Source organism: Arachis ipaensis, chromosome B08 (genome assembly GCF_000816755.2).
Source record: "Arachis ipaensis cultivar K30076 chromosome B08, Araip1.1, whole genome shotgun sequence".
Classification (NCBI taxonomy): domain Eukaryota; kingdom Viridiplantae; phylum Streptophyta; class Magnoliopsida; order Fabales; family Fabaceae; genus Arachis; species Arachis ipaensis.
In genome coordinates, this window is record NC_029792.2 from 80880177 (window position 1) to 80948262 (window position 68086).

At 37.8% G+C, this 68086-nt stretch overlaps 1 long non-coding RNA gene across 3 annotated transcripts; it reads right to left on the reverse strand.

The window, feature by feature from the left end:
• LOC107614480 lies at positions 31088 to 51961 on the reverse strand. Of its 3 annotated transcripts, none has more exons than XR_001614464.2 (4): positions 51951 to 51961; positions 36415 to 36620; positions 35797 to 35886; positions 31088 to 35523 (listed from the first exon to the last, which is right to left on the reverse strand). It is a non-coding gene; the product is annotated as an uncharacterized LOC107614480 (long non-coding RNA). The 3 variants fall into 3 exon arrangements; XR_002352647.1 differs by lacking the exon at positions 51951 to 51961 and adding an exon at positions 39486 to 39541 and having other exon boundaries at positions 36415 to 36611; XR_001614463.2 differs by lacking the exon at positions 51951 to 51961 and adding an exon at positions 37713 to 37785 and having other exon boundaries at positions 36415 to 36611.

Genomic DNA, 68086 nt, shown 5'->3' on the forward strand with positions numbered 1-68086 from the left:
ACTCGTGAATCACGCAGACGATTGACCTGACAAAAACCCAATCCACGCTAACGCGTGGACGACGCTTCCGCGTTACTTTGCAGCGACCTGTATGTACCAAAAATCACTGGGGGCAATTTTTAACCCAGTTTTAGCCCAAAAAACACAAATTAGAGGCTATAAAGTGGGGGAATGCATCCATTCATTCATACAACAGAATACAACTTTCATATACATAATTTTAGGTTTAGATGTAGCTTTTAGAGAGAGAGGCTCTCTCCTCTCTCTTAGGATTTAGGATTAGGATTAGGATTTAGGATTTCTATTATGATTAGGCTACTTCTCTTCATTCCAGGTTCAATGTTCCTTTAATTAATGTTTCTCTTCTACTTTTATTTATTCTAATGTTTTTACTTGTATTTGACTTATGTTGCCAAATTGGCTTATGAACCTTCTCATGTTAGATTTGAATATTCTATTTAATGCATATTGAGGTATTTCAGATTTAAGATTACTTTCTTCAAATTTATGTTATTAATACTTTTAATTTAATTTAGATTTTTCTCCTTTTGGTTTTGGTTAAGTAACTGGTAACACTTGAGTTATCAAACTCAGCAGTTGATTGAAAATTGGGATTGCTGATTGATTTGGATCGCTCTAAAGCTAGTCTTTCCACAGGAGTTGGCTAGGACTTGAGGATCAAATTGATTGGTCCACTTGAATTTTCTTTATTTAGTAAGGGTTAACTAAGTGGGAGCAATAACAATTCTTATCACACCTGATAAGGATAACTAGGATGGGATTTCCAGTTCTTATACCTTGCCAAGAGTTTTCTTTATAATTATTAATTTATTTTTCTTGCCATTTAATTTACTTGTTCCCTATTTCAAAAACCCAAAATTCTACCTTTTCCATAACCAATAATAAATCATACTTCCCTGCAATTCCTTGAGAAGACGACCCAAGGTTTAAATACTTCGGTTATCAATTTTATTGGGTTTGCTTAAGTGACAAACAAATTTTTGTACAAAAGTATTCTTAGCTGGTTTAGAAACTATACTTACAACGTGATTATTTTTATAAAATTCTTTACTAGCAAAAATCCGTTCGTCAGCTTTCAAGGATTTTGCTTTTCATCTAACAATCAACAAATAAGTGATGCATGAATGCAATTATCATGAGGACTTCATATGGTTGTAATGGGGCTAGGGTAAAGGTGGGATAGATATGGCTAAGTGGACTAAAATGGTTGAATCCTTGATTAGTTTAAGTCATCCACATCAACCTTTATCAACCAAATCAAAACAAAATGCAATCCTAACCTTCCGTCAATTCTTTTCACTAGCACTCATGTATGCTTTTCTCATAAACATCCCATATGCAATTCTTTATTCATTTGTTTACTATTTTGGGTGACTTTGCGCCATTTTTATGATGAAGGGATTTTTTTTTAATTAAAGACAATGCATATGGTTCAATAGCTCATACATGAATGCATCCATTTTCTAAAGTTTTCAATGAATACCCAAAATCAGACAATTTCATTTGCTACCAATGTTTTCCAAAATTCCCCCACACTTAAATGAAACACACTTCTCAACCTAAGCTAATCAAGGATACAATCCAAGGTAAATCATGGTTTTCCGCTTAAGGTTGTGATGTGCTAATATCAAGAACAATGGGGTAAATAAAGCTCAAAAGGTGTTAACAATGGTAGATGCAAGGGTAAGACTATATGGGTAAAGTAAGCTTTTATCAAAGATGGCCTCAATCATGCTCAATGCAATTCAACACATCAATCATTGGAAATAAAGAATTAAGCAAAACCAAGATTACAATCAGAGAAGAGATATATCACACAATGAACAAAATTAGTGGTTAAAATATGTAACCACTCAATATAGCCCAAAACTCACAAGGTAATTGTTCTTTACTCTTCTATGTTCCAAAAAGAAATCATTCAAGCAAGTTTGTAAACAGTTTTCTCAATCAATTCAATAGTATGCCCTTGACAAAATTCTTGAAAATCCTTGTTGTTTTTCACCAAAATTTTATTTTCTATATGTATGTATGATGTGATGGATGCAAAATTTTTCAAAATTTCCTAGTTCTTTTCCTAATTTTCAACAAGTAAAAAGTAACATGAACAATTAGAATCAAGAAAAACTAGGCATAAGCTATTCACATCATCCAATCACAATCCATAGAAGTGTTTAGGAGAGAATGTTTACACCCACAAATAGAAGATCCTCCCCCACACTTAAGTCAGGCACTGTCTTCCATGCCAAAGGAATCAATCGGGGGGAATCATCCATGAGACGCTCCACCGCCTGGCGGTGGTGGGTGGTGATGACGCTGGTAGACAATGATGGTGCTGGATGGCTGTGTGGTGGTCTCAACTCGATGCTCCTCAAGTGTGTGGCCAGCTGGCTCTGATGCTGTCACAGTTCTCTGCTCGGCTACAGCTGCCGGCTCCTCAACTTGTAGTTCCTTGGCTCTATGCTCCTCAGCTCTCGGCTCCTCAGGTCTCCACTCAGGGTGGTCGACTGCCTAGCCAGCTTCAGCTGCTGGCTCCTCAGATGCGAGCTCCTCGGCCTCAGGCTCTGGTGTAACTGGAGGAGGTGGCCCATGGTCTCTACCCTCAAACTTTGCCACTATCCACTGGAAATGGTGAGTATTGCGGTGCTTGGATCGGTGGATGGCCTGAAGGAGCTCCCGGCATAACTCATATGGTATCTGGGGTCTAGGTGTGGGTGCGGGTGCTGAAGATTCTGCTGCTGCTGATGTGGGCTCAGTAGTCTTCCTCTTCTTCTGAGGCAGCCCGTCATAATCATTGTATGGCAGAAATGGCTGCTTACTGATATAGACAGAAATGGCTGCTTATTGCTTACAGAAATGGCGTCTTTCTACACCAGATAGAGCTGCTAATCTGGTGATCAATGATGAAAAGGGAATATTGAATTTCTACTGTTGGTTCACCTTCATCATCGACTCTTTGATAAGGGGAAGAACAGAGATCCTCTTCCCCTCCAGAATAGCCCATAGCAAAACTGCCACACAGATTCAGATAGTCGGCAATGATCTGCTGCCAGATCTTTGCCTCCGGGTTGAGGTTAGTGCATGCAATGCTCAATAGGACTGGCTGCTCTCCCTTGTTGTATTCCCATCTGGCCTCAGCCTGGCCAATCTTTTCCAGGACCGTATCCAAAGAAATCTTGCCCATTATCACGTCTTTCATTATTTGAGTGTAAGCGTCCCGAGCCGGAGGAATATGTGGAATATCCAAGAGGGCCTCTAAAGCAGTATTAGAGGTGTCTAAGGTGACACCTCTTAGAAAAATGGTTTGGTCATCTCTCTTTAGGAAAATTGCATAAAATTCTTTGACCTGGTGTTCATTTACCTCCACCGGGTCGAATTTTACGAATTCCCAATGATAAGAATTTATTCGGTAAAGAATCTGGTCCGTATATTTCTCAGGCAGGTTAAGCTTCCTCTCATAATGAAAGGCACGCTTTTATAGCTTCTTATACTGTTCCTGGGCTTCAGCATTGAGAAAAGTATTTGGATGGTCACTGGGAGGCACGGGAAGAGGACGAGCCAAAGGATTGGCTTTCTCCTTCCCTTTTCGGGACATCCTGAAAAAGATAAAAACAGAATACACTTCAGGAGAAGCAGATAGAAAATGATAGAAGGAAGAAGGAAACAGTTAAACAATTTAATTAAGAGCCAGTCAGATAAACAAACACTCAATCATTGGAAAACATGTATAAAACAGTTAAATGTTCAAAAGGAATGTGTTTTCCCATGATCAGGCAACCTAAGTGACAAATCAATGAGTAAACCACGAAAGGCAATAATCAAAGAAAAGGTAAAAGCATGCACTTATTCATGTTAAAAAGATTACAAATAATCACATGTACATAACTTCTCATCCAGAGCAATACTCCATTGAGAAATAGATTGCATTGCTCAAAAACGTAAAGGAACAAGTGGCTATGTACATGGCTTTGATGTTAAAAACACATGAATAAGCAATTGATCAATTCACGGAGAAAGCAATGTATGTACTGCTGCCAATGACACCAAACAAATTTCAAAATTGGAAGTTTAATGCTAGTTTGGTGTCTGAGCAGAAAGGGATGGGCAGTCAGCACATAATGCAGTAACTCAGCATGCTATGCACTTACAAAGGTATCAAACAGAATGAATATGAGCTCTGAATACCAAGCAGGTGGAGAATTTCAAAATGTAGTTTGATGTTTCAGAAGAAATGGACCAGTAAGTGCACAGGTATCAATGCATCAAGTGGAGTGTAATATGCACAGGGACAATGAACACCAACAGAAGGGACAAAACTAAAAATTCTAGGTTCAAATGGGTGTTCAAGCAGAAATACAGATTACATAAACAATTCCATCTCAGTCAGCATTTAGGATCAGCAGAGAATTGCACAAGTATGGAGTAATAATGTAAAATGGAAGAAAATGCAAAATCTATGTTGATCAGACACAGAAGTTGAATAAAAAATTCCATTCAGGCATTTAATCAGGCATGTCATGTGCAGAAATTAGCAAGCAGCATTCACAGCTCAAGCAAGAACAGCAACATCATCCAGTCCATAAAACAATCCAAAATACTCAGCCAGCATCACATATATTCAATCCGAAACCAGAAGTTATCTAACCTATAACCACCTAGCAACTAGAACAGAATTAAAAAGCATAATTAAAAAGAAGCAGTAAAAATGAAGTGGAAAGGAAATGAAACAGGGCAGGGAAACAGGGGTTAAAACCTATAATGCAGAAGGAAGAAAGGAAGCAGCTAAAGAGGGGAAGGTGGTGCATGTCGCGGCGACACAGAAGTTCGCTGTTGTTTATGGCTGGTCGCCGGACTGAAGGTGTGCGGCCTAGGGCTCTGGCGCGGTGGCAGGGACAGGGAAGAGAGAGAAAGAAATGTAGAAGAGGGAGAAGAAAGGAAGAGGAAGAGAGAGAGAGGGGCGACGGTGACGTGGTAGTCGCCCGGCGGTGGCATCACGGTGGAGGAATGGGAGGGGTTGGGTGAATGTGTGTGTTCAGAGAGAAGAAAAGAAGAAGAAAGGTTGTGGTTTGGGAAGTGAAGCACACTCCCCCTTTTCGAATTAACGTTCGAAAAGGGTCCTGTGCGGACGCACACAAGGAAAAGAAAGAGGGTATGCGCGCACACCAGAAGGTGTAACGCAGCTTGTGCAGGCGCACAAGTGGGTTTTCGCTCGCACAGAAGGAGGAAAAAGGGTTGGGTTCACACGAACAGCCTATGCGTGCACTGCGGCCAGTGGGATCGCTGCAAGCTGTGAGGGCGCACAGAACTATGCGCTCGCATAAGAGGTTTTTTTTTAAAAGGGACGCGTGCGGTCGCACAGGAGGGAAAAAGAGGGGGGTGTGCACACGCACAAGCCATGCGTGTGCTACGAACAGAGGGAGTGTTAAGGGGTGTGCGTGCGCACGCTGGTGTGCGGATGCACAGGAGCTGAAAAATAGGGGAACTGTGCGGACGCACAAGGCTGTGCGCACGCACAGATCTCTGTTCCTGCAACAAAAATTTTGCCTCTAAGGCATCAATCCTGACATCCAAAACAGGTTTTCAAGTCCCAAATCATCAGAAAACTCCCAAAAACACATTATTTCACTAAAATCAACTAACAACCATCAAAATAAATCCAACCAACCAAGTAAAATATCCAATTATTCATGAAACAAAAGGTAAAAGAGAGAAAGCTAGAAGGATATTACCATGGTGGGGTGTCTCCCACCTAGCACTTTGGTTTATAGTCCTAAGTTGGACTTGGTGAGGAGATCCTTGTTAGGGCAGCTTATGCTTCCACTCATCCTTGAATCTCCAACCAAGTTTGCTATTGATTTGACCTCCAGGGTCCCAATTAGGTTGCATCAAACTCATGAGAGAATTCAAGCTAGCAACTAGGATCCTTAAGTATTGATTCATGAAATTAATGCCCGGATCCCATACTTGAGTTCCTCTATCACCATTGGTATGCTTGTGCTCTCCCCGAAATCCACTATATTGACTCTTGCAGCTTAATTGAGCTCCAAATGTTAAGTTGGTTCCTTTGACGAACATTCCGCCTCCTTGCCAATTAATATTCTTCTCTTCACCATCCACTACTCCAGGAAAGGTTCGAAGTTGACCATCCGTTTCTAAAACGGCATATTGATGTGTGCCTAGAAATCTTGTTGGAGAAGTCGCCACCCACTCAATTTGTTCTTGCACAACTATCTTCACCTCTTGGTGAATAGAATCTTCCTCAACCTCTTTTCAATCTTCTTCATCATCACTCAAGTCAAATATTGGAGGTTGTGTGAAAGTTCACATCAACATCTCCTTCCAATTCTACTAATGGAGGTCCATGAAGGTCATAAGAGGAATTACCCAAGTTCGACAAAAAATCTTGAATGATGGAATCCTCTTGATCAATTCCTACCCACTCTTCGTTTATCTCCTTTTGCACTTCATGTTGTAACTTGGCATCTTCTACTTGATTTTGCAATTCTTCGTTCACTCCACACTTTTCACTTGGTCCCACACATTCATCCACTAGAACTTCTTGCTTATGGCATGAACGCAATGAAGCTAAATGACCCAAAACTTTTGCTAAGGTAGACATAACTTGCTCTTGCTTCTTTTGGAACTCTTGTTGTACTTGAATGAGCATGAAAAGTACTTCTTGTGTGGCTTGATCCATATATGAAGATGAAAATTGAGGTGATGAAGGTTGACAATCAAGTTCATGAGGGTAAGGGATTTGATTTTGTATGTAGTGAGGGGATGGTGTGTAAGACTGGTGACTATAAAGGTAAATGTTTGGGTTCCATTGGGGTGCATTGTGGTGATGATGTGAAAAAGTCATCAAGAAAATATAAACAAAATCCTACTAAGAAAAAGCAACCAAACAACTAAAAAGAGCTATTTACACTATTGACATATTCACAACAACCAAAAGATATAACACCGTTTGCAATCTCCGGCAACGGTGCCAAATTTGACGGTGCCTAAATGCACAAGTTTGGATTTTCACTCTAAAAGTAGAAATTGTCCGTTGTAAGTATAGTCCAAACCCAACAATTGAACATCAATCAAATAATAAATTTAATACCAAGTATAAACCGAGATCAGGAGTAATTCAACCTCGGGTCGTTCTCCCTAGGAATGCAAATGAAATGTTATGCTTTCGGTTGTTAAGGGTGACAAAAGGGGGTTTTCAAGCAAGAATTAAAAGATTAAAAAAAACTAAGCAATGACCAAAATTGGAATTAATGCAAATAACGAGAAGACAAGATCAAAACTTAGTGAAAATCCTATAAAGGAAATAAAGAACCTTGACTTGGGAATGAGTATCCAAGGAGTCCTATCATCGCCATAACCATGACTATGGTAATTATGATGAGTCAATCTCACCTATTGAACCCCAACCATCGAAGAGTAAGTCAAGCAAGCATAATTGACCTTAATCCATAACTCCTAACCAACTTACCAAACTAGTTGATAAAAGGCTAGCGTCAATGGAAACAAGAGTCAACTAACTATCCAAGAATTACCACTAAATGTCGGACATTATGACTCTAGTATCCTAGGAACTCAAACCACAAGCCATGGTGGAAAAATCTACTCAAAATCTAGAGTTTGCATTTTCACAAACACCTTGTATGCATAAAAGTAAAACCTGGAAAATTGCAAAGTAAAATGGAAAACTATAACCAACAATCAACAAAACCAAACATAAACAAGCAATCAAATATAAAGGAAGCATGAAACATAAAATTCATCAATCAAAACTTCAAGAAATACAAAATTGCAATATGAACAAAGTAACTTGAACCAAAAGGAAATGAAAGTAAAAGTGCTTTAATTAAGGAGGAAATTGAGAGTACTTACAATTAAAGAAGCAGAATCCAAAATCAAAGCTTGCTAACAAATGATACAATGGAAATGGAAATTAAACCCTAAGAGAGGAATGCTACACTACTCCTACTCCTACTCCTAATTACTCCCTAAAACTATCTAAGTGAGGCCCCCTAACCTAATGCCTTCATATGGTTTCAATCCCCCTTGATATAGCACTTCCCTTTCAGCATTGGAGCTTCCAAAAGTGGGCCAAAGGCCCCCAAAATCGTGCATCACGCGTTTCTTTAATGAAATCATGTGCAGGGACCTGTGCGGACGCACAGACGTGTGCGTCCGCACACTCGGCTGAAAATTGACCTGTGCGTACGCACACTTGGAAATTCTCGCTTGTGTGCACGCACGCAAGGCTGTGCGCACGCACACTTCGCTGTGTGTGCTTTTCCTTGTTTTCTTCATGTTTTCTCCCTTGTACATGCTTTCTTCCACCTTTGCCCATCCATTCTTGCCTCCAAGGCCTGAAATCACTCACAAACCATATCACGGCATCGAATGACATAAAAGTGGAATTAAAATCACTAATCTAAGCATTAAAATGCATGTTTTCACATTTAGAATCAAATTAGGGATCAATCACAAAAGTATGCTATTTTGGAGCTTAAGTGTGAGTTCATGTGCTAGAATCCATCCAAAATTAAGTCAAAATATATCATCAAATATGGACTCATCTGTGGCATGCCACGCCTAGCCTCTAATTTGGCTTGGCGCGCCACGCCCAGCTCTTCAAGTGGCACGCCCCATGTGTTGGCATCCCTGGCGTGCCACACCTTCGAACCCAAGTGGCACGCCCAGGGTCTTCTTAAGGTTTGGTTGGCCTGGTGTGCCTTGCCTTTGAGCCCAAGTGGCACACCCAGGGTCTTCTTAAGCTTTGGTTGGCCTAGCGTGCCATGCCTTTGAGCCCAAGTGGCACGCCCAGGTTCTTCCTTCTTGTTCTTTTTCCCTGGACATTTGAACTATTGTGGCACGCCAAACACATGGCGTGCCACACCCAGCAGGTGGCATACCACGCCCATGGAGAACCTTCTTCACTTCTCTGGAAAATAGAACTGGTGTGCCACGCCCAGAGTGTGGTGTGCCACGCCCATAGTGCATGCTTCTTTACTTCTCTGGAAAATAGAAATGGCGTGCCATGCCCAGCATTCTTCCTTGCTCTAGTAGCTGGCGTGCCACGCCTTCAACCTCAAGTGGCACACCCAGCTTTACTTGGCCTTCTCTGGTGTTGGCGTGCCACGCCTGGGTCTTCAAGTGGCACACCCAAGTGAAGATGAGAGCTGGTTTGTCACGCCTTCGACGCCAAGTGGCACACCCAAGTGCTTGTACCTTCAACCTCTTCTCTGGAAACTTGTACTAGCGTGCCACACCTTGATGTTCAAGTGGCACGCCCATCTTAAGTTAACTCTATCAAGCTTGGCGTGCCATGCCTAGGTCTTCAAGTGGCACGCCCAAGTGATGGGCCAGAGCCGGCGTGCCACGCCTTCGATACCAAGTGGCATGCCCAAGTGGTTGTTCTCTTCTGGATTGATGAACTGGCGTGCCACTCCCCAAGGTTCAAGTGGCACGCCCAAGGTGTGTGATGGGCTTGGCGTGCCACGCCCCTTTTGTGGCCTTCACCATTGTTCTCTAGAAACTAATACTGGCGTGCCACGCCCAGCAGGTGGCGTGCCACGCCCTTGTTAAAAACTCAAGAATGCTTCTCTGGAAATCATTACTGGCGTGCCACGCCTTGGTTCTGACGTGCCACGCCCATGTAAAAGCTTTCAGGATCCTTTCTAGAAAACACAACTGGCGTGCCACGCCCAGCTCCTGGCGTGCAACGACCACATACTTTCATGGCGTTTGTTCAAAGTGGCACGCCAGTTTCACACACCCAGCTTTATTTTGTTATTTTCTTCCCTTTTTGTTGCTCTTTTCACCTGAAATTCAGCACAAACCCATTTCAAAGTAATGTACCAAAATATATATCAATTGATGCATGGAATTGCATTGATTATATGAGATTATGTCTCTTCTGTGGTCCTTTTTGATAGGAAAAAGGGGAAGATGTTGCAAGTCATCACTTCTCTCTCTTCTTTTTCAAAACCACCTAACTAACTCTCTCTTCTTAATTTTTGAAAAAAATGTCTCCATCTTCTCTCTCATCTTTTTCAAAACCACCTAACTAACTCTCCTCTACCTTAATTTTCAAAAATACTTCTCCTTCTTCTCTCTCTTCTTTTTCATAACTACCTTACTAACTCTTACCTCTCTTAATTTTCAAAAATTCCTCTCTCTTTTCTCTCTATTTTTTTTTCAAAATTTACATTCAAAATTTTAAAATCTTTTTAAATTATTAACCATATTTTCGAAAATTAATTAAATAAATAAAATAAAAATAAAAAAATATTATAATTTTCTTTTTCTATTTATACTTTTTCTCCTCTCATCTCTATTGATTCAACTCTACTTCCTGCCCTAGCTCTAGCTCAACTTTTTTATCTGCATTCCTTTCTTCTTTACATCTCACTTGGAGCTTCTTGCCAATTGGCACAAAAAGCTCTCATATGATTTCTCTTCTATTCTCTTTTTCTATCTTCTCCTCTTTACTCTTATCTATTATATCCAAGGTATTTAGCCTATACTTATTTCATTTACTTTTTTTTTATTTTTTTATTTTGTATCTTCTTTTTCTTTCTCTACTTCTGACTTTAAGGAGGAGCTTCTTGTCAATTGGCACAAAGAACTTTCTTCCTTTCCATATTTTTCTTGGCTTCTTGTTTATGACCAGGAACAGGGATAAAGAACCACTTTGACTCCTGATCCTGAACCTGAAAAGACTCTGAGGAGGCATTTACAACAAGCTAAATCACAACACTCCGGAAGAGACCTTTCAGAAAGTTTTGAACAAGAACTAGAGGACATGGCCGAACCACAAGAGGAGCCCAGATAGGTCCTTGGTGACTTCACCATGCCTACCTCTAACTTTTATGGCAGAAGCATTGCTGTACCTGCCATTGGAGTTAACAATTTTGAGCTTAAACCTCAGTTAGTCTCTCTTCTGCAGTAGAACTATAAATTCCATGGACTTCCAATGGAAGAACAACATCAGTTTTTAGCAGAATTTTTACAAATCTATGATACTGTAAAGACTAATAGAGTTAATCCTGAAGTCTACAAGCTTATGCTTTTTTGCTTTGCTCTAAGAGACAGAGCTAAGTTTTGGTTGGATGCCTAACCAAGAGAGAGTCTTGACTCTTGGAAAAAGCTTGTAAATGCTTTTCTGGCTAAGTTCTTTTCTCCTCAAAGGATGAGCAAGATTAGAGTGGAAGTTCAAACCTTCAGACAAAGAGAAGGTGAATCCCTCTATGAAGTTTGGAAAAGATACAAGCAGCTGATCAGGAGATATCCTCCTGACATGCTCTCAGAATGGTCCCTTATAGGCGTGTTCTATGATGGCTTGTCTGAGATATCCAAGATTTTCTTGGATAGCTTTACAGGTGGATCTCTCTACTTGAAGAAAATGCCTGCAGAAGCTAGAGAACTCATTGAGATGGTTGCAAAAAACCAATTCATGTACACCTCTGAGAGGAATCCTGTAAACCATGGAATCTCTCAAAAGAAAGGAGTTCATGAAGTTGAGACTCTGAATGCCATCCTGGCTCAAAATAAGATCTTGACCTAACAGGTCAACATGATCTCTCAACATCTCACTGGGATGCAAATTGCAGCTGGCAGTGCTCAGGAAACTTCTCTTGAAGAAGAAGCCTATGATCCTGATCAACCCACCATGGAGGAGATGAATCACGTGGGAGAAGCCTATGGAAACACTTACAACCCTTCATGGAGGTTGATGATTGCGCATCATGTTAGGTTTTTCTAGGCTTTTTCATACAAGAAATTGATGATTAATGCTTAATTATTGAGTATTTGAGTGCTTTAAGTAGTATATTGCTTTGATATTTTGATTTAATGAATTTTGTAGAAAATAATAGAAAAAGAAGCAAAAAAAGCACAAATTAAATTCAAAAGAAAAAAAGAAGAATTTTTGGCTACACTTTGAAGTTTGAGCACACTTTTGCAACCTTAGGCCACGCTTTTAAAAGTGTGGCCCATGACCCATGAAGCCTTGGCATTAGTAACATGATACATTAATGCCTTATGCATGCATTATCATGAATTAATAATTAAAGCATGCATGCATGACACTTTTATTATTAATGCCAATTGGCAATGAATGAATCATACGTTAATTAAGTAATGCATTGGCATTACTAATTAATGTAATAAAGCAAATGAAAGCATGCATGCATGATACTTTTATTATTAATAAAAAATGCTGAATGAATGAATCATACGTTAATTAAGTAATGTCATAATTAATGTAATAAAGCCAATGAAAGCATGCATGCAATATTATTAACGCCATCAACTCAGGAAGCATGCGTTAATATAATGCAAGGCGTTAATAATATTTATGCATGCAATGAGCCATTTAATTTGCTAGCATGGGGTCATTAATTAAAAGGAAGCTTAGCATAAAAATATAAAGCAAGGAGCGCTGTGTTTCTTCAAGAACGCTCCAACAAGAGCGCTACGTTCATAAAAAGAATGCTATGTTCTCCCGTTCAAGAACGCCTGCGACAAGTGGAGTTGGAAAATTCAGTTGGCGACTGATGAGCAGATAATTTATACCCTTTTTGGCATTGTTTTTACATAATTTTTAGTATGTTTTAGTTTATTTTTATTATATTTTTATTAATTTTTATTCAAAAATCACATTTCTGGACTTTACTATAAGTTTGTGTATTTTTCTGTGATTTCAGGTATTTTCTGGCTGAAATTGAGGGACCTGAGCAACAATCTGATTCAGAGGCTGAAAAAGGATTGCAGATGTTGTTGGATTCTGACCTCTTTGTACTCGAAGTGGATTTTCTAGAGCTACAAAAGCTCAATTGACGCACTTTCAATTGCGTTGGAAAGTAGACATCCTGGGCTTTCCAGCAATATATAATAGTTTATACTTTGCCTGAGAATTGATGGCCCAAACTGGCATTCAAAATCTGCCTAAAACATCTTGGCGTAAAACGCCCAAATTGGCACCAGAATTGGAGTTAAACGCCCAAACTGGCACCAAAGCTGGCGTTTAACTCCAGGAACAGCCTATGCACGAAAAAGCTTCAATGCTCAGTCCAAGCACACACCATGTGGGCCCCGAAAGTAGATTTCTGCACTATCTGCACTTAGTTACTTATTTTCTGTAAACCTGTTACTAGTTTAGTATAAATAGCACTTTTTACTATTGTATTTGAATCGCTGGACGTTTAGTCCTTAGACCTTGGACATGGAGGCTGGCCTCATGGCCATGCCTAGACTTTTCACTTATGTATTTTCTATGGTGGAGTTTCTACACCTCATAGATTAAGGTGTGGAGCTCTGCTGTTCTTCATGAATTAATGCAATTACTATTGTTTTTCCCTCAATTTACGCCTACTTCTTCTCTAAGATATTCACTTGCACTTCAACCTGATGAATGTGATGACCCGTGACACTCATCATCATTCTCACTTATGAATGCATGCCTGACAACCACTTCCGTTCTATCTGCAATAGCTTGAGTGTGTATCTCTTGGCCTCCTGGTTCATGACGCATGATTGCCTCTCCTGACAACAGAGCATTCCATTCTATGAGATCAGAGTCTTCGTGGTATAGGCTAGAACCAATGATAGAATTCTTGAGATCCGGAAAGTCTAAACCTTGTCTGTGGTATTCCGAGTAGGATCTGGGAAGGGATGACTGTGACGAGCTTCAAACTTGCGAATGTTGGGCGCAGTGACAGTGCGCAAAAAGACAATGGTCTTATTCCGACGCTAGCAGGAACCGACAGATGATTAGCCGTGCGGTGACAGCGCATATGGATTTGTTTTCATCCGAGAGGATCATACAGCTTGCCATGGAAGGAGGTAACGCATGGTTGGAAGAAGGCAGTAGGAAAGCAGAAGTTCAGAAGCAACAAAGCATCTCCAGACGCTTATCTGAAATTCCCACCAATGAATTACATAAGTATCTCTATTTTATATTCTTTTTTATTTATATTTTAATTATCAAAACCTCATAACCAATTGAATCCGCCTAACTGAGATTTACAAGGATGACCATAGCTTGTTTCAAGCCGAGAATCTCCGTGGGATCGACCCTTATTCACGTAAGGTTTATTACTTAGACGACCCAGTGTACTTGCTGGTCAGTTACATGGAATTGTGAAGAAGTCTTGAGATCACGTTCTCCCACACCAAGTTTTTGGCGCTATAGCCAGGAAATGAATAATCACGATTTCGCGTACCAGCGACGCGTATGCGTGGGTTACGCGTACGCGTCGATGTGCCAAATTGCTGAAGCACGCGCACACGTGGGTAACGCGTACGTGATGACAAGTCATCTTATGCTAGTTTTACAAGCATTTGTCATTAGTTTCATTAGGTTTTATGCACTTTATTGCACAATAAGTAACTGATTGAAGTGGATTTTCTTGATCATTTTGAATCAATCAAACATCATTTATTTTACACAAAATCATAAAGTTTATGATAGAATTAATTGATTTTATGAATGATGCAAAGATCTTGTGATTTTGGTGAGACTTTGATTGGTTGTTTGGTTGCTTGTAGGTGAAGAAATGAGAAAGAAAGGGAAGAACTAGGAAAGCATTGCAATAGTGAATGTAGCATTCACTTTGTCACCTTTTTTGTGACTTTTGAGGTTTGGAAGCAAGGCCTTGTACCATCCGTACCACTAGCTAGCACCCAAAGACTAAACGTAGCGTTCATTAGCATGTGAACGCCACGTTCACTAAAGTGAACGTTTTCGGGCTAGGAGAAAGGAAGCGCGCACCAAATTGGCACGCTTAGAAGGAATGAACGTAGCGTTCATTGTGGTCATGAAGCGCTCCACTGAAGCTTCCCAAATGCGCCCCAAATGCATGCCTTGGTAAAGTGAATGTGGCATTCACTCTCCAAACTGAACACTCCACTGGGAGTGTTACCAAGTGCATCCTGACCCATGTCATCAAGTGCCATCTTGGATCTAATTCTTCACCAACCCAAAAGCCCACTTCCAATGCTTAATGCTGAAAATAGAAAATGTATAAACAGGAGCAAATTTGATTTGAAGAGGACCTTTTGCTGATTTTTAGTTTTTCTCACTTTTGACTTTTCATTTGTTTTGAATTTGGGAATTGGGATTAGATCTAGTTTTCTTTCTGTTTGTTCTTTCTTATGCACTTCTACTTTCTGTTTTGGGTTTTTGAATTCAAATTGAAGAATTCCATTGAAATTCTTCATCTGAGAATCATCTTCTACTTTTCTTTTGATAGTTCGAAGAATTGAAAGTTGGATCTAAACTTCCTTTTCTATTTTCATTTTCATTTCTTCTACAATTTCTTTTCTGTTTTGTCAAGGGAGTAATTGAGATCTAGATCTACTTTCTGTTCTCATTACTCTTCTTCAATTGTCAATTTTTCTTTTAAGATTTCATAATTGAGCTGAACTTTTTTGCTATTTTAATTCTTCTGCAATTTTTCATTTCTGTTTTAGTTCGTCTGCAATTCTCTTAATCTCATAGTTCTTTAGTTTACTACACTTAAATTTTCTAGTTCAATTTGAATCCCAATACCCAAATCCCTTTTATTCTTCAAGAAATTTACATCTCCCAGTAATTTAGATTCAGTAATTTAAGTTTCTTGCACTTTAAGTTTCTGTCATTTACCTTTCTTGTAATTTAAGTTTCAGCTCTTTTACTTTCTTGCTCTTTAAGTTTCTGCAATTTACTTCTTCTGCACTTTAAGATTTAGCCAAGTTTCATTCTGCACTTTTATTTTCCTGCAATTTTACTTCTGTTAATCAAGTTCCAATCAAATCATCAAATATTCGCTTAACTAAATTCATCACCTAACTAAAATTGCTCAATCCATCAATCCCTGTGGAATCGACTTCACTCTTGTGAGTTATTACTACTTGATGCAACCCAGTACACTTGCCGGTGAGTTTGTGTGGAATCATTTTTCTCTCATCAAGTTTTTGGCACCGTTGCCAGGGATTGATTTAGATTGACAATGATTAAGTAGGGTGATAATCTAGATTAAGCGTTTTCTTTTTATTTTTACTAAGCACACTAACTGTTTGAGTTTTTGTTTAAGCTAACCTTAACATCACTCTAGCAGTAGAGTAAATTGTCTCTGGTTTCTGATTTTGTGTGTATGACAGAAGCAAAGAGAGAGGTCTCCACCTCTTGTGACCATGACGAGAGAACTCTCTGAAGACTGAGAAGAGAAGCAAGAGGAAAGGGGATCATTGGTGAAGAAGAATCAGAGGAGGAGAACCAAGAGATGGAAGGGAATGGCCCTAATCCACCAGAGGGAGTGGCTAACAATGGCAAACCTCAAAGGAGAGTTCTAGCCTCCTACACCTTCCCTAATCCAAAGCACCGTGGGAGTAGCATACTTACTCCAAATGTCAATGCAAACAACTTTGAATTGAAGCCTCAACTCATCACTTTGGTGCAGAACAACTGTTCTTATGGAAGAGGCCCCTTGGAAGATCTAAACCAACACCTATCCATCTTTCTAAGGATATGTGACACAGTGAAGACCAATGGTGTGCATCCAGACATTTACAAGCTGCTGCTATTTCCATTTTCCTTGAGAGACAAAGCTGCCCAATGGTTGGAGGCATTTCCAAGAGAAAGCATCAACAGTTGGGAGGATCTAGTGAACAAGTTCCTAGCCAAGTTCTATCCTCCCCAAAGGATCATCAGACTGAAGACAAAGGTCCAAACATTCACTCAGATGGATGGAGAGTCACTGTATGATGCCTGGGAGAAATAGAAAGCCTTAATCAGGAAGTGTCCACCAGAAATGTTCAATGAATGGGATAAACTTCAAAATTTCTATGAAGGATTGACACAGAGAGCTCAAGAAACCCTTGATTATTCCGCAGGAGTTTCATTACAACTCATGAAGACAGCTGAGGAAGCTCAAAATTTGATAGATACTGTGACAAACAACCAATACTTCTATGGTCATCAAAGGCAACACCAACCAGCTCAAAGGAAAGGGTGTATTGGAGCTGCAAGGTGTGGATACCATTTTAGCTCAAAACAAAGTGATGCATCAACAGATTCAACAACAAATGGAGATGATGGCCAAGAGGATTGATGGTCTTTAAGTTGCAACAGTGAACTCAATTAATCAACCACCAGCTGGATGGGGGCAGAATGAGGAAAGCTATGAAGAGCAACAACCTGAGCAAGTCCAATATATGAGGAGTTAGACAAAATGAGTTCCATGGAGATACCTACAACTCATCTAGGAGGAACCACCCCAATTTGAGGTGGGGAGACAATCACAATTAAAACCAGCAGCCTTGGTAGAGAAATTCAAACCAAAATAATTCCAGAAACACAAACCATCAAAACACTAACCAAAACCAATACAGAAAATCACAAAATAATCTACCTCAATCCAACTACTATCCACCCAACAACCCATCCACTAACCAAAATAACTATCATCCACCCTCAACATCCCAAAATCAACTACAACCACCCCAAGAATCTCAAAGGATCTCTAACTTAGAGATAATGATGGAAAAGATGATGAAACATCAAGAGCTAACTAGTAAAAACCATGAAGCTTTACTAAGGAACTTACAAAGGAAAATTGGCCAATTGTCCAAGAAAACAGTGGCTGAAAGAGCACCCAATGCATTACCAAGTGACACCATTCCCAATCCTAAAGAAGAATGCAAAGCAATCCAATTAAGGAGTGGAAGAACCTTGGTAAATGACAGAGACACTAACAAGAGGCCAGCTGAGAGTGACATTGGCAGCAAGAAACAAGTAGAGGAAAAAGACAAGCAAGACCAAGAGAAGGCCAAGGAAGAGGAACAGCCACTAGTTTCAAAGAAGGGAAAGCAGGCTATTGAGATACATTCATAAGCACAAAAGAAAGAGGAGAAGCCATACACCCCTCCCATTCTATATCCTCAAAGGTTTAACAAGGAGCTAAAGGATCAACAGTTCCCAAAGTTTTTAGAAGTTTTTAAGAAGCTGGAGATCAACATTTCACTTGCTGAAGCTCTAGAACAAATGCCTCTATATGCAAAGTTCTTAAAGGAGCTTATCAACAAGAAGAGGAGCTGGAATGAAAAAGAAACAGTAATCTTGACCCAAGAATGCAGTGCTGTCATCTAAAGAGGTCTTCCACCAAAGCTCAAAGACCTAGGAAGCTTCATCATATCTTGCACTATAAGCAACAGAGCATTGGACAAAGCCCTCTGTGATCTAGGAGCCAGCATCAACTTGATGCCTCTCTCATTAATGAAGCAGCTTGCAATAGAGAAACTAAGGCCAACTAGAATGTCACTTTAAATGGCTGACAGATCACTCAAAATACCAAATAGAGTTGTGAAAAATTTTCTAGTGAAAGTAGGAGAATTCATATTTCCTGCTAACTTTGTCATTTTAGACATGGAGGAAGAAGGACACAACTCAATCATCTTGGGGAGGCCCTTTCTAGCTACAGAAAGGGCTATAATTGATGTAGAAAAAGGTGAAATGACACTCAGAGTGCATGATGAAAAGATGATCATCAATGTCTTCAAAGCCATTTAATACCCCCCTGAGAAAGAAAAATATATGAGAGTGGAAATGGTGGAAGAAGTAGAGAGGGGGTTACTTGAGGCCAACAACCAGGAGGAACAAGAAGTGGAAACAGAAGTGGAACAAGATCTCATAGAAGAGGAAGTGGTAGAAATCTCCTCTGAAGGCAAGACAGAGGAGAAGCCAAAATAAAAGTTAAAGCCTCTTCTCCCTCATCTCAAGTATGTGTTCCTTGGAGAAGCAGAGACCCTGTCAGTGATCATAAATTCCTTCTTAGACATAGAAGAAGAAACAAAGCTGATTGAAGTGTTGAAAGCTCACATGACAGCCTTGGTTTAGACGATTGATGATATCAAGGGCATAAGCCCTGCCATCTATGCACAAAATTCTATTGGAGAAAGATTCAAGGCCTGTAGTTCAACCCCAAAGAAGACTTAACCCAACCATGAAGGAGGTGATTCAAAAAGAAGTGATGAAGCTATGGAATGCTAGAATCATATACCCAATCTCCGACAGCTCTTGGGTGAGCCCAGTATAAGTAGTGCCAAAGAAAGGTGGCATGACTATCATCTTCAATGAGAAGAATGAACTCATTCCCACAAGGACAGTGACGGGGTGGAGAATGTGCATCGATTATAGAAGACTGAATGATGCTACAAGGAAAGATCACTTTCCTCTCCCATTCATTGACCAGATGCTGGAAAGATTGGCTGGACATGCATACTATTGCTTCCTAGACGGGTACTCTGGATACAATCAAATAGTGATGGATCCTAAAGATCAAGAAAAAGACTTCCTTCACCTGTCCATTTGGAGTCTTTGCTTACAGAAGGATGCCCTTTGGGCTATGCAATGCCCCTGTAACTTTTTAAAGGTGTATGCTATCTATATTTTCTGATATGGTGGAAAAATTTTTAGAAGTCTTCATGTATGATTTTTCTGTCTTTGGCAATTCATTTAACACCTGCTTGCATAATTTAACTTTTGTTTTGAAAAGATGCCAAGAAACTAATCTGGTATTGAATTGAGAGAAATGCCATTTCATGGTTCCTGAAGGGATAGTTCTTGGGTATAAGATTTCAATTAAAGGTATAGAAGTTGACAAAGCAAAAATAGAAATCATTGAAAATCTTCCTATACCTGTTAATGTGAAAGCAATAAGAAGTTTTCTTGGACATGATGGTTTTTACAAGAGATTCATCAAAGATTTTTCAAAAATAGCAAAACCACTAAGCAACTTGCTAGTGATTGATAATCCGTTCATTTTTTGTGACAATTGCAAGCATGCCTTTGAAACTTTGAAAAGAAAACTCACTACAGCACCAAGCATCACACCCCCAGATTGGGAATTGCCTTTGAACTTATATGTGATGCAAGTGACTTTGCAATTAGTGCTGTATTGGGGCAAAAGAAAGACAAGCTGCATCATGTTATATACTATGCTAGCAAGGTATTGAATGAAGCACAGAAAAATTATACCATTACAGAGAAAGAGCTCTTGGCAATTGTATATACATTTGATAAATTTAGACAATACTTGAATGGTTCAAAGGTTATAGTATATACTGATCATGCTGCTCTCAAGTATCTAATGTCTAAACAGGATTCAAAGCCAAGACTTATTAGGTGGGTGTTGCTGTTACAAGAATTTGACATTGAAGTGAAAGATAGGAAAGGGAATGAGAACCAAGTGGCAGACCATTTGTCAAGACTATCACAAGAAGCTAACCAAGCTCCACATTCAGTAAACGAAAGCTTTCCAGACAAACACCTTTTGCAAATCCAACAAGCTCCCTGGTTTGCAGACATTGCAAACTACAAGGTTGGAAGGAAGATCCCCAAAGAATTCACCAAACAACAAGTGAAGAAGTTGCTCAATGAAGCCAAGAAATTCTTATGGGATGGGCCATTCTTATTCAAGAGGTGTCCAGATGGAATGATTAGGAAATGTGTTCCTAAAAGTGAGATGAGAGACATATTATGGCATTGTCATGGTTCAGCTTATGGTGGACATTTTGGGCCAGAAAGAACAGCAGCCAAAGTACTTCAAAGTGGATTTTATTGGCCAATCATATTCAAGGATGCTAGAGAGCTTGTTTATCAATGCAATGAGTGCCAAAGAGCTGGAGGACTAACAAGAAGGAATGAGATGCCTCAGAACTACATCTTGGAGGTAGAACTCTTTGATCTTTGGGGAATAGATTTTATGGGCCCCTTTCTACCTTCATATTCTTTCAAATACATACTTGTGGCAGTAGAGTATGTCTCAAAGTGGGTGGAAGCCATGGCAACAACCACATGTGATGTACAAATCATCCTTCAATTCCTTAAGAAGCACATTTTTACTAGATATGGAGTGCCTAAGGGTCTTGTCAGTGATGATGGTAGTCATTTTTGCAACAAACAGATGGAGAAACTACTTCACAAATATGGGGTGATGCATAAAGTAGCTACACCATATCACCCACAGACCAATGGCCAAGCAGAGCTTGCAAAAAGGGAGTTGAAGATAGTTTTGGAGAAAACAGTGGGGAGCACAAGAAAGGATTGGGCCAGAAAATTAGAAGATGCTCTCTGGGCATATAGAATAGCATTCAAAACTCCTATTGGAAAGTCTCCTTTTCAGTTATTGTATGGCAAGTCTTGTCATCTCCCTGTAGAGCTTGAGCATAAAGCCTTCTGGGTTACTAAACTCCTCAACCTTGATTCTCAAGCAGCAGGAGAGAAGAGGCTATTGCAATTAAATGAGTTGGATGAGTTTAGATTGGAAGCCTATGAAAATGCTAAGATATACAAGGAAAAAGCTAAGAGATGGCATGACAAAAGAATCTTAAAGAAGGAGTTCAAACCAGGACAGCAAGTACTCTTGTATAACTCCAGGCTCAAAGTTTTTCCTGGCAAACTCAAGTCCAAATGGACTGGCCCTTACTTGATGACAAAGGTTCTCCCATATGGAAGCCTTGAACTCCTAGATGAAGTAACAAAGAGCAATTTAACAGCAAACGGTCACAGGGCAAAGCATGTAGAACCTATGCACAATTACTCAAGAGGGGGGGGGTGAATTGAGTATTGCAACAACAATGAATCTTTTTGCGAAAGTTAAAGACAATATACAAAAGTGTTATTGTACTAGTATTTTTCCAAGAGCTTAACTCAATTGCTAAGCATTTATAAGGAGCTTTTACTTTTCATTTATAAATGATTTTGAAAGCAACAATAATGCACTTTGTTTTATAGAAAGCTTTGGAGAAGACTTCACAAAAAAAATTTTGCAGGAGTTCCCCCTAAATATGTGCATTTGTTCCCTTAAAGGGCGTTTATCAAAGAAGACGATTTAGATATCAAAAGTTTTTGCTTAGCGGAAGTCTTTTTGAAGTCATTGTTTCGCAAACTTATTTCTTCTTTTCAAATCCTCAAACTTCTTCTTTTTCAAAAGTTCAAAACTTCAAATATCCTCAAACTTCTCTTCCCCCTTTTGACATTATCAAAAAGAAAGGAGTTTGAAATGAGTCATAGAAGCATGCATAAAACAATGAATTTTTTTAAGTTCAATATCTCTACAACGAAAGTTCCTTCTTTTCCTTGTTTGATTTGAAGACCAAGGAAGAAGTTGAGTTCGCCCATCATGGACATTTCAAATTCACTTTGCATGAGGTTTGAGAAAAACCTGCAAAGTGATTCGTTAGTTGAACCAAATATTATGTCATCGACGTAAACTTGTACCAAAAGGATATTTTTGTTTTCAATCATGATAAATAAAGTTATATCAACCTTCCCTCTTCTAAAACCCTTTTCTATTAAAAACTTGCTCAAACGTTCATACCAAGCTCTTGGAGCTTGTTTAAGACCATAAAGAGCTTTCTTGAGTTTAAAAACATGATTAGGATTTTCATAATCCTCAAAACCGGGAGGTTGTTCAACATATACTTCTTCTTGAATGAAACCATTAAGAAAGGCACTCTTAACATCCATTTGATAAAGTTTGAAGTTATAAGAGGATGCAAAAGCAAGTAACATCCTAATAGCTTCTAATCTAGCTACGGGAGCATAAGTTTTGTCATAATCAATGCCTTCCTCTTGATTATAACCTTTAGCTACTAATCTAGCTTTGTTTTTAACAATTGTACCATTTTTATCGAGTTTATTTCTAAAAACCCATTTTGTTCCGACAATTGTTTGATTACTTGGTTTAGGCACCAATTCCCAAACGTCATTTCGTTTGAATTGGTTAAGCTCCTCTTGCATTGCCATAACCCAATGTTCATCATCAATTGCGGACTCAATGGTAGATGGTTCAATTTAAGAAACAAAAGCACTATATGCAAATAAATTTCTAAAAGAAGATCGAGTTGTTACCCCTTTCGAAACATTACCAATGACGTTGTCTAGAGGATGATCCTTTGAAGTACGCCAGTCCTTTGGAAGTGCATTTATTTGTGCGTTTGGAGCATCCACTATCAACATACCAATTTGTATCCTTAGCTCCAACACGTACCTACAAAACAATTAAAATTGGGATTTAAGTACCCAAGTGAATTTGGGTCCTTGATGGTTAGTATGAGCATAATGCCCATAAGGTGCCAATCTCGTATCTAGACTACGAAAGTTTATATGTTTAATTCTAGTAAAGCATACGGGTGCTATATGACCTACTTTATTGTAATAATGACATATGACATTTGGATTATGCATCCTATGCATGTTTCTAAATGGTTGCCTAGGTTGTTTCCTAAATGCAACATCTTTTGATCTATATGCATTGTGATTATAATTTCTAAATGAAGCATGTTGAGGAGGATGTTTAAAGGCTTCATTCCTTTTAGGCATGCTTGCATTATTTAGGAGGCTATTGGGACAAAGAGAAGGAGATTCAGAAGTTAAATTGAGCAAGAATGAAGGATGTCAAGCTAGTGACATTAAAAGAGCGCTTGTTGGGAGGCAACCCAACCATGAGGTAGTTTTCTTTTCCTAAGCTATTTCAATAAAAAGGTTAAGTAGACTTATCTGTATTGCAAGGAGCTAAGTTTGGTGTTGCACACAAAAATAATTTAAGGGTAAATGAAGGATACTAAGTTTGGTGTTCCACCAAAAATCTCATTTAAAAATACATTTCAACCCTCTACATAAATGGTTACTAGCTCCAAGCATTCAGGGAAATCACTAAACCATTGTCTGTCTTCTACTTTTTAGTTTTATGACTTTTAACAAAAGCACAGTATTTCATGTAACTGATGCATCATAGACAGTAGCAAGGGACTAAGTTTGGTGTTCCCTCACCAAAGTAAGTCCAAGAAACTACAATAATTCATGCATGCTAACCATTTGCCTAAGTTCTTGAAAAACAAGCAACTTCCAATAATTATGCAGAAAAGATACTAAGCTTCTTAAAAGAATCATCACCAAGAGAAATGCAAAAGTGAAAGATGATGATGACAAAAGAAAAGCTACAAGACACTCCTAAGAGGTTGTATTGTCACAAAATTTATTCTGCTTTGAAATGTTCTGAATGAGAATTTGCTGTTTACCTTGATGTTAGTTCAAATGATGCAAATTTTGATGTCTGCACTAGTGTAAATGCTTGTCTTCATCTTCATCTGCATTAAATTTTGTCTTGTTTCCCTTTTGCATCAATAAGAGAAAATGTTTGAAATAGAAAGTGATTGTCCAATGTTGTAGGAATTAGAATAAAGACTTGTGGTGGTAATTGCTTGATTGGATAATAAGCTCAAGAATAAAAGCTGCATAATAGAATGTCTTTTGTAGTATGAACCTAGTTGCTATTATGAAACCTTTTATTAATGAACCTCCCTGGAAAATAAAAAAAGTAAGAAAGAAAAAGAAAAGAAAAGCCAAGGATTGGCAACAAGAATGAAAGAAACAAACAATAAGGCTAGACACCAATAGCTTGGACCTTAGAACATATGCCTGTTGTGCTTCTTGTACTAGGATATGCTTGGATAATTAGGTTCTGAGGAGTCTTTTAAAACTTGGTAACTTGGATTAACTAATCCGGGATTACCAACCGAAAGTCCATTATCAAGAGCAACCTAGTTAAAAAAGCATTTAGTAACCCAAAGAGGTGCTGGGCATCAATGTTCCTAAGAAGAATTGTGAGCCAACTGTCTGTAGTGAAGAAGTGTTGACGAAAAATTGAGCCAAAAGGCTGCTGCAACACTTGACACTGAGCTATCATTGAGAAATAAGCTTTCTAAGCAAAAGAAAAAAAGAAAAAGCTAAAAGGGATCAACAAAAGAATAAGGCATTATAACAATAACTCTAGTGAATCATCAAAAAGGCATTTCTTATCTATCAGCAAAGAATAAGTGAGCTGCATTTGTCTCCATAAAATTCCATAGTCTTAATTCAATCACCTACTAAATAAGGATATATGCCTCTCTGTTTCATTTCATTTCTTCTCATGTTTAGTGCTTGCTTGGGGACAAGCAAGGTTTAAGTTTGGTGTTGTGATGACAAGTCATCTTATGCTAGTTTTACAAGCATTTTTCATTAGTTTCATTAGGTTTTATGCACTTTCATGCACAATAAGTATGTGATTGAAGTGAATTTTCATGATCATTTTGAATCAATCAAACATCATTTATTTTACACAAAATCATAAGGTTTATGATAGAATTAATTGATTTTATGAATGATGCAAAGATCTTGTGATTTTGGCGAGACTTTGATTGGTTGTTTGGTTGCTTGTAGGTGAAAAAATGAGAAAGAAAGGGAAGAACCAGGAAAGAGTTGCAATAGTGAACGTAGCGTTCACTTTGTCACCTTTTTCGTGACTTTTGGGGTTTGGAAGCAAGGCCTTGTGCCATCCGTACCACTAGCCAGTGCCCAAAGACCAAACGTAGTGTTCATTAAGGCAACGCTAGGCAAGGAAACAAGCGCACCAAGGCGCACATCAAGGAGCAGCGTTCATTAGCATGTGAACGCTATGTTCACTAAAGTTAACATTTTTGGGCTAGGGGAAAGGAAGCGCGCACCAAATTGGCACGCCTAGAAGGAATGAACATAGCGTTTATTGTGGTCATGGAGCGCTCCACTGGAGCTTCCCAAATGCGCACCTAAGGCATGCCTTGGTAAAGTGAACGGGGCATTCACTCTCCAAACTGAACGCTCCACTGGGAGTGTTACCAAGTGCATCCTAACCCATGCCATCAAGTGCCATCTTGGATCCAATTATTCACCAACCTAAAAGCCCACTTCCAATGCTTAATGCTGAAAATAGAAAGTATATAAATAGGAGCAAATTTGATTTGAAGAGGACCTTTTGCTGATTTTTAGTTTTCTCACTTTTGAATTTTCATTTGTTTTGAATTTGGGAATTGGGATTAGATCTAGTTTTCTTTCTGTTTGTTCTTTCTTCTGCACTTCTACTTTCTGTTTTGGGTTTTTGAATTTAGATTGAAGATTTCCATTGAAATTCTTCATCTGAGAATCATCTTCTACTTTTCTTTTGATAGTTCGAAGAATTGAAAGTTGGATCTGAACTTCCTTTTCTGTTTTCATTTTCAATTCTTCTGCAATTTCTTTTCTGTTTTGTCAAGGGAGTAATTGAGATCTAGATCTACTTTCTGTTCTCATTACTCTTCTTCAATTATCAATTTCTCTTTTAAGATTTTATAATTGAGTTGAGCTTTCTTACTGTTTTAATTCTTCTACAATTTTTCATTTCTGTTTTGGTTCGTCTGCAATTCTCTTCATCTCATAGTTCTTTAGTTTACTACACTTAATTTTTTGAGTTCAATTTGAATCCCAATACCCAAATCCCTTTTATTCTTCAAGCAATTTACATCTCCCAGCAATTTAGATTCAGCAATTTAAGTTTCTTGCACTTTAAGTTTCTGTCATTTACCTTTCTTGCAATTTAAGTTTCAGCTCTTTTACTTTCTTGCTCTTTAAGTTTCTGCAATTTACTTCTTCTGCACTTTCAGATTCAGCCAATTTTCATTCTGTACTTTTATTTTCCTGCATTTTTACTTCTGTTAATCAAGTTCCAATCAAATCATCAAATATTCGCTTAACTAAATTCATCACCTAACTAAAATTGCTCATTCCATCAATCCCTGTGGGATCGACCTCACTCTTGTGAGTTATTACTACTTGATGCGACCCGGTACACTTGCCGGTGAGTTTGTGTGGAATCGTTTTTCCCTCATCAGTACGCGTAGGTACACGAATGCTCCATTCTCTAAATGAACGCTACGCTCTCCTGGAAGTGCAACTTTGGTTCAATTAATGTGATTCAAAGCCCATTGAAAATTCAAAGCAAGCAGAGCACATTGACATCACTCAAAGGCACAAGACATAGTTAGACTAGGAATTTCATTTATTTGTAATTTGTTTGCAATTTCATTTTGACTTTGTGAAGCCTATATAAAGGCATCTGTTTCATTTCAAAAAAGGAGGGGCTTCATAAACAGTAGGCTACATTAGTAGTAGGCAACAGTAGGAGTAGAATAGAAGGCTCTATTGAAACACTTTTATTTTTCTGCACTTTTACATTTCTGTATTGAATTCAATTTAGCTTATGTAATTTCAGTTTCTGATAATTCTCTTCTGCAAATTTTTCTTTCTGCAATTTTACAATTCAGTTTACATTGAGCTTGATTTACCTTCCTGTAATTCTGATCCTCTGCAATTTTACATTTGAGTTTGCTGTGAGCTTGAATTACATTTCTATGCAATTTAAATTTCCCTGCACCCAATTCCCTTTATAATTGATGCAATTTACTTTTCTTGTCATTTAAGCTTCTGCAAATCTACATTATGCACTTTACATTCTCTGTAATTTACATTCTGTTGATTAAATTTCACTAAATTCACCACTGTTAGTTTAACTAGACTAATCACCTCACTAAAGTTGCTTGATCTATCAATCCCTGTGGGATCGACCTCACTCTTGTGAGTTATTACTACTTGATGCAACCCGGTACACTTGCCGGTGAGTTTGTGTGTAATCAATTTTTCCTCATCAGAGGAATCATCCTAACCTGTCATGGAAGGATCAACAGAAACCTCATCAAGGTTTCAATGAAGGTGGTAGGAACCAGAATAGGTTCAATAACAGACCACCATTCTCATCTTCTCAAGGGAATATGGAGACCTCTAAGCAGAGCCTTTCTGACTTAGCCACTCTAGTCTCTAGTCACACTAAGACCACTTATAGTTTCATTAATGAAATATGGTCCTCTATTAGAAACTTGGAGGTACAAGTTGGTCAACTGAGAAAGAGGATCCCTGAGATCCCTCCTGACACTGTTCCTAGTAATACTGAGGTTAATCCTAGAGAAGAATGCAAGGCCATAACCATGGAGGTTGAGGCCGAATTGGAGGAGAATGGGAAGGCATTGAATGCCAGTAAAGAAGCCTTCACTAGGCGTTCAACGCCCACTATCCTAGGGAAGCTGGCGTTGAACGCCAGCAAGGACATCCCTGCTGGGCGCTCAACGCCCAAAATGCTAGAGGGACTGGCGTTTAACGCCAGTCAGGGTGGACAGCAAGGGCGTTTAACACCCAATAAGCTAACAGAGCTACAGTTGAACGCCAGCACAAGCACACCATTTGAGTGCCTGAATCCCACACAAGAACCCTCTAGCCCAAAACCAAAGGAAACCATAAAGACAATTGAAGTTCCTTTGAATGCACTTCTACAGTGCATAAGTTATGATGACTACTCATCCTCAAGTGAGGATGAAGACACTAGGGAAGAGCAAGTTGCTCGTTTCCTAGGAGCTCTAATGAAACAGAACGCCAAACTATTCGGTACGAAGCCTTTGGAGGAAGAATCTCCACTGCTTACTAAAGAACTCCATGCTTCAGTTCAGCAAGAGCTACCTCAGAAGCTTCCAGACCCTGGACGCTTTCTGATTCCTTGCACCATAGGCACTATGACCTTTGAAAAGGCTCTGTGTGACCTAGGGTCAAGTATCAACCTCATGCCACTCTCTGTAATGGAGAAGCTGGGCATTCTTGAGGTACAAGATGCACACGTCTCTTTAGAGATGGTAGACAAGACCATGAAGAGGCCATATGGCTTAGTGGATGATGTCTTGGTTAAAGTTGAAAACCACCACATCCCGGCAAACTTCATAGTCTTGGATATAGGAGAGGATAAGGATGACTGTGTCATCCTTGGAAGGCCTTTCCTAGCCACAGCTAATGCTATCATTGATGTGGCTAAGGGACAACTAACCCTAAAGTTAGGGGAAGATCACATCTTATTTAAGATGCCTCACCCCAATTCTCCCTCTAAAAGAGAGATAACTGTGCAACACCTAGTGTGCCAACCCTCTCTTTCTGTGCAGAGCTCTGTAAAGCCCCTAGACATCAATTCTAAGTTTGGTGTTGGGCAGCCCTCAACAAGCTCTAAGCACAAAGGTACTAAAAAGAAAGTACCTAAAGGCTGGAAGGACAAGAAAGTCCCAACTGAAGGCCTCTCACCTGGCATGAGAGTTGTCTTCACTAAGAAGCCAGCCTTACCACATACAGTGAGTCGTGTCCTATCTCTAGAGCATGTAGAGCTCATCCATGAAAGGACAGGCAGAAAATTCACTCTCAAAGGCAAAAATTTGAGCCTTTACTCACCTCCTTAAGGAGCTGAAGGTCAAGCTAGTGACTTTAAAAGAGCACTTGTTAGGATGCAACCCAACTTTACTCAACCATTTATTTTCTTTTTGTTTTTCCTTTCAATTTTCAGAGTTATGATCATGTGCATCAGTCAAGAGACAGATTTCACAGCAGTAAAAACAGAACACTCCAAGTGGAGTGTTAAAGTTGAATGCCAGTGAGGAAGCCCTCTTGGGCATTGAACGTCCTAGGAGGGAAACATTGCTGGTGTTGAACGCGAGCTAGGGAGCAGCCCCTGGGTGTTCAAATGCAAATGCAGAGAAGTAGGAAATCTGGAATTCCCTAGCCTTTCAGAACCAAGAAGTCCCACAAAAGCTCCACATACCCCCACCTTCTTCCGCATTGATCATATTTGCTCGAGGACGAGCAAAACTCTTAAGTTTGGTGTTGCCAAAGCTTTGCTTTGTGACTTCTACCATGCTTAAGTATAGAAGAAGAAGATGGAGCAAACTAGGAAACATGCACATGAACCTGTGTAGCCGCCTCAACAGAGACAAAGGAGTGACATAGAAGATATCAAACATTACATTGGATCCTCAAGGAAGAGCACTAGCCATCATCACTCAGGTGGATTCGTTCTCTTTTACTCCTTTCCTGTTATTTTTCTATTTTCTGTCTGTTTATCTGTTTTCTTGATCTAGTTGCATGATCATTTGCATTGATGTCTTAAAATTGTAAAATATTCCATATATCTCTCACCTTGCTTAAATAAAATTTTTTTAAAAGAATTGAGAGATGCATGAATTTCAAGTTTAAAATAAGAGTAGTTTAATTAGTTTGATGTGGTATCATTTGCTTTTGTTTTCTGAATGAATGAAATAAACAGTGCATATTTGAAGTTGAAATTTATGAATGTTGGCTCTTGAAAGAATAAGGAAAAAGGAAAAATATTATTGATAATCTAAAAAATCTAAAAATTGATTCTTGAAGCAAGAAAAAACAACAAAAAGAAGAAGAAAAAGCATGTTGCAAAAGGAAAAAAATTATATGCATGTAAGAAAGAAAAAAATGGTGAAAAAGAAAAAGAAAAAAATAAGCAGAAAAATCCATTTCTGCCCAAAAATGCAGGAAAAGGAGGGTAGATTGAAAAAGCCAATAACCCTTTAAACCAAAAGGCAAGGATAAAAGGACCCAAGGCTTTGAGCATTAATGGATAGGAGGGCCCAAAGGAATAAAATCCTGGCCTACGCAGCTCAATCTAAGCTGTCCCTAACCATGTGCTTGGGGCGTGAAGGTGTCAAGTGAAAAGCTTGAGACTGAGCGGTTAAAGTCGCGGTTCAAAGCAAAAGAAGTGTGCTTAAGAACTCTGGACACCTCTATCTGGGGACTCTAGCAAAGCTGAGTCACAATCTGAAAAGGTTCACCCATGTAAAGTGTCTGTAGCATGAATGTATCCGGTGGTAATACTGGAAAATAGAGTGCTTAGGGTCACAGCCAATACTCAGAAAGCTGTGTTCAAGAATCAAAATAAGCTTAACTAAAAGAGTCAATAATATCATCTAGATTCTGAGTTCCTAAAGATGCCAACATTTCTGAGTTTCAAGGGATAGTGAGATGCCAAAACTATTCAGAAGCAAAAAGCTACTAAGTCCCGCTCATCTGATTATAACTAAGCTTCATTTGGAACTTAAAAATTTATTGTATCTTAATTTTATTTTTATCCTACTGTGTTTTTAGTTGCTTGGGGACAAGAAATAGTTATAGTTTGGTGTTGTGATGAGCGGATATTTTATACGCTTTTTGACATCACTTTCATATAGTTTTTAGTAGTTTTTATTTAGTTTTTATTAAGTTTTTATAGGTTTTAGTGTTAAANNNNGAGCTTTTTTGGAGCTACAGAAGTCCAAATGGAGCGTTCTCAATGACTATGGAAATCTGACTTCCAGAGCTTTCTAGCAATAAATAATAGTTCATACTTTGCTTTGGATTAGAAGGCCCAAAACTGGCGTCCAACGCCACCTTCCTGCCCCCTTCCAGTTGTCCAGCACCCAAAGAGATTAGCCCAACGTCCAAAGACCCAGAGAGGACCCCTAGCTGGCATTCCACGCCCAAGGAACCTCATAGCACATGGATCTCATTAAAGCTCAGCCCAAACACTCGCCAAGTGGGCCTCAGAAGTGGATTTTAGCACTAAATAGACTACTTTACCCTTAATAGTCTTTTGTTTAGTATTTAAGGGATTTTATCTATGTAATTCATTATTATTCTCCGAGTGAGGATAACATCATCACTCTCCGATTCAGGAGAGCTCCATACACGTTTTTATCTTTGTTTTTATTTTCAGTATGAGTTTCTAAATCTCCTAGGTTGAGGGGAGGAGCCCTTCTGAGTCCTATGAATTAATAAAAGTACTATTTCTTCTTCTTCGATCTGTGTCTGATTTATCTCTAAGATGTATATTCTGATCTTCATCGTGATAAACAGGACGATCTGACAAATTGGCTCTATTCATCACATTAAGACAAACGTGCCTGACAAACACCCGCGTCTACTTGGGTTCGTGTGAGTACCTGGAAGAAAAGCACGAGCCAATAGCTATGATTATACATCTCTCAGATGGTTAATCTATGATTTCGTTGGGGACTTCTCGAAATACCAGTTCAGCCGATCTTCGGAGAGATTAAGGTCTCCGGGGTATAGGCTAAATCCAAGAAGTAGCGTTCTCTAATCCGAAAGATTCTACCTTATCTGTGGAGTTTTAAGCAGGATCGCCAGGAGAATGGACTGCTATGCGCGTCACCCTTCGTCAGATTGAATATCACGACCACTGGCCATGGCCGTGTTCAACCTGTAGCAGAGGAGATCAAGGACCATTGGTGTGGCTTTGATCACTTACAGCCTGCCATAGAAGAAGATCATTCACAAGCAAAGAAGACAGTAGTACCAGAGTTACTTCAGAAAGACAAAGCAACTCCAACTCTCAACTCTATTCCTATCCTTATTTCAAATAATCCCATAAATATTTATGTATTGAACTCCTTCTGATTCCGCCTGTCTAAGACCTGCAAGACAACCATAAGTTTGCTTCAAGCCACAATCCTCGTGGGATCGACCCTGACTCGCTCAGGTATTACTTGGACGACCCAGTGCACTTGCTGGTACTGCTGCTGTTGTACAAAATAGTGTGGGTTTTGCGTACATGTGCACCAACGGACATATGGGTCTTGCACACTTGAGATGCTAGCACAAATGGTTCTTCTTGGTAGCATTTTTTATTGAAATACACATGAAAGACCAGAGTTATCTTTTCTAACTGTATACCACTCACACTTAAATAGGACTACCTTAAATTAGCCATAATAATCTAACTCAAACATATCAACTATTCTACCATAGCAGGCTACTTTTGCTTCGATTGGATTCTTATCTTTCACACTAGCAAAACTAGGAGTCAATGCCTCTAATGTGATACCACTATTTTGAGTTTTACGTCTCGCATCACAGTGCCTTGTATGGAATTTATACCCATTGATAATATAACCTGAAAATATTTTTGCAACTCTATTTGGATCCCTAGCCAACCCTTTTGCGCAACCAGGCACATCCTTTTTCATGGCATGAATTTTAAACCATTCTAAAAATTGTTGACTACGGTCTTTGGCTTTTTCCAACTTTGTTCTTCATGGATTGTTATCATTAACCACCTCCTCATGCTCTTTGAAGAGATTAAATATTCATAGTCTTATTTGTTAGTAAGGTTAAATATAATGATTGAGATCTAACAAATGATAATGAATCGAACAAAATACCTCATGCAGACTTCGAACTTATCACAATCGTTTAGGATGTATGCATGACCTTGTATTTCTGATTTTTCATCTAAAATAACTAAATCTCCCATTTTTCCACCAAGAGGACATCCTTTGCTTGGAAACAAACTAGGAGTTCGCACCTCATCCGAAACACACTCATCGTTGTTCCGAGGGATTCTATTAAATCTTGTCTGAACATTTTCATGCAAATATCTTTAGCAAAAATTTATACACTTATTCGCCAAATATCCTTCAGCAATAGATCCTTCTGGACGACTTCTATTACGAACATACGATTTTAGTGTGCACATATACCGTTCAACAGGGTACATCCAACGATATTGAACTGGACCACCTAACCTCACTTCATTTGCCAAATGAATAGGCAAGTGCACCATTATGTCAAAAAAGCTAGGAGGGGAAATCCTCTCCAATTGGCATAATGTCTCAGCAATATCCGCTTCTAAGTTAACTACCTCATCTAGGCTAATTACCTTCTGACATATTCGGCGAAAAATGAACATAATCGAACTAGAGCGATAGCAACATGGTCAGGAAGTATGCTTTTGATTGGTACTTGCAACAAGTAATGCAACATGAAATGAGCATCATGGGTCTTGTAACCAGAAATCTTCTTTTCTATTTCATGCACACATCGAGCAATATTGGAAGCGCTACCGTCTGGTAATTTTGCCACTTTTAACATACTACAAAAGATTGTTTTCTTTGTTGGAGTCATTGAAAAGCATGCCTATGCTAACTTAGTTTTTTTTCCATCCTTCATATTTTCTAGTTGAAGGTTTTTCCTGATACCCATGTCTTTAAGGTCAAAACGAGCAATTGCATGATCTTTTGTCTTTCTGGGAATATCTAAAAGAGTTTCAATTATGCTATCAACTATATTTTTCTCTATGTGCATGACATCAAGGTTGTGTCTAAACATGTTGAACTTCCAATATGGTAAATCAAAAAAGATTGACCATTTTTTCCAATTTGATATGGCATTCTTTAATCTCTTTTGCTTCTTCCCAGAAGAATTATCTACCTCTTGCAATATATCAAATACAGTTGAACCTTCTAACAACTGCGATGGAGACCTGAGTTCAGTTTTTCCATTGAAAGATATTTTCTTATGCCTCCATGGATGATTCATGGGTAAAAACCTTTGGTGATACATATAAACAGTCTTGTGACTATATTTCAGATAGATAGAAGAAGTCTCATCATTACAACATGGACAAGCCAATTTTTCCTTTGTACTCCACCCAGATAACATAGCATATGCAGGAAAGTCATTAATTGTCCACAAAAGACATGCTCTCATGTTGAATGTTTTGTTTTCTTTGGAATCATATGTTTCGACACCTAACTCCCATAGTTCTTTTAATTCTTCAATCAACGGTTGAAGACTTCAATCAACGGTTGAAGAAAGACATCAATGTCATTTTCCGGTGATTGTGGTCCAGGAATGAGTAAAGATAGCATAAAATAATCAGGCTTCATGCTCATCCAAGGGGGTAGATTATACACCATCAGAACAACAAGCTATATACTGTGTGTACTACTCAAAGTTCGAAATGGATTGAATCCGTCGCTTGCTAACCCAAGTTTCACATTACGAGGCTCCGTTGCAAAATCTTCATATTGATTGTCAAATGCTTCCAAGATTCACCATCGGCAAGATGCCTTAAGGACCCGTCTTTAGCACACTCATTGTTATGCTAAGACATAGCTTCGACAGTTCTTGTGCACATAAAAAGCCGTTGAAGTCTGAGAATCAAAGGGAAATGCCTTAGAGTTTTCGGAGCAACTTTGCGAGGCTTTCTAGATGAGGTAACATCATCCTCTTCTTCATAATGCTCAATATAATGGGATGTTCCACAGACATGACAAGATGAGTCATTCTTATACCCGTTCCGATACAACATGCAGTCATTGCGACATGCATCGATCTTTTGGTAGTCATAACCCAAGTTCTTCACCATATTCTTGGTTTTATCGAAAGAAATAGGAACATTCAAATATGGCATTGCTTCTTTCAATAATTCCAAGAGAGAAGAAAATGACGCATTACTCCAACCATGCAAGCATTTTAACAAGACGAATGGTAAAGGATAGTCTTGTGAATCCTTTACACCCGGGGTATAGTTCTTGGCTTGCATCGTCTACCAATTTATAAAACTCCTTTGCACATTCGTTGGGCCCCATGTTTTGTCTGTCAACTTGTGTAGTATCTCTAAATCTATCACGTAACAACTCATCAATATTATCATTGCAGTTATATTCATCGTCTATATGTCACTGTCAATATCCATAGCAAAAAGTGATTCCCCATGATTAAACCACCGCCTATAACCTTTTACAAAACTGTGGCATATTAGATGATCATATACGTCATCTCTCTTTAACCAAAGTTTATTACAATACTTTGCACATGGGCATTGAATTTCTTCCCCTTGAGGAACTCCTGTTGATGAGAAAGCAAAGTGTAAAAATCATTCTACACCAACTTCATATTCTTTCTCATAACGTGGTGTATCCATCCAGTCTTTCGACATATCCATCGAAAACCTATATATTTCAAATAGATAGCTAAGTTTCTAGATTAAAGTCTTTACTGTTAGTCTCACTAACTACGAATTTAGCATCCTAATTAACTAAGAGACAATGTTGTGCAAGCTTCCAAAATACTTTAAAGGCATTAGACATAAAATAACAGAGAAATTGAATTTTAGCAATGCTTAAAGAAGGGCCTAAATTGATGAGTGCCTCAGGAAAGCACTAAGTTGCACGCATAATATCAATAACAAATTAATAGATGTATTTAAATTTGCATAAACCAACCTTAATTACTGTCTTAATTTGTTCCACAGCAGTAGCAAAGTGGTAGCACAGCAGAAGCAGAATTAGAGAGATAGCAGCGGCAGCGAACAGCTATTCAGTAGCAGCAGATTATTATATTACCACAGGAGCAGCAGAATAAAGAAATGGCAGTAATAGTGGATAAATAACTATCGAAAACTTGAACAAAAATAGACTAAGACTTAAGTAAATATTAAAATATAAATATTTTTAATACTTTTTAGTATAAATAAATTATTTTTTAACAAATAAATTTTATTAGTAATTATTCACATGTTCGATCATGAGATAAAATGAAACAATTATCTCTCCACAAATGGCTCCAAACATCTAACTATAATAAGCTTCATTGAAAATAGTTTTTCAATGGAAAGAGCCAATCCATAATTGATTTGTGTTTTGGGTTGTTTATTTCCTTGTCAATATATATTATAGCTCGTTACATACATGCATTCAAAACAATACTGGAACGAGAACTTAAGAAAAATTAGATACAAGTACAAAATCTCTTTTAAATCAGCCCCATAATTAATTCCTTATTAATTAGTTTGTTTTAAAAGAGGACTCCAGCCTTCCATAAAATAAATTAAAATACACTACCTCCTAATAAAACAGGCAAAAGAAGTGTGCTGCAACCAGGGCTAGAAAAAGGTCTTCCACGTCGGAGTCACCTGCCCCGCCATGGTCTCTCCAACCTTAGCCAGCTGCCAGATTTGCTCGCTGTATGCTTGCCACACCTAGAGGCTCTCAAACCCAAACTCTCGTGGACTGGAAGGAATGGCACATTAGGAAGCCACCTGGATTGACTTGAGTGAGTTACAACTTACAATAAAAACACATATGCCATATGACAAAGAATGAAGCTTAAGATCTTTCTATTCACTTATCTATAGAATCATTTTTAAACAATAGCCTGAAGCCAGCAGCAACAAACACTTTTCTCATTACAACTACTTGATTGAGCTTTCTAAAAATATTAAACAATTGTGTCCAGCATGCATATTTCATTTCTTAGTTTGAGCTATTTTAAGTTCATGCATGATCAATCAATATGAATTACAATAAATCATTCCATGTTCGCATTAAACTATCAATCTTCTATTGAGATATATATGTATATATTTGTTTAAGTGAGAAGGGGGAGCACATTTCCACATATGATACATATCCACAGCTTTTGAATTGAGACCCACAAATCAAAATTAAACAAGTAGAGGAATAAAAACTAAAAAGCCACTTTTTCTTTTCTTTGTAATATTATTTCAACTTCGTAATGCATTGATCCTACATATATATCCTATACTACAAATAAAACTAAACTCTTCCAAAAGATTAACTATAGTGTTATTTTGCAAACTCATATAGTTAATTACTCAAATATGAAGTCCTTAATTGAACTAACATACATAGTTGAAACTGAACTGCAACAACAACAACAATAATCAATTTAATTTTATATATTAGATGAAACTGAACTTATCAGTAACATATAGCTAGCTAGCCCTTTATATTAATTGATGAACTTAATCTAACTGCTATAATAACAAACGTATTAATTCAGATCTACATATATAAAAACTCTCAAGTGTGTAAAGTTAAAAGTTGAAAGTAGAGTCCAATTTGATTTATCATGAATTGCAGTGCATGAATAAAGAAGGGCAGAATGGGAATTAGAGGAAGAATGGAATTATCTTGGCCATTTTAATTGTAGACAATTCCCAATACACAACAATGTTCATATGCTCCATCCTATTAATGGTGATTAATCTACGTCACATAAAGAACAATATGCTACACATTTATACACTGAAGAATCTATTATTGCTCTTTGCTCATGACCACTCACTGTCAATGATTTATCAAATGAAATTAACTCAACAGCATACAAAAATGGTTACCTAAGTAGTGGTTTCAGTGCTTGGAGTTCTTTACAAATCAGTTTAGTGGCAAAATCGACTAGGTTTGTGAATCTGTGATAAAAATTGACAAATTCTCACTTAGACAACCCTCCAATGGACATGAATAATGAAACGCAAACAGCTAATTAAAAATAGCAAGAGAGTAGAATGTCCTTAAATGGCCTAATGCATTTGTTCTTTCTACTACTACTAAAACCCATTCATCATGTTGTGCCATTTATACTTCTATACTCCTAAGTCCTAACCCATAATTTTGTTTTCAATTTTCTTAAACTTTAATACAATTTAAATAACTGTGGTAACACCAATTGAAAAACATGAATAAACTTATATTTCTTTTATACAAAAAGTGATTGCTAGTTAATGCAAAGTATAAAGTGGGTTGATGTGAATGTGAAGGAATAAAAAAGGGAAAATTGAAGCAAGTGTTGGGAGCTGCTGATTGCTGATGGAAAAGTGCATTAGGATCCCCTTCCCTTCAATTTTAATAATGCCTACAAGCTACAATGCCACTACAATTTACAAGCAATAAGTACAATAACTACACTAAATTGTTCAAAAACACAAACTACACTAACTCTATACAATCATTTGACTTGAATGGCAATAGAAGTAGATCAAATAAGGCTTATTTTGAATAAGTGAAAAGTAAATTCAAATTTAAATAAGGCTTATTTTAACTGATATGACCCATTTGATAGCATTCCCAATTTTAAACCACACTGATTTAGTTTTTATTTGATAACATTCCCAATTTTACACAGACACAAATTCTACCAAAAATAAAGTGCTTATTGAATGAATTTCCTCATAATCTTCGACATATTCTGTTTACAGTTTTCAAATGTACATGAATATTGTTGCACCAATAAAGGAAACACGCTTGCCATCAATTTAGATCAATTTCTTGCATAAAAGAATAAAGTAATAAACTACAATTTGAAAGTATATTGAGGATTCTCAAGTTGATCAATCTATATGTTCACATGTGGTAATGAGTGCAATAATTATAGGCAAAAATTAAATAAATCACCCTCTGTTCTTCTTTCTCTTTGAATCAAATGAGTAAATTATTAAAGTAAACCATTTAGGTAAAGCCTAAAGCAATACATATGGTATATAACATATGCAAAGTCTAACACAATTGTTTATTATTGTAGTGTTCGACAAGCATATATAGAAATTAAAATAATAATAATAATAATCATGATTAATTTTATTTTTCAAAGGAGTGTGGAAACTAATAGTAAACTAGTGTAGAAACAACTTCTAATTTCATAAACTAATTACTCATTGGACAGTGCAGACTTCATTAAGATTAGAAGAAACCAAAAACAAAAATGACTTAAGAATTTGTTTGTCAGGACTTAAATTAGAATTTTGCCACATACATACCAATCTAATGATATTTAATTCAACAACAAAGTAACAAACATTTCTAAGATGAGTGTGAAAACCCCTAGAAAGCTAAATATTTTCTATGCGAATTCACCAAATGAGAAACAGATTTTTAACCTAGCGAAAGCTAAAACAAAATGAAAGGCGCAAAACTAACAAGAGCAATACAGCGTGCCTAGGGTTCATTTCGATGTATTTGAAACACATGATTCTGTAGGAAGCAGAAAGTAAATAAGCTAATAAAGAAAAGTAAATTCAGGAGAGTAATTAGATGAGTGGGGGAGTACGAAGTGATAGAAAATGATGGAAGAGCTTACATTGAAGGGGCTGGGAGCAAAGCAGAGACGAATGCACCCGCACGGAAAATCGAGGCAAACACGAACGAGGGATGCAGCAAATGCACGGTGGAGGCGCGGTGGAGGGGATGTAGCAGCGCGATGACAAGGAAGGCAACGGTGAGGGTTAGGGCATGGTGGCAGGAAGATGCAGATGAGATCGGCGAGGAGGACGACGCTAGTGACAAGGAGGAGACCAGGCTAATGGCACAGTGGGGATCTACCCTCTTCTAGGGTTGCCATGGAGATGAGAGTTGAGAGTTGAGAGTGACGACGGTAATAAGGGTTTGTTTGTTCAATAACGAGCGAGCAGGAGATCCGGATTGAAGCTTTGTTCTGGGTCATAAGAGTTTTATTGTTCAATAACCTTTTGGCCACGCTTTAAAGCACGCCAAAATAGTGCCAGTATATGGCCACGCTTCATAACCGCAACCATAATGAAGATCTGTTGCCACGCTTTTAAAATGACCCTGTTTCACTCTATAGCTACGTTTTTGAAGCGTGGCAAAAAAATGTGGCCATATCACTAATCAATTGCCACCCTTCCAAAAGCGTGGCCGTTGACCCTTTTCGCCACGTTTTTAAAGCGTGGCAAGAAAAAATGTGGCCGAATCTCTATTCAATCGCCACCCTCACAACTGCGTGGCCATTTTGATCACTTTTGGGCATGCTTTTAAAGCGTGGCAAAAAAAAAGCGTGGCCATAGGCCATTTTTATTGTAGTGCCCCCCTCACATTTGAACCCTAGCCCATCCCACCCTTATAAATACCCTTTCTTCCAACCCTTTCAACATACAATTTATACACATAAGCCCCCACTTGGCCGAACCCCTCTCTCCCTCTTTCTCCACCCATTTTCTTCTTCTTCTACTATTTTCTTTCATTTTTTACTCGAGGACGAGCAAAGCTTTGAAGTTTGGTGTTGAAAAAGCCTTACTTTTTGCTTTCGATACACACTTATGGCACCCAAAGTCAAAGAATCCTCTAGAAAGAGAAAAGAAAAAGCCATAGCTTCAGCCTTCAAACCTTGGGAAAGGGAGAGATTCCTTACTAAGGCTCATCAAGACCACTTCTATAAAGTAGTGGCAAAGAAGAAGGTGATTCCTGACATCCCCTTTAGGCTTAAAAAGAATGAGTACCCAGAGATCTGACGAGAAATTTGGAGGAGTGGTTGGGAAGTTCTAACCAATCCTATCCCGGAAGTCAGAATCTTGATGGTTCAAGAGTTCTATTCCAATGCATGAGTCACTAAACATCATGATACAAGTGTGAACCTAAGCCCTAAAACTGGAGCACCATGGTCCAAAGGCGACCCTTAGATTTCAGCCCAGAAAGTGTAAGGTTGGCCCTCCATTTGCCAGTAATGCATGGAGACCCACATCCTTACACTAGAAGAGTAAATTTTGATCAAAGACTGGACCAAGTCCTTTTAGACATTTGTATGGAAGGAGCACAATGGAGAAGGGATGCTCATGGAAAGCCTATCCAACTAAGAAGGCTTGACCTCAAGCTTGTAGCTAGAGGATGGTTGGAATTTATCCAACACTCTATCATCCCTACTAGCAACCGGTCCAAAGTGACCATTGATCGAGCCATCATGATTCACTATATCATTCTTGGAGACGAGGTTGAGGTACATGAGGTGATACCTCAAGAGCTGTACAAGGTGGCAGAAAAGACCTCCACTCAAGCCAGGTTGGCATTCCCTCACCTCATATGTCACTTATGCAATTCAGCTGGAATTGTCATAAAAGGAGACATCTCTATTGAGGAGGACAAGCCCATCACTAAAAGAAGCATGGAGCATGTTAGAGAGACGGCACGTAAACCACAGCAAGAGCATGTGGGGCTGCCTCAACAAGAAATCCTTGAAATGCCTCAAGGGATACATTTTCCTCCCTAAAGTTATTGGGATCAACTGAATACTTCTCTAGGAGAATTAAGCTCCAACATGGATCAGCTGAGGATGGGACACTAAGAGCATTCCACCATCCTCCATGAGATAAGAGAAAATCAAAGAGCCATGAGAGAAGAACAATAGAGACAGGGGCGTGACATAGAAGAAATCAAGCGCTCTATTGGATTCTCTAGAGGAAGCAGCAGCCACCGTCACTAAGGTGGTCACATTCTATACTCCCCTTTGTTTATCTTATTTTTCTGTACATGAATTTCGAGTTATATAATAATCAATTATTTGATGTGGTGGCATTACTTTTACTTTCTGAATGTATGAACAGTGCATATTTGATGTTGGAGTTAAGAATATTGGCACTTGAAAGAATGATGAAAAAGGAGAAGTATTATTGGTAATCTGAAAAAATCCAAAAAAAAAGGGATTCTTGAAGCAAGAAAAAGCAGCAAAAAGAAAAAAAAAGAAAAAGAAAGAAGCAAAAAAAAAGAGAAAAAAAAAGAAAAAAAGAAGCAAAAGAAAAAGAAAAAGCCAATAGCTCTTTAAACCAAAAGGCAAGAGCAAGGATCCAAGGTTTTGAGCATCAATAGTTAGGAGGGCCTGAAAGAAACAAAATCTTGGCCTAAAACAGTTCAAATGAGATGCTTCCCTAACTATATGCTTGTTGTGTGAAGGTGTCAAGTGAAAAACTTGAGACTGAGCAGTTAAAGTCGTGATCCAAAGCAAAAGAGTGTGCTTAAGAACTCTGGACACCACTAACTGGAGATTCTAGCAAAGCTGAATCACAATCCTTAAGGGTTTACCCAGTTAAGTGTCTGTGACATTTATGTATACGGTGGTAATACTAGAAAGCAAAGCGCTTAGGGTCACGGCCAAGACTCAAAAGAAGCTGTGTTCAAGAATAAAAAAGAACTAAACTAGGAGAGTCAATAATATCATCTGGATTCTGAGTTCCTAAAAATACCAATTATTCTAAGTTTCAAAGAAAAATGAGATGCCAAAGCTATTCTGAAGTGAATAGCCACTAGTCCCGCTCATCTAATTGAAACTGAGCTTTATTAAAAAGTTTTATAAAAATGTGTACCGGTGATTAAGCCGGCAGTACCGACTCTAGACTGTTCGGTACCGTATTTTGAGAAAAACAAGATTTTGAAAATTGATTTATTGTTTTGAAAGAATAAAAATAATTTGAAAATTGAAAATCGGGCGCTAATCTTAAGGGTTTTGGCCAAAGGTGGGTCAAAGGGAATAAAAATGCTAATGAGTTGGACCGGGCCCAAAGCCCAACATATGTAAGTGATTTAATGAGCAACTCAGCTCATTTTTACCCTCCACAAAGAGAGCCACGCGGATTGAGAGAGAAGAGAGGTGAGGGTATGGTGACACTATTCATTATTATCTTTTGGGAGCCATAACTTGAGCTACGGAGCTCCGATTGACAAGTTGTTTGCAGCCACGCGAAGCCCTCATCAAGCTCTTCGATTCTATATAGGTTTTGTGGTGAGTATTGCTTTGTACTCTACCCATTTTTCATTTTTTCCATTGAACTCGAAAATGGCTTTGGATTTTTAAGTTTCTTTGTGTTTTAGTTGTTTAGGGGTGATCTAGGATTGGAGTATTGTTGGGTTTTACCCCTATTGGTAAGGTAAGGTTTCACTAAACCCTTGTGTTTAGTTGTTTTTGTAAACCCTAAGATTGATCTTTGTATGTTAGGTGATGTTAGATTGAGTTTTGGTGTTTATTGGAGTTGGTTTGAGGCTTTGGATCGAGCTTGGTGGCTTCATTTTGGTATTTTGTGCATATTGGGGATCGGCTAAGGTATGGTTTCGGTTTCCTTTATGTAATATGTAATGTTTCTGGACACTTAGGCTAGTTGACCCTAAGATAGGATTGAATGATATTGGTGTATGAATAATTATATGTGAATTGACATTAATTGTTGGTTGTATTGGATTATTGTGGTTGTTGATGATTGTTGAAAATTATTGGTGTTGATGAGTATTGATGGTGATTAGTTATATTGATGAATAATGAGGATTATGAGAATTTATGGTAATATGTTAATGTAAAATATTTGTGATGGTTTGGAATGAAGGATATTGATGATTATGATGTGTGATGATAAATGTTAATGATGATTTTGGATTTTGAATCATTTCGTTGGTGTTGATATTGAATGGTGGTTGAAGGAATTTGATGTGAACTTAGGTTGAATATTAAAGTTGGATGAGGTGAGTATTAAATGGCTTTGTGTTGTTTTGGTATTGTTTGGATTGTGAGTAATTTGGTTTTGAATTTAGAATTTTGGTGAATTTGAGTTTTTAAGGTTTTTGGTAAAAATGGGTTTTAGGCCAACTTTGGCGGATCATATCCTGAACTACAATTTTTGAAATTGATTGTTTTGTATCAAATTAAAGATGATTCAAATAGATTTAAAACGGTATAGATTTCGTAGAAATCGGAGTTTTGTAGAAAAAGATATGATTGTTGGAAGTTGGTGTCAAAAATCTGAATTCTGTGAAGTTGCAGAATTTGTGATTTCTGGTTTGTGTGCGCACGCACACTGCTGTGCATGTGCTCTGAATGGGGGCCATGTTTTGACTTGTGCGTACGCACACCTTTAGGCGCACGCACACCCTGTGAATTTTGAAAACGTGCGTACGCACACTTTGATGCGCACACACACACAGGGATATACCTACTGTTGAGGGCGTTCGCACACACACTCTGTAAAATTTGCATGTTGTGCGTACGCACAATGTCATGCGTACGCACAAGCTCGGAAAAATCTTCTAAGCGTGTGTACGCACAACCCTATGCATACGCACACTGCCCTGTTTTTCAATAAAAACTGTGTTTTTAACCGTTTTACCCTCCTGGCAAGCTTGCAAACTTCCGTAACACTTATTTAAAACCTTTTTGCCAGTTTTTGGATCTTGAATCAAGGGAGAAAACAATAAGTGAATTAAAAGGGGTATTTTTGGTAATGAGTTTAGAAGACGGTGGTTTAGGTTGCTGAAGTGGTGGGTAAGCAGGCTGAATACTATATTGGGGATGACTAAGACGATTTGAGAGGTGATGATACTTGATGGCAAATTTGAGAAAAATGGAAAATCATGATGGTTATGATAAGTTGAGGACTCAGAAAAGAATGATGAACTTGTTGAACGTTGAGAGTGTACCAGGCACTATATCCTTGGGTTAAGTATGATGATAACTCAAAAAGAAATGAAGATCTTATTGAATGTTGAGAGTGTGTCAAGCACTATATCCTTGGGTTAAGTACGATAGTATACAGGGCACTATGTCCCTGGTAATGAATTATGATTAATAACCTTTTCGGCTACAAGAGTGTGCCAGGCACTATATCCTTGGGTTACGCATGCGAGTGTTCCTGGCACTATATCCGTGGGTCAATAGAATGTGTCCGACACTATATCCGTGGGTCAATATAGTGTGCCTGGCACTATATCCATGGGAGAGATAGAAAAGCTACATCCGAAAGGATGTTTGGGGTTGGCATTTATAAACCGACAAGTGATATCACGAGCCAATAGGAAAGACATTCATCATATGCATCTTCTACCTGCTTGTTTGCTTTGCTTAATTTCTGTTATGCCTAAATGAATCACATGTTTACTTGATAATTGTTCTATTTGTTGTACATGTACTTTACCTGTGCTTTACTTGTCTGTATTACTTATGTTTTATGCTGGGATTGAGGAGGTTCGGAAGGCGGTGGCGATGGGAATGCACGGAGGTTAGGATGGCGAAGGTTGTGGGATACAGCGGTGTGATTAGTACTAGCTAGAAATCCCCTAAGTTTAGATAACCCTGTTTATTTTTTACGGATTACGTTATTTATTTTGGTAAGCTTGAATATCTGTTTTCGATGTGAAGTTCTAGGATTGCCTTTGGCGTCTCGGAACCTTACATCTTATATATTGGGCACTGTTACCATACTAAGAACCTCCGGTTCTCATACCCTATGATTTTTTTTATTTTCAGATGCAGGTCGTAATTCACCTCGGTGAAATTGCGGACAGGGTGACAGAGCAGAGTATGGTTCTTTCCTTGTTTATTTCTGTTTTACTTTTGTTGTAGTATTCTCTCACCTCTTGTATATTTAACTTTGTTGCCTTAGAGGCTTTATTTTCTGAAAACTTTGAGAGATAGGTTGTTGCTGTTTTAAACTTCGAAATCCTGTTGTATTTAGTTTGATTAGCCGGCCTAAACTCCGCAGGCTGTGACTAGTCATTTTTTTGGTATTTCACACTTATATATATATATATATATATATATATATATCTTGTTTACTTAAATTATTGCCTTGTGTATCCTGGAGCTATCTACAAGGTTTTATATATTATGTCTTGTTCTATCATACTTATGCGTTTAGTTATCGTGTGTGAATGCTTCGCATTTCGTAATTCCGCCTAATGCAATTTGAGCTTTCATTCCTTCATCGGTCTTCTAGTATTACTATTTCTTTCTATATATGTATATATGATATTATACGAGCCTTAGAACTGTCATGACACTTTCTTATCCTTCGCTTTACGGCACGAGGTAAGGCTTAGGGTAACGGGGTGTTACATTTGGTGTTCTTATGAGCGGATATTTTATACGCTTTTTGGCATCATTTTCATATAGTTTTTATTATGTTTTGTTTAAGTTTTATTATATTTTCATAGGTTTTAGTGCAAAATTCACATTTTTAGATTCTACTTTGAGTTGTTGCGTTTTATGATGATTTCAGGTAATTTCTCGCTGAAATTGAGGAGCTTTGGAAAAGTCTGAGTCAGAGACAAAGAAAGGACTGCAGATGCTATCGGATTCTGACCTCTGTGCACTCGAAGGAGTGTTTTTGGAGGTGCAGAAGTCCAAATGGCGCGCTCCTAACGGCTTTGGAAAGTTAACATCTAGGGCTTTCAAAAGTAATATATAATAGTCCATACTTTGCTTTGGAAATGAAGGTCCAAAATAGGCGTTCAACACCAACACTTCACCCTCTTCCTAGCGTTGGACGCCCAAAAGGGAGCAGCTGGCATCCAACGCCCAAAAATGAGTCCAAAGCTGGCGTTCAACACCCTAGAAGGGTACTAGCTCGTAGAGTCACCCCTAGCTCAGTCCAAACACTCACCAAGGGCCCCCAGAAGTGGATTTTCGCACTATCAACCTAGTTTATCCTATTTTTGTAATCCTTAGTTGCTAAACTAGTATATATAGAACAAAGATCACCCTTGTTAGAGTGCTTTGCCCATTCGAACCTTTCATTACTTTTCTGTAAGTTATGAGTCACTAAGCGCCTAGGTTAAGGTTAGGAGCTCTGCTGATTCTTTTGGATTAATAATATAACTATTCTATTTCAATCTATGCTTGATTCCATTCTAAGATGTATCTTCGTTCTTCATCCTAATGAATTGAGAGTGTAACTTGACCATCATCCCTATTCCACATGGGTTCTTGCAAGTCCTTGACGGCATAGTATTGAACTACAAGCTTGATTATACATCTCTTAAACGGCTAATCCACAACTTCGTTGGGGACTTGGAGACATCAGTTCGGCTGAGGTACGGGACGATTAGGGCCTTTGTGGTATAGGCTAGAATCAGGAAGCAGCATTCTCTGATCCGGAAGATCCAACCTTGACTATGGCATTTTGAGTAGGATCACAAAGGGAATGGACTGCAAGAGCTTCACCCCCGTTCAGATTGGATGACCACTGACCTGGTGTTTGATCTGAAGCAGAGGCGATTAATGACCACTGACCTGGCATTAATTACTTATAGCCTGCCATGGAATGAATCATCAGAAGTTGAAGTAGACAGTGAGAAAAGTTGATCCAGAAGGAGGAAGCATCTACGAAGCCTCAACCATTCTCTTATCAATTGATTTTACATCTATCCAGTAATACTTTATTTATTCTGTTTTTATGCGTTTTTCCACAACAACTAAATTTTCTATCCGCCTGACTAAGATCTACAAGAAAGCCATTGCTTGTTCAAACCAATAATCTCCGTGGGATCGACCCTTATTCACCTGAGGTATCACTTGGACATCCCGGTGCACTTGCCAGTCTATCTGTGTGAATATTGCAGAGTCAATTTCGTGCACTAACACACAATGTGGGATTCGAATCCCTGATACTTATATAAGCAGACGAGTGAGATAACTAGTCAACTAATCCAAATTAGTTAAGACAAATACTAATTATTTTTAATATTTTTAACATTAAAAATTGTTAAACTTTAATTTTAATTATAGTTTTATTCCACAACAACTATATTTTGATGACCTACGCAACAAGCTCCTCTTCATTAACCACAAACCAAATCGACGTGAGAGAATTTGGGGGTGAAGGCGGATGCGACGGAAGTGGTGGTGGTTATGGAAGCAAGACGAGGAAAAAAGAATAAAGGAGCGAGGTATTTATGAAATTATCAATGAAAATTCAACGATTGGTTATTTTTGTCGAACAAAACTTATTGTGTATGGGTATAACTTTAGTTTCAATTTTTTATGGTCAGTTTTATTAGCGTGTGCATCTTTCATGATTAGAAAAATGGTTATTTACTCTAATTATTAATTTTAATCTGAGATTCATTTATTAAAAATTAATAAACATTTAATATATAATTTCACATGCCATAAAGATTTAACGAATCTCCATTATATACTTCTTTTGTCCTTGTCACCATTTATTCGTGGAGGTAAATTTTGTAAGAACCTGAATTTTCGAAAATTAAATAAGTTATTTATGATTTATTATATTTATTTAAGAGTATATTTTCAGTGATTTTTATACTGATTGGATAATTTTTGCATTCAAATTTAAAGCTTTAGTAATTGAAAAATAATGAGAATTTTATACGCTTTAATTTGAATATTTAGATTTTGAACTTTATTTTATGGATAAAAAAATTAATTTCATTAACTCTAATTCTTAAATTAGAGTATTTATTTGAGAATAAATTATAATTTGATGAATAAATAGTATTTTCTTTCAAAAAAATTTTGTTGGAATAAAATTGATTTTCAATTACAACATTCTCCCTATTTTTATTTGAAATTACCAACTTACCTTCACTCTTTTTTCCTAAATCAAAACCCTAACCCTATTACACCTACACACTCATCCACTCCCTCACTCAATTCCACCATCCCACCCTCACCCCATACTCTCACACGCATGAAAAAAAAAAGAAAGAAAAGAGAGAAAGAGAGCTACGAAGAACGGGAACCGCTGTCGGGGGAAGAGGATGACGCCAGTATAGCCACGCCGCTATTGCTGTCGTCGTCATGGCTGTGCATGGAGGATCACCGGCACTGAGTTACCAAGAAGGGAGGAGAGGAGGGTGCTCGCGAGAGAAGGGGAGCCGCCATTGTTATTGAGCATCACGAGGAAGGAAAGAGCGCAAGCTAAAGGAGCTGTCGCTGACGCTTCGAGCCGTCGTGTCTCACTAAGCCGTCTTTGTCGTGCTTCTTCACCATCGCACTGGTCATCGTCACCGTCGAGGTCTTCAGCATCGCTGTTAGTGGAGGTTAGCCGAGAGAGGGACGACGTATGGGAAGGAGCTATCGCGAAGCTTCCATTGCTGCTGCTGTTCGTTGAGTCCGACGTCGCCACCATTATCTGGGTCGCTGTGGTTCAAGCCGCCACTGTTGTAGCTCACCTGAGCCCACCGAATGAGCTGCGGTTGCTCTGGTCTTGGTTCTTTTTTGTGCGGTAATTCGTTCTCCTTCGAAAACCCTTTTAGTCATTGTTTCATTATATATTGCTGAATTTTCTGTGGCGTTATTGTGATAGGGTTGAGTTTTGGTCCTTGCATATTGCGATTAAAGCTGCTGCTATAACGGCCCAACTTCCAGCATATCATGATCATACTAGAAGCTGAACGTTACCAACTTGTTTCTCCATACATAATAATAATTAATAAGTATAAGCCTATTCGTTGTTAACACCCAGCGAGTTTACGAGTTTTTTTTAAACAATAGTAGTAATAGTTGCATACATACAGTATAATAAGGAAACATGCGTACACACATTCAGAAAATAGTAGAACATAATACATAGAACATAACACCATAATATACATCATGATACAGAAGTAGCTCAGTTATACTAGTACAAAACTATAATACAACATCCCTCAGTTAGCGACTAATATAATATATACATACATGAACATAAGATGTATTAGGGCCTGGCCTGTTCAAAAGCCCGTAAGCTGGCACCAAGGCTAGCCTAACTCTATTATATACCTATTCCCTCTGAGCAAGCTAGCAAAAGTGAGGGAAATACTCTAATGTACCGGAGTTAGACTGGACGCCTCAAAAAGTCTCATCGTCTCTGATCCGAAAGCCCCTCACAGAAAACTATTGGGTAGGTAATGTTGCCCATTTGCTGATGCCTCATCTGGCTCATCACTACCAGAAAATATATCTACAATCTCAGGGTTCTCCTCAGGTTGCATCCAAGAAAGAGGAAAGTCATAGGGTACACAAGATCAAAGAAAGGTGTACTAATAGGATGCTAAAAAGGTCTACCATGTACTACATAATTACGTACACGAGGTGCCACGCAATAGATATAATACTCATCGAGAACTGGGTCCTCGTATGCATACGGGTGATCAATCTAGTAGAACAGGACTCCCGTGTCAATCTGAAGAGGTGTAAAGGGTAAGAACTGCAAACTACTTAGTAAGGTTGGGGTTTATAGTTAAGTCCTTTTTTAATGTCCGTTTGCAAGTTTCTAAATCCTTTGAATTCGATGGTTTAACCATAAAAAATTACCTTTTTAAAAGAAATTAGTTAATTAACCAGAAAAACAAACTCCCTTTTTAGATAAAAGAATCTTAAAAGTTTCCTAATGGTACGAATGACGAACCTGTTCCAAACATAGGTTCATTAAGTCTATGTTGAACCAGCTTGATATTTCATAATTTACTAAACCACAAGTCAAATTAATCAAGGTCTCCAACCCATCACATAATCAATCATGGCTTCAGACCCAAATAGCTATATCACATCCAATTCACCGCAACCCAACCAATTTCAATCACAAACATAAGTAATAAGGTTCAAGCACAATCAAGAGCAGTTATGTCAAGTATAGCAATTAGCAATTAAACAAAATTATTCACATAGGCAAATCAATTACAATATGCACAAACAAGTATGATGCACGTCTGGTCCTATTGCAGGCAATGAGCTTATTTGTAGGTTTTGACCCGCACCCGACGCAATCCAACCCTCCAAGATAGATAAGGCCTTCCCAGAACTTAATCCCAGATTAAGTACCACATACCCTTTACCAAGTACTCTCAACTTGCAGGGTTGGTAATTGCTTAAATCTCAATATACCGCAGGTATGCTAGTCAGGCCTCTACGAAGCATTCAGCTTGCAGGGCTGGTACTTCTCTATAGCAGCCTGTCTGGGAAGCAACAGCACAATACGGCATCCCCGCACAATATTCACAACATCGCCCAAAGGCTCATATTTCACATATAACCATACTTTCTATCACTTAGTAATCATCTTTATCATCTCTCCACAATCATAAATTAAGCATCACAACATCACAATGAGCTCATTTCACAAATCTATCATTTCTCCATAATCATAAATCAAGCATTACAACATCACAGTGAGCTCATTTCACAAATCTTTCATCTCTCCACAATCATAAATCAAGAATCACAACATCACAGTAATCTCATTTCATAATTCTCTACTTACTCTGTAGGGTTAAGCACACTGCTCTATAGCCTTTAACTCCTTTTCCTTCTAATATGTATATGAGTTTTTAAAACTTATTTCATTACCTTACATATTCCTTAGTTGTTTAATAAAGAGAATTAAAGAATTTTGGACTCAAAACTGCCTTTGTGAGGCTTTTAAGAAAAACTGTCTTTTGATCAATATTTTATGATAAATAATAAAACAATATTATTAATATTTTAATATTAAAATAATATTTTATTCAACTTTGAAAAATTGAATTTTGACTTCCGAACTTTTTAGAAATTGCATTTTGACCCCGTGACTTTTAATATTTGCACTTTGGCCCCTCAACTTTCTCTTAATTAACTTTCAACCCCAAATTTTTTAATAATTAGATTTTGACCCCAAAATAATCAAAACCAAACTTTTTTCTTGTCCTCCAAAAACTAAAAATATTTTTCCAAAAGTTCATCAGATTTCAATCTTTTTGGTAACAGATTTTTACCCGATTTTTGCCAAACCAAAGAGCAATATTTCAGCTATCAAATACACATCAAAACCACATCAAATCTCTTGAAATCATAGTTAGAAGGTCACGTTTTCCAGCAGCAACAACAACAACTCCACAACCTTCAATAACTTGATTTTCAAATATCAAAAAAACAAGATCTCATGATCAAATCATCACACAAACACTCAAAATCAAGTCTCAAGCAACAAGATCTGATTTTACACATCAAAAACACAACTAATCATTGATTAATTTACCAAACCTTACCTCTTTTGCAGCTGCCAAGAATTGAACCAAGAACAAGCTTCAAAAAGTACTTTTACGCCTGATTTAACATAAAAACAACTTTAAAACCATATGAACCATGAAGGCTGAAGCTTCATAATGATGAAAAGAAGGTTTTCCTCACCTTAAGGAACATAGAAATAATTTTTTCATAGAGCCTATAGTAATTGAACCAGAGATCCTAAGAGAAAACATAAAGAAAACATGATTTGCTTGATTTTCCACCATGGCCGAAAATTCAAGGAGGAGGAGCAAACATCATACCTTGATTTACTTGATGAAAATTGACATCAAAATATCGAGGAGAAAGATTTGAATGCTTTGATTGAATTAGATTTTTGATAGGGGTTTTAGTTTGAGAAAGAACGGAGAAAGAAGCTCAGGCATCCCTGGAAGTTTTCTTGATTTTCTCTCCCGGAATTTTTGAATTCTAGCTTGTCTTGGAAGAAAAGTTGATGGTAATGATGAGCGTAGGGAGCCGTGGGATTAGGATAAGCATTATCCTAAAGTTTGGTGTAAAAATATCTCAAGAAAGGATATTTATTAAAGCTAGATGTATTAGAATACAAGTGTTTCTTACATTTTCTTTAAGAAACCTTTTCTATGAAAGAAAACATGTGGTGGCTATCCTTGGGAGAGCCACGTGTCATAAGGTGCTGAGTCATCAAAATTTAATAATAAAATATAATTTTGAAGATAATTACTAAAACTATATATGTCAGATTACACTACTAAAGGATAAGCATGAGCTTTACTAGTATAAATGATACTAGTAACAAGATAATCTTGAGAATAAAAGATATATGATGAAGCATTAGCATTGCTACGTTCATCTAAGAATGCCGGTATTATCCATTACCAGTAGATTTCTAGCTCAATTATTATATTACTAATCATAGGTCAACATTAATCACAGCAGAGAAAATAATATTATAATATTCCAAAAAAAAGAAAAAATAATAATATAATATTTCAAATAAAATAATAATATATGAATATTATATTAATATATTTTTTTCTCGAAATTTGGGACCGGCTCATCACAATGAGACAAATCACGCAAATTAGAATTTTGAAATTGGCACCCGAAGTGGCCCAAAAAACGTAACTTTTTGTGATGTGCCTGCTTAGATCAGGAAAGGTGTCTGGTGCAGTCAAGTTGCTGACTCAGCAGCTTGATGACACAACACCTGTGCAGCAGAGGTGCTTATATGCATTAAAATTCCAAAAAATACCATAAAAATTCCGTATGATCCCAAATAAACGCCGTTTCTTCGGGGCTAGGCCGTTACATTCTACCCTCGTAATAGAAAATTTTGTCCTCAAAATTTTAATTACTTGAAAAGAGAAATGGATAGTCTTTCCTTATCTTGTCTTCTAGCTCCCATGTGTACTCTTTGGTTCCAGTTTGTCCCTAGGCTACCTTAACTAATGGTACTATCTTGCCTCTTAGCTATTTGTCACTTCACTCCACAATCCTTGTTGGTAAATTTTGGCATGTCAAGTCGGCTCGCAGCTGTACTGTCTTTGGTTGTAAAATATAGCTTTCGTTGGGATTATACTTCTTGAGTTGTGAAACATGAAATACATCGTGAAAGTTCGACAAATAAGGGGGGAGGGCTATTTGTGCTACTGGACCGACCCTTTTAAGAATTTGAAAAGGACCTAAGTATCATGGACTCAATTTCTTAGTTCTAAGAGCTCTACCTATCCCGGTTGTGGGTGTCACCCTTAAGAAAATATGGTCACCATCGCTAAACTCTAAGGGCCTATGCCTAATATCTGCATAGTTCTTCTGTCGAGTTTGAGCAGTCTGAATCTTTTCTCAAATATGCTTAATTTGTTCAGTAATCTTTTGCACAAATTCTGGCCCAAAAATCCTACCTTCTTCTTTATCATACCCGGATAACAGTGACTGACACTTTCTCCAGTAGAGACTTTCATACGGTGCCATAGTAATTCCTATTAATGTTTCTCTTATTCCTAATTTTAAGCTTTCAAAGGTTAACATCATTTCTTCTTCTTTGATCATCATCAAGGATATGCCCAGATTCTTCCGACTTAAAGCATCTATGACTATATTACCCTTTCCAGGATGGTAACTTAACTTAAAGTCATAATCATTCAAGAATTCCATCCATCACCTTTGTCTCATATTTAAAGTCTTTCTGATCAAAGATGTACTTCAGACTCTTATAATCGGAGAAAATTTCAAATTAAACTCCATCCAAATAGTGTCTCTAGATTTTGAGTGCAAAAACTACTACTACCAATTCTAAATCATGTGTTAGATAATTCCTTTCATAAGGTCTCAACTATCTTGAAGCATAAGCCCCTACATTCCTATGCTGCATCAATATGCATCCAAGTCCCATAAAAGAAGTTGATATATGTCCAGAAGGGTATTTGACGAACTGGACTCGATTCATGAGAGGAGAGAGATAATAGTATAATATTATCATTATATTAGTATTAGAAAATGCTTTAATGACATTATAAGGTTACCTGGTCTGTTTTTGTTAAAAACAGAAAATCAGTTTAACCGGGTTTACGGTTTACTGGTGCAACTTAGCACCAGCACTCTCTAATGAATTTAGCAATGCTAAGGCATCATTATACATGTTCTATTCTCATAATAAATATGTTACTAGTGTCATTTATGCTAGTAGCTCAGAAAGTGTTAAAATCATGTAGAAAAGATGGGGTTTTAGTGGCTGGAAATTTATTTTGAATTTTGGTAAAAATCGGTTGCTGAAAAGACTGAAAAATAGGTAAAAACAGAGAAAGAATTTGAAGAATATACGAAGAACACGAAGAACACTTTGAGTGTGGTGAAGAACATTGAAGAACACTGACGTCGGGATTTCTACCAGTAAAGAAATTCATAGAAACGGTTGCGTTGTAGATATAGTTTCTAAACCGGCAAAAATCCCTTTGTACAAACGTGTTGGGTGTCACGAGTAACAAACCCCTTTTAAAAATTGTTAACCGAGTATTCAAACCTCGGGTCGTCTTCTCAAGGAACTAAGAGGAAGTGTGTTCTTATTATTGGCTATAAAGGTTGTAATCGGGGTTTAGAAGGTGAAAAGCAAGTAATTTAAATGACGAGTGAATTAAGTGGCAATTAAGAATAAATAATAACTGTAAAGCGACTTTTAGCAAGGTAGAGAAATTAGAGGTCCAACATAGTTATCTCTCTCAACAATAATGAAAGTTGAATCTAAACTCCACTTGGTCAACCTTTACCAGGGTAAGGGAAAGTCAAGGGACTAATTAAGTTGACCTTTGAATCCTAATTATTTCCTAAGAAAAGGTTGGGATTATTTAAGTTCAGCTCAATCAGCAAGATCACGATTATCAATTGTATTGAGTTTAATAACTGTTGAGTTACTAAATTCTTAACCAGAACCAAAAGGGGAAAAAGTAAAGTTGTTGGAATAATAGTAAAAATATCCTTAGATGGGAAGCAATGGTAACTTAAGTCAAACAGAACAATCATAAACTGAAAATACCTCAATTATCATTAATTCAAATAGAAATCTGTAACATGGAATAATTCATAAATAATAATAATCAATTCAAATGTTGGAATAAATAAAGAGAAGTAATATTAAAATAAAATTAAACCTGGATCCAGAGTTACTCTTAAAACAAGAAGAAATCCTAAATCCTAAAAGCAAGAGGGAGGAGATCTCCCTCTCAACTAAATCTACTTCATTGAAAGGTGAAAATATGCGTTCTCTCTGAATGGATGCATTTCCTCACTTCATAACCTCTGGTCTATGCCTTCTGGACTTGGGTTTGGGCCAAAAGGGCCTCAGAACTCGTTATGAGCGTTTTCTGCAATTTCTGGTGCGTGGCCTCTGTCACGCGTCCGCGTGAGTCACGCGGTCGCGTCAATTGGAGCTTTTCCTTGCCACGCGGTCGTGTCAGTCATGCGACCGCGTCATGTGCGTTCTGCTTAAGGCGCGCGGTCGCGTCAGTCATGCAGCCGCGTCGCTGCTGATTCGTGCTTGGCACGCGATCGCGTCATCCATGCGATCGTGTGGATACCAGTTTCTTTAAAGCTCCGTTTTGCTTTCTCCTTCCATTTTAGTATGTTTCCTTTTTCATCCTTTAAGCCATTCTGCCTTAGAAAATCTGAAACTACTCAACACACTAATCACGGCATCGAATGGAAATAAAGGTAATTAAAATAATTAATTTTTAAAGCTTAGAAAACATGTTTTTCATTATATGACATAATAGGGAAGGGAAAGTAAAACCATTCAATTAATGTGAATAAGTAGGTGAAGAGTTGAATAAATCACTTTAATTAAGCACAAAAGATTTCATGAAATATGGGTTTATCAACCTCCCCACACTTAAACACTAGCATGTCCTCATGCTAAATCCAAGGTAGGATGCATATGGTCAAGTGAGTTTGAGATTTGAATCTTTGATTAAGCTTAAACTTCCCACCTAACCTATATAGTAACCTATACAATTTCAAAGCTAACCTAACTACCAATTCTTCACTTTTTCACATACTCATGCATTCTCTTTTTGATCACGACACATATGCATTGATTTTTGTTGAACTTGATTTTGGGGGCATTTTGTCCCCTTTTTATTACTTTTCTTTTTCTTTCTTTTTCTCTTCTATTTTTTTATATATATTTTTTTCTTTTTATTTTTCTCATCTTTTTTTCAAACTAAAATATACACAAAAGCATCAATACATATGGTATAAACATAATTGATACATGAATATGTATCCATTCCCATGATTTTCAACAAAACCACAAAATACATTTTTATCTCTAGCCAATGTCCCAAACTCTCCCAAAATCAAATGATAAACACTCTCACTAGCCTAAGCTAATCAAAAATCCAAACAAGGAACATTTATTGTTTTTCACTTAGGCTCGTAATGTGCTAAAATTAAGAACAAATGGGTTTACCATAGGCTCAAAGTTGGCTAACAATGGAAAATAAAAGGTAGGCTATTTGGGTAAGTGAGCTATTTGAAACAATGGCCTCAATCATATAAGTGCATTCATACACAAAATAATGGATATAAAGAATCAAAAAAACCAAAGATTACAATCATAGAAAGAGAATAATGCACACAAGAATGAAAATAAGTGGTTATATAACGTAACCACACAATTAGGCTCAAATCTCACATGCTTGTGTTCTTAGCTCAAAAATCATGTTTCATAATATATGTAATTCAAGCAAGTTCTAAAAAAAAAATTTTTCCAATCAATTGGGGTGCCCTATAGATAAATTTCTTGAAAAATCTCATTATTTTGACTAAGCTTATATATATATACATATATATATGCAAAATAATAAAATGCAACTAAAAATCCTAGAAGACCTAAAATGAGATGCAAAAGTATTGGGATTAGAAATTTGTCACTCAAGAACGCCGATTGGTCGGACGACCTCCCCACACTTAAAAGTTTGCACCGTCCTCGGTGCATTCAAAGATGAGCAAGGGGGTATGGTGATTCTCCGAGTTGCCACCTTCAGCTGGCGGATCAACCGGTGCTGTGTGTTCTTTCTTTCTGCTTCCATTTTTGCTTTATGGTGCATCGGACATAAAAAATAGAAAATAACACCGTAAGATGAGAAAATACAAAAGCAAAGAAGCGTGCATTGTTGGAATTAGGTGAATCACTATAATGGAGTGAGTGAATTAGTGTGACATTAGTGAAAAATAGGTGTGTGAATTCTAAATTGGGTGCCTTTTAGAGCACACACACTATCATAGAGAGATATGTCACAATTACACAAAGAAAGTATGCACGCCACTCATTCTAGTGTGCTTGAGATACTTTCGAAGAGACTTGTAGTTTAAGACAACCAAATAAGAAATAAGGAAGCATAAAAGCATTCAAGCAAAGTCAAGCAATTGTGAATTGGATAATGGATGGACATTGATTGATGTGCAAGGTAACTTTAATGAACAAGATGGAATGTGAAACTTACATATCAAACAATGACACATATTGAAGTTTATTTGCGACACCTAAGTGACATAGAGGTGGAGCACATGGATGCTATGGAACTAAAGAAATAGAAAATAAAAGTGAAAATCAATCACATAGCAAGCATGGTCCACAAAACTTAAAGAGCTCAAAAAAATATGTCACTTAGGTAAGCTTTCGATCCAATTTCACAATTCCAAAATCTCAACGCATGAAATAGGTGATGTGAATACGGATCAAGCATAGCAAGCATCTCCAAAAAAAATGAATTGATAATGTATAATTTCCTAACGATGGATGATGAATGCATGGCGGCCAAAACATGCAATTCAAAAGAGTTAAGATGCTTGGAGGCAATGTACAAGTACTTGATATTCAAAACATTGAGCATTAAGAACTCGAAACCAAGTAACAAAATTGTACCCTCAACAAAGAATCCAACAATGAATATCAAAAACAATTATGCTAAAATAGCATTCAGTTAATAATAAGCAGCAATAAACAATAAATAAGATTAATAATCCAACACTTATAACGAAACAGAAAAAAAGTAAACATGAAACAAACTAACTAAACAACTAACTAATCAACTAACTAAAAGAAATGGTGTTATATGGTGTTTGGTAGTGTTGGGTGATGGTTGAAGGGTGGAAAGAAGAGAGGAGAAGAGAGAAGAAGGAAAGAAATGGAAAGAAGAGAAGAAAAGAATATGAGTGATGCAGGGTATCCCACGCATACGCGTCAGTGACGCGTGCACGTGGAGTGGTGAAATGGACGCGACGCGTACGCGTGGATGGCTTATTCAAAGAGCGACGCGTACACGTCCTTCACGCTTACGCGTGGGTTGGCCTGCACGAAAGGCACAGTGTTCGTGCAGTGCAGGTGCAACTCTCGGGTTTTTAGCTGGGAGGTGGAGTTTTGGGATCCACACATACGCGTGGGTGACACGTGCGCATGGGTGGTCGAAAATGCTTGGGGAACGTGTACGAGTGGGTTGGTGCTTTGTTTTTCAAAATTTTTCAAGTTTTTGCACCAAACCAACCATACCAAACCTCCAAACAGCTACCAAAATACTATAAAACCTTATTTAACCTACTAGACTCCCAAATAAACTCAATAAACTAAACAAAGATGAAATTAAACTTATTTTACCAATATTTACAAAAGAAAAAAAGGGAAAGATTTTACCATGGTGGGGTGTCTCCCACCTAGCACTTTTGTTTATTGTCCTTAAGTTGGACTTATGGGGAGCTCCTCTTCATCAAGGTGGCTTGTGCTTGAATCTATCCTTGAATATCCACCAATGCTTGGACTTCCAATAAGCTCCATCATTCAAAGTTAATAGCTCCAAGCTTTGATGGAGTTCTTCACAACCCATAGGCTCCCAAAGTTGATCCTCACATTGTAATCCAGGATCCCATACTTTGTTTTCACACCCATCTCTAAATTGGTTATGATAATTCCCTCCAGGTGGTAAGCAAGCTGAATTCTCATGAAGGCACCAAACTACCCTCCTAGACCCATCCAATTAAGCACTACACCAATCCATGTTCCTCAATTTTGAGCTTCCCACCATAATGAGTCTATAGTTACAACGCCAACCACTAAACATCCTCCTCTTACGCTTAATTCCACAAAGCGCCCTAAGTTGGCCATCTGTTTCAAGCAAACCAAATTCAAATGGGATAATAAAGCTAAGAGTTAGGAGTTTTACCCACTCAAATGAAGGATTAGATGGCAACTCAGGTAGAGGAGTTCCCAACGGTCTTGACAAAGCATGTTCTACTCCCATCCATCCTCTTCTAGAGGCTTCCACCACTTGGCAAGGTTCTTTAAGCTTTGCCTCTTGCCAAGTTTCCTCAAGTTCAAGCTCTTCTTCACCAATGTCTTTAAGCTCTTCCCCATCACTCAAATCATAGATAGGAATTTTAGTGAAGTCTACCTCATCATCAGTTCCAAGCATAGTGGGGAAGGGTTCATCAAGCTCAAAAGGGTCATATGTTGATGCGGAATCATCATATATAGAAGGACTTATTGATTGCCCAACTTCTTCCAAACCTTCTTCTTGGTAGCTTTCTTCCCATTCCATCTCATCTTCATTGCTAGGGAGGTTGTGCATCTTCTTCCTTAATCTCAATTTCAAGCCCAATGAGAGAGAATTCGATTGTAGATAAGAAATTCCCAATGATTGAATCCATTTCTTCAACCTCTTCCAAGTCTTCAATCATAATATGCTTTACAGGTTGTATACCCTCTTCAACATCAATATCAAGCTTTTTGGAAGAGGACTTTTCAACTTGTGATTCTCCCATGTACTCAACATACCCTAAATCTCCAACCACTACTTCCTCTTGTTCAATAATCTCTACCTCCTCCTCTTGTTGGACTTCCTGCTTTAACTCCTCCTCTTGCCCCTGAAGCTTTAAGTCCATTCCCTCACTAAGCTCCTTGAGTGCTTCTCCACATTCAACAATGGGAGTGCCTTGATCGCATAGGCTTAGGCGGGATGAGACCATGTTGCTAACGGCTTCCATCACAACAGCAACCTTAGCTTCTATCTCCTTGAGCTCTTCATCTTGCTTCAGACACCTAGCTAGAAGTTTTTGTTGCTCTTGCATTAAGTCGTCCGATGAAGGTGGTGGTGGAAGAGAGTGTTCATTGTTTGAGGGAAAGGTATTGTAGTTAGAAGGTGGTCCATATTGGTGAAAGTCTTGAGGTGGTGTGTATGGAAATTGTGGTTCTTCGCTGTATTGGTGTTGGAATGGTGGTGGCTCTAGATATGGTTCATATGGTAGTTGGTACGGTGGATATGAGTTAGGGTCATATGGGGTGAATGGTGGTATGAGGCTTGTGAATGAGGTTGTTAGGGACTAAGTTGAGGGAAAGGGTCATATGTATGTGGTGGTTGTGGTTGACAATCACAATAAGGGTCATCACACATATTAGATTGGTATGCATCAAGAGTTGGATTGTACCCATAAGAAACCGGAGAGTAATCATGTTGGGGTGGCGCTTGAACGGCTTGGATGGAATAAAATACCTTTTGTTCTTTGCACATCTCCATAAGGAGAGTAGTCATATCCCCAAGCACTCTTGTCAAACTTAATTCGGAAGGAGATTGTTGCCAAGAAGATTGTCCATAAGCTTGGGGCTCCTCCTACCCTTGATCTCCAAATCCTTGATGCAAATCCTTGTTAAAGCTTCCATTTCCTACAACATAGTTTGAACCACACTCATAGCCAAAGTGATGAGAATTCATGGTGACAAGAGAAAACAAAAATGAAAACTAACAAGAAATAAAGAGAGCAAAGTCCTACAACTAGCAACAACTAACAAAGAAGAAAAAGGCAAACATATTCGTAATATATACAATAGCCAATAACATAGCACCATTGCAATTCCCCAGCAACGGTGCCATTTTGATGCTCGGTTTCTTTGTATGGTTTAGAATTTCACATGAAATCTCGTTGCAAGTATAGTTCTAAACCGACAAAGAATCCTCACATGCAAAAATATTGGTTGTCACAAGTACAAACCCCAATAAGAATTAACTGAAGTATTTAAACCTCGGGTCATCTCACAAGGAATTGCAATGAAGTGGTTAATTATTGGCTATGAAGGTGCAAGGGGGTTTTGATTGATAAATGGGGCAAGAAATTAAATGACAAGAAAAGTAAATCAAGCAAGTAAAGAAAGCAAGTAATAAAGAGAGACATTCATGGCAAGGGTTGAGAATATAGGCTTTCTATCCTAGTTACTAATAACAATAATTAACAAGAATTTATCTTATTACGTCATCCCCGATGATAGAAGAAGGTAACATATTATCTTCACACTCGAAGAAAGTCTAACAAGACTAGCTAATCTCAATCCAAACGTCCTAATCAACTCACTAATTGAATTAGCAAGAGATTAGAGTTAATGGAAACAATACTAGCTAACAACTCTAGATCACCAACATGGGTTGGGTATCCATGACTCAAGATCACCTGATTTCTCTTTCCAAGCCAAGAATGCTCAAAATCTATTCTAACATCCAACCAAGCATTTTGTTAAACACTTGGAAGGCATAAAAGGAAATCATAATAAATTGCAAGAAATAGTAAAATCTACCAACTACCAATTGCAAGGAAAGTGAGATCACAACTCAAATCAACAATCAAAAGAACATCAAATATTAAATTGCATTAAAGGAGATCCAAAGTGCATGAACATAAAAGAGACATGAAAGTAAAATTAACAAAAGAACCAAAAAGAATTGAAGTATTAGAACAAGGAATTGTAGAGGAAACAAGATGAAATCAAGTAATCAAATCTAGATCTAAGAGAAATTAACCTAATCCTAACTTAATTCTAGAGAGAAGATGGAGCTTCTCTCTCTAGAAAACTAATTAAAGGCTCATCATGACTAACTAAGTGCTCCCCCTTTGTTCAGGCTTGAATTCTGCATGAAATACCCTCAGAAATGAGTTGGATTTGGGCCTGGACAGCTCAGAAATCGCCCCCAGCAATTTCACTTTAAGTGAGTCACGTGCCGAGCGTCACGCGTACGTGTGGGCGACGTGTGCGCATCGCTGGCCAAAACTCCTACTCACGCGTACGCGTGGGTGACGCGTGCGCATGGCCCTCAATTCTCCAAATGATCATTTCTTTGTGAATTCTCCATTTTGCATGCTTTTCTCTTCATTTCTTCCATCCAATACTTGCCTTATGAACCTGAAATCACTCAACAAACACATCAAGGCATCGAATAGAATTAAAGTGAATTAAAATCACCAATTTAAGGGCCTAAAAAGCATATTTTTACAATTAAGCACAATTTAAGGGGAATTACAAAACCATGCTATTTCATTGAATAAATGTGAGAAAAGGTGATAAAATCCCCTAAATTAAGCACAAGATAAACCACAAATTTTGGGTTTATCAATAGAAAAAATATGTCCTTGCTGTCGCGGCCTATCTACCCCTTGTATTGGCTTCTTCGGACAATTCTTTGCCATGTGTCTAAGCTAACGACAAGAGAAACAAATAATGCCTCTAGACTGACAAGGTCTACCTCCATGCTCCTTTCCACACTGCCTACATACTGGTCCTATTTGTGTCTACTGAGGTCCCTTACCCATATCCTATCTCATTTTTCCTCCGTTACCACTATTCTCGCCATTACGATCACCGTTGTAGTCACCATTATGCTTCCTCAAATAGTTAACTGCTTGAGTAGTAGCAGTTGCTATTTCACGCACAGCCTTAGCCATAGCGTAAATTACAGCAAACAGGTTATCATCGTTTTGCGCGGATTGTTAGCGGTAGTCTCTCCCCGAGTGCTACGTCTCTGTGAACTCATCCTGATCATGTTCACACCAAACAATTGATACCAAGGTGATTAGTCTCAATACCTTAGGTAGGGCGTAACCATTCTCAGAATGAAAGCACAAAGACAATCATGCAACACATATCACATGGATATCCTATAAGCATGAGACAGACAATAGAGCATGCGATAAAGCATGATCCAGTCCATTTCCCAGGCTCTAACAGGAAGGACCGCTCTGATACCAAATTGTAATAGCCCAACACCCAGCATGTCATGATCATACTAGAAGCTGAATGTTACCAACTTGGTTCACCATACGTAATAATAATTAATAAGTATAAGCCTGTTCGTTGTTAACACCTTGCGAGTTTATGAGTTTTTTTTTAAAACAATAGTAGTATAGAGTCGCATACATACAGTATAATAAGAAAATATGAGTACACACATTCAGAAAATAATAGAAAGTAATACATAGAACATCACACCATAATATACATCATGATACAGAAGTGGCTCAGTTATACCAGTACAGAACTATGATATAGCACCCCTCAGTTAGCGACTCATATAATATATACATATATGAACATAAGATGTCCCAGGCCTGGCCTATCCAAAAGCCCCTAAGCTGGCACCCAGACTAGTCTAACTCTATGATATGCCTATTCCCTCTGAGCAAGCTAGCAAAAGCGAGGGAAATACTCTAATGTACCAGAGTTAGACTGGACGCCTCAAAAAGTCTCCTCGTCTCTGATCCGAAAGCCCCTCATAGAAAACTATTGGGTAGGTAGTGATGCCCGCTCACTGATGCCTCATCTGGCTTATCACTGCCAGAAGAGATATCTACAATCTCAAGGTCCTCCTCAGGTTGCATCCAAGAAAGAGGAAAGTCATAGGGTACATCGAGATCGAAGAAAGGTATACTAATAGGATGCTGAAAAGGTCTACCATATACTACATAATTATGTACACGAGGTACCGCACAATAGATATAATACTCTCCGGGAACTGGGTCCTCGTAGGCATACTGGTGATCAATCTCGTAGAACAGGACCCCGTGTCCATCTGAAGAGGTGTAAGGGGTAAGAACTAGGGAGTTCTTAGTAAGGTTGGGGTTTGTAATTAAGTCCTTTTATAATGTCCGTTTGCAAGTTTCTAAATCCTTTGAATTCGATGGTTTAACCATCAAAAATTCAAAACCTTTTTAAAAGAAATCAGTTAATTAACTAGAAATCCAAACTCCCTTTTCAGATAAAAGAATATTAAAAGTTTTCTAATGGTATGAATGACCAACCTGTTCCAAACTTAGGTTCATTAAGTCTATGTTGAACCAGCTTGATATTTCATACTTTGCTAAACCACAACTCAAACCAATAAAAGCCTCCGGCCCATCACATAATCAATCATGGCTTCAAGCCCAAATAGCTCAATCACATCCAATTCACCATAACCCAACCAATTTCAATCTCAAACACAAGTAATAAGGTTCAAGCACAATCAAGAGCAGTTACGTCAAGTATAGCAATTAGCAGATAAACAGAATTATTCACATAGGTAAACCAATTACAATATGCACAAACAAGTATAATGCATGTCTGGTCCTACTGCAGGTAATGAGCTCATTTGTCGTTTTTGACCCGCACCAGACGCAATCTGACCTTCCAAGTCAAATAAGGCATTCCTAGAACTTAGTATCAGATTAAGTGCCGCATACCCTCTACCAAGTACTCTTGATTTGCAGGGTTGGTATTTGCTCAAATCTTAATATACCGCAGGTATGCGAGTCAGGACTCTATCAAGCATTCAGCTTGCAGGGCTGGTACTTCTCTACCGTAGGCTGTTTGGGAAGCAACAACACAATACGGGCATCCCCGCACAATATTCACAACATCACCCAAAGGTTCATATTTTACATTGATGAATGGGAAATTGTCTGTAAAGAATTTCACAATTGAATTCTCGTCGAAGTATAGTTTCTAAACCAACAAGGAATCCTTTCATGCAAAAATTTGTTTGACACAAGTACAAACCCCTAGTAAAACTAATAACCGAAGTATTTAAACCTCGGGTTGTCTCTCAAAGGAATTGTAGGGTAGTGTTCTTGTTATTGGCTATGGACATGTATATTTTAGGGTTTTGAATAAGAGACAAAAAGAGTAAGTGGTAAAGGAATTCAAATGATGAAAAGGTCTTGGCAAGGTTTGGTGGTCAAGGATCTCTATCCTTATTACTAACCACAACATGATAATTGCAAGGATCAATCCCATTAAGTCATCCTCTAACAAGTAAAGGAAAGTCCATAAGTCCTAGCTATTCATTAATGAATTAATAAGAGCTAGAGTCAATGGCTACCAACTATCAATCACTTGGACATTAGTAACTCAAGAATTTCTAAGTTATCTTCCCAAGCCAAGGACATAAAATTCTACTCTAACATCCTTTCAAGCATTTTGACAAACACTTGGAAGGTATAAAAGGAAAGCATAGTAAATTGACAACAAGAATGAAATCTAATAACTTATTGCAAAGAATCAACAACAACAATCAAAGAAAGCACAATTAACATGAATTACCTCAAATTGTATTAAAAGAAAATAAAAGGAACAAGAGTAGATCAACAACAAAGTATAGAAACAACATAGAGGAAATTACAACAAGAGAATAGTAGAACAAGATGTAGCAACAAAGAATTGAAAGGTAGAAGTAGATGAAAGCATGAATTAAAACCTAGATCTAAGCTTGTTAACCTAAATCTAATCCTAATTCTAGAGAGAAGAGAGAGCTTCTCTCTCTAAAACTAACACTAAAACTAGATCTCAACTAAACTAATGACTAATATGTAAAGTGATGCATTCCCCTTCAATCCTTGGTCCTTTTAACCTTTTCCCACAAAAATTCAGCTCCAAACTGGGCCAGGGGCACTTTTGAATTCGCCAGGCACGATTTCACTTAAAAATCACGTGCCAGCACTGATGCGTATGCGTACAGCATGCGTGCGCATCCTTGGAGTTTTACGATCCACACGTGCGCGTCCATTGCGCGTGCGCGTGGATGAGTGCATCCCAAATCTTTGGCTTTCCATGATTTCTCCACTTTGCATGCTTTTTCTCTTCACTCCTTTGATCCATTCCTAGCCTTTTCAACCTGAAATCACTAACAAACAAATCAAGGCATCTAGTAGAATCAAAAGTGAAATAAAATTAGCAATTAAAGGCCTAAAAAAGCATGTTTTTACACTTAAGCACAAATTAGGAGACAATCATGAAAGCATGCTATTCTAGTGGATAAATGTGGGAAAAGGGTGATAAAATCCCCTAAATTCATCATAGGATGCACCACCAAATAGTGGTGCATCACACATATAACCATAATTTTCATCACTTAGCAATCATCTTCATCATCTCTCCACAATCATAAATTAAGCATCACAACATGACAGTAAGCTCATTTCACAAATCTATCATTTCTCCACAATCATAAATCAAGCATTACAACATCACAGTGAGCTCATTTAAAAAATCTATCATCTCTCTACAATTATAAATCAAGAATCACAACATCACAGTGATCTCATTTCACAATTCTCTCCTTACTCTGTAGGGTTAAGCACACTGCTATATAGTCTTTAACTCTTTTTCTTTCTAACATTTATACGAGTTTTTAAAACTTGTTTCATTACCTTACATACTTCTATACCATCTCTTATACCTTTCTTTAGGTGTTTGATAAAGAGAATTAGGAAATTTTAGACACAAAACTACCTTTTTAAGGCTTTTAGCAAAAAGTGCAAAAAGTGTTTTCTTAGATGTTTAACAAAGAGAATTAGGGAATTCTGAACTCAAAACTGCCTTCCTGAGGCTTTTAGGAAGAATTACCTTTTGATCAATATTTTATTATTAATAATAAAATAATATTATTAATAAAATAATATTATTAATAAAATAATATTATTAATATTTTAATATTAAAATAATAATATTTTATTCAACTTTCAAAAATTACATTTTGACACCTGAACTTTTTGGAAATTGCATTCTGACGTCCCTCAATTTTTTTTTAATTAACTTTCAACCCCAAACTTTTAAATAATTTGATTTTGAACCCAAAATCATCAAAACCAAACTTTTTTCTTGTCCTTCAAAAACTAAAAATATTTTTCCAAAAGTTCATCAGATTTTAACTTGATTTTCAACTAGTTTTTCAATCTTTTTGGTAACCAATTTTTACCCGATTTTTGCCAAACTGATGCGTGAGCATCTTTCCTATCTTTTTCTAGTGAATTTGCATCCGAATTTGTTACGTTTAATCAAGATTTAAGTTATTTTGAGTCATTATGAATGCTACTTTGAGTTGTGTTTAATTTGGTTTATTTTAGGTAGCATTCGGATGGATTTGACAGGGTTTGTGTAGAAGAAAAGGAAGAAAGTGGATGATGCTGTCAACCCTGACTTTCTTGCACTCCAACGGACATAACTTGAGCTACAGAGGTCCAATTGATGCGGTTCTAGTGGAATTGGAAAGCTAACTTTCAGAGCTTTCCAACGATAGATAATAGTATACAATTTTCTCCCAGACTATACGTCCTTGGTGGCGCCTAACTTGGGATTTTCCAAGTTAGGCGCCAGATGAAGACTTGCACGCCAATTCCATTCGGGCATGGTGTCGCCTAACTTGGGATTTTCCAAGTTAAGCACCAGTTGAAGTACAAGCATCCCAGGTTGGGTGCCAGATGCTCACAAACACGCCAATTACACATGGTAATAGTGGCACCTAACTTGGCTTAGCCCAAATTAGGCGCCAACCTTTAAGTTTTTGGCTGGTCCCCACGTCCCCTCATGGAGAAGCACGAGATATTTTATATATTTTTTATTAAAATGTTATTTTATTTGTAAAT